General features: G+C 41.7%; 2 protein-coding genes across 6 annotated transcripts; one reads left to right on the forward strand and one right to left on the reverse strand.

Annotated features, from left to right (window-relative positions):
* Positions 1-22454: 22454 nt before the first annotated feature.
* On the forward strand, positions 22455-36087 carry LOC131243011 (pentatricopeptide repeat-containing protein At2g17140). Of its 5 annotated transcripts, none has more exons than XM_058242057.1 (4): positions 22459-25443; positions 26089-26995; positions 27086-27172; positions 35731-36087. In XM_058242057.1, exons 1-2 carry the CDS (start codon positions 22892-22894, stop codon positions 26213-26215), a joined length of 2679 nt encoding a protein of 892 aa, XP_058098040.1. In that variant the 5' UTR covers positions 22459-22891; the 3' UTR covers positions 26216-26995; positions 27086-27172; positions 35731-36087. The 5 variants fall into 5 exon arrangements, with proteins under 5 accessions (XP_058098043.1, XP_058098040.1, XP_058098042.1 ...); XM_058242059.1 differs by having other exon boundaries at positions 26089-26979; positions 35731-35748; XM_058242060.1 differs by lacking the exon at positions 26089-26995 and having other exon boundaries at positions 22455-25443.
* On the reverse strand, positions 31336-42122 carry LOC131243012 (uncharacterized). The gene is made up of 6 exons (XM_058242061.1): positions 40542-42122; positions 35810-35865; positions 35201-35431; positions 34097-34388; positions 32140-32336; positions 31336-31835 (listed from the first exon to the last, which is right to left on the reverse strand). Exons 1-6 carry the CDS (start codon positions 41781-41783, stop codon positions 31679-31681), a joined length of 2175 nt encoding a protein of 724 aa, XP_058098044.1. The 5' UTR covers positions 41784-42122; the 3' UTR covers positions 31336-31678.
* Positions 42123-72089: the final 29967 nt, after the last annotated feature.

Raw genomic sequence — 72089 nt, forward strand, 5'->3', positions numbered from 1 at the left:
ACATCCAAGGAGGTCGAGATTGATGGCTAAGATCGACCTTTAAGCCAAATCGACTGAGGTCCTATAGACCAAGTTGAACTGTCGATTATGGTCGGGGCCTATCTTCAAGGTTGGGTCAGTACCTAAAGTCGTTCGTTGGTTGCAATAGCAAGACATCAGTTAGAGCCGAGGTCACTGCTGGTGGTTGGTGCTCGAGCTGTTCGTGGAGACCGTGCTCGATAATCAGGGCCGAGCTTTGAAATGATCTCCTATCCTGAGCTATTTGATTTGTGTTCTCTCTCATTCTGGTTGCTCGATCAGTCTAGTTTTGCCCCATAACAGTAGCCCCCCTACTTTTAAGCACTTTTTATAAGCTCAGGAAGTAAGTTGATCTGGACTAATGCTCGGGTATAATGCCTCGCGCAGAAGAGATCAAGAGGTCGGGCCCAGTTGTCATTATGAAGGAAGACAGGAAGGCGGCAAGAGCGGGGATCGAGAAGGATCTGGTAATGATTGTGACGGGTCACTCAAGGAGACGTCCGCTGCAACGACCCCTCTTCGGCTCTCGACGAGTAGCTTGTGGACACGTGTTTGTACCTCGACAGTCGGGTCAGTTTGCAAACCAACAGCTACCATGTGGAGGGAGGTCTGAGCTGTAGTGCCTCTTCAGGTTGTAGCATTGAATGCGAACAATCAATGCCATGGCCGAGGAGGCTATAAAAGAGGGGGTACCTCAAAACCTTCTCATTTGCTCTCCTGACTCTATTGCCTTCCCTCTAACTACTGGAGCAAGCGATTTTCGGTAAGTCGGATTCCTGCTACTCCGGCCTCTTCCTTTCTTATTCTCCGGCCATCTCTGCTTCCCTTCTTTTTTTTCTGCATCTTTTCTTGGTCAGAATGTTAGACGTTTCCAACAAAGTCTCCGTCTAATGCGAAGAGGCCTCTAGACGTCGACCCTTTTGGATCGAGGTTACAGGATGCCGACCTGATTCGGATTAGGGCAGAGTACCAGATTCTAGAGTTTATGGTGCTCCAAGTGTCACGTCCCAAACTCGAAAATCAGATTCACAGGAATCCCGATCGCCGAATCTGGTGCCGACAGCCTCCGTAGTATCCCATTCTCGGCTCCTAGCGTTCATACCCCAGATTCCGATCCTGGGATCTACAAGGAGGATTTTTTATTTCTTTTTGCCAATGTACGTTTAACTCGTAATAAGCATAATCACAAGTATACCCAAATTACAAAGACAACATCATCATCACATATCCACTAATATAAATATTTGAATACAATACTGAACAGAAAATACATAAATCGAAAATAAGCTCCATAAGACCGTTGCACGCTCCAAGCTAAACACTGCTGTAACCTATCATCATCTGCACACATCTATCGTGTATAAGCTTATAAAAAGCTTAGAGGGTGGTGTAAGTGTGTGCACAGAGTAAGTGCCAAATATTCAATACAATACTATCATCATACAATACCGGAAATACTACTAATCCATAAATCGTACATTATCGGAATAAGCAGAAAGACTGACAAGATCATGAATTATCAGAGTAAGCAGAAATACTGACAAGATCATAAATCATAAGATAAAAGAGTAAGTAATATAGAACAACTATGCAAATAAGGAATCATAAAAGCCAAATATCAAATGCCGAAGATGCGATGCAATATACAATTCCGGATGAGTTCACGAATAACGTTAGTCATATCTAAACCATATAAATGCAGAAACACAGTAACCTAAAATGTCGTATGTCGCGAATGTCATGTAATATGCGGTGCGAATGGAATGACCATACTGGAGTGTGAAGTCGGGATAATAACACATAGTATTGCAGGCTATGGGGTCCATCACAATAGACTTCTATCCAAACCAGCCCCGTACCTAAATTTGTATAGTCAGACTCAATGTGGTAAACTCCTAATCTCAGGTTAGTCACGCGCCCCAACCGAAATCCTAGCCATTGTGAAGGTACACGTAACAAATAGTTGAGCACTATCAGCCTGAGTGGATAGTGAATGAATGAATGAATGAGTATGCAACTCCTGATTAATAAGTCCACATATTAGTACAGTTCCTCTCTAGGATCATAACCGGGGTTTAGTACACTCCAAATGACACTGCCGCTCTGCCAACCGCACAGTCCAAGTAAGCATAAGAAACCTCACTATCTGCCTGGCCAATAGTCTACTAATACCTATCCGGCACGTCGATAGCGGACCCATTCACGAGCTGGTCAAACTCAGCCTAGTATTGCCCCTTACCCTGGGGCGGGTAAGGTCACACCCCCTCCTAACTGACCACGACACAGTGGGAGACGCGGCCTCCTGGTATCAGGCACTCGAGCGCTCATGTATCCACTCGGTCTCGACGTCGGGGCGTCTCCTGGCCATGGAGGTTTAGGGATTTTCACCCAAGGACATCTATGACACCTGTATGTTAGAACCAAACATTTTCGGTGTCCCATTTGGCCATCCACGATATGTCTGTGGAGGCTACGGCCCTGATGTCGCTAGGGCGTACAGTATTCATAATGCGAGATGCATGAGTCATACAATCCAGTCATGCATCAATCCTGCGCATACCACGTGCTCATGTGAGATAACCTCCGCCTATCAAGGAGTCTCATAACAACATGCTCAATGACATATGCAATGATCAACCACATCTCATAACAAACATGCAGATGATGCGTATGGGCATGTATCATGATGTTATGCTGTCACATACTCATAACCGGTATCAACAACCGGCATCGATAATCGACCTGACATGTGGACATTTAACCAACATTGCCCCCAAGGAATGGCCCACATAGGGCCAAACATATAATGGGCCCACGGCCTCACACAAAGGCCTAATATACAACACAGTGGGCCTTACTCAAGGGACACATATACACAACAGGCGGGCCTTGCTCATGGGCCTAACATACATCACAATGGGCTCCTTCACCTGGCCCCCAAATGCATCACAATGGGCCTTATCACCTAGGCCTTAATATACATCACATTGGGCCTTAAATACGGGCCGCATATACATCGCATTGGGCCTCAACAATCGGCCTCGATATTTGGCCTCGACAATCGGGATTGGAATCGACAATCAATATCTATAATCGAAAATCGACAATCGGTCATGATAGTCGACCTTGATGGCTAATCGGCCTCAATACTCGAAATCGACACTCGGGATCGGCCTCGATAATCGGTACCGATAATCAACATATATAAACAAGGCGGGGTCCATAGATGGACAACCAATCAACAATAATGTAAAGATCGGCTCTTGGCCGTGGTTATATCAATCCGATAGCACGAAGCCATCTGTCTATGGCAAATGGGGCCCACTTATTTGGGTTAACCCATGAAGAGAATGGGCCTAACAAGGCCCAAGGGAAGGTTACAATGAAGACATCTAACCGTCATCGCCCATCAATGTGGATATTCAACTAACATTGCTCTCAAGCAATGGCCCATATAGAGTCAAACATAAGGTGGGCCTATAGCCTCACACAAAGGTCTAATGTACATCGCATTGGGCCTCATACAAAGGAGATATACGCAACAAGTGGGCCCTGCACATGGGCCTCAGATACATCGCATGACTACAACCTATGGGCCTAATGCACATCATAATGGGCCTCGTTAAATGAGTTGCAAAAGAACACAATGGCCATGCCATATGGGTCGAAAATACATAACAGGTGGGCCTCAAATAGTCATCACAGGTGGGCCTTACACATGTAGCACGTGGGCCTACACATCACGGTGGGTCGGTACATTAGGCCGCACCGTTAGCCTAATATGCACATCACGGTGGGTCGCATCATTGGGCCGCATCAATGGACGTCAATCCAATAAGTGGGCCGCATCAATGAGCCGCACTAATGGGCCTTATACACATCAAGTCGGGCCTCGATAACTGGGCTGGAAACATGTCATAATGGGACATGACATACATGCCCGAAATACGTCGCAATGGGCTCGACCCATGGGTCGAAAATACATCTTTATGGGCCTTACCAAATGGGCCATAAACAAATCCTAATGGGCCTCAACCATGGGCCTCTAACATATCATAACGGGCCTTGGGTCAATGAGCTGCGCTAATGGGGCTCATGCACATCAAGTGGGTTGCATCAATGAGACGCACAAATGCATAATAGGTAGGCCCTACACATGCAGCAGATAGGCCCCACCAGATGGTTAGTGTGGATATAGAATGTATACATCTAGTGGGTCACACATCCCACAGACGGTGTGAGTAAAACGTACATCGAGGCTGGCCCTATACGACCTGGACGGTTAGGGTGGAACATATGAGGTGGGCTTTGCTCACGGGTTCCAAATACATTACAATGGGCCTTACCAAATGGGTTTTGAATACATCTCAATGGGCCTCAACCCATGGGCCCTGATATGTATCATAATGAGGTGCCTGCCCTGGATGGCGTGGATAAAAATATATCATGGTGCATCCCATCCAAATAGTTGGACAGTATGGTTATAAAAACATATATATCATGTGGGATCCATGTGTACAACGGATGCATTAAGGTAGGCCTCACACGGATGGACTGCATGGAACAAAATACATATGTCACACGGGTTCCACATCCCACGACCAAAGATTGGGCGGTGAGGATAAATAAATACATCATGCTGGCCCACACTGCATATGAACGGTATGCTTATTCAACACATATAATAACATATAGTAAGGAGCGCCCCACCGTCCAGTAGCTGCTGGACAATGTGAATAAGGAGTGCATGCATCAAGATGGGCACCTTGAATGGACCACAAAATACATCAAAGTGGACCCAACAAATGGGCCACAAAATACATCAAAGTGGGCCTCATAACATGGGCCTCCTATACATTAAGGTGGGCCCCACTGGATGGGCCACAATACATCAAGATGGGCCTCCTCACATGGTCATACATACATCAAATGGGCCACACCCAAATAAAAGTGATGATAATGATTTCCACCATTTAAGTTCCTAAGGCCCACCATAACATATGTTTCTCATCCAACATGTTCATAAATTAACGTAATGATAGATGAAGTAGAACAAATATTAGCTTAATAGGAAACTCCCATGGCCCTTAGAAATTTTGAACGGTGGATGTCATTGTCGACTACCTTAAATGGTGGGGTCCACTTGAACTTTAGATCTGACTTGTTTTTAGTCTCAAGCCTATTAAGACAAGCTTGCCAAATGGTTGGACGGTTTGGATGCAACACATGCATCAAGGGTGGGGTCCACATGAGCTATTGATCTGACTCATTCTTTAGCTCACACCACGAAATGAGCTTTCAAAATGGATGGACAGCTTGGATGCAACACATGCATTATGGTGGGTCCCATGAAGGCCCACCATCATGTATATATTATATAATATAATATAAAATTCTATATATAATATATATAATATATACAATATAATATATATACACACACACACACACACACACATACACACATCAGCCCCACAAGTGGGGTGGTCCCACTGTCTAGCTCATCTGGACGGGGCATATGCCACATGCATCATGGCATGGCCCATCTAATGGATGGACAACGTGAATGGTCCCACGGACCCTGCTGACAGTAATAGAGGCTGCACGCTGCAGCCTGCAGAAAACAACAGAGGTGGGTCCCACGTGATGGGCTACCCCCTTTATAGTAATAAACTATATTTTATTTATATTTGATGTAGCAGGTGAGTACACCCCACTGTCAGCCCCCTCCACCGTCAGTTCATACTTCACTGATAGCCACACCCTGGACAGATAGTGTGGATATACACCTCATCAAGGTGAGTCCCACATGGCCCACCTGCTTTGGATCCAAAACTTTTCTAACATCCTAAAAGGATTTCAATGGCAGACGTTTAATCCCTATTGTTCCCTGTGATGTGGGCCACCTGTGAACCACATACTGCTGATTTTGGGATGGCCCACGGTCCCAGAAGGGACCTATCAAATGGACGGTGTCGATGTACGACACACATCATGGTGGGGCCCATGACTGGGACCGTGGTCCCTGGCCCGTCCGCCTACGCAACAGGATGCCTGCTGGCATCCTCTGACGGTAAGCAGCAGCAACAACTGCTACTACCATATTTTTTTTGAAAAAAATAATTTTTCTGTAGTTTTTTGCATGTAGGGCCCACATCAGGCAGATCCACACCACCCATTGTATTCCATAGCCTAAGACGGACCAAACAAGTCTAATATTCACTATATTTTTAGCGCATCAAAACAACAGGGTGGATTTCAATGGTAAACACACTGTTTGCTATGCTAGGGCCCGTCTGAGAGTCAGATTAACCTCATTGTTTGGCTCAACGCTTAAAATAATCTGGGGAATGGAATGGACGGATTGGATTAAATTAATGTATCAAGGTGGGGCCTGTATGAATGACCCACCCAAAGGTCTGAAATCCCACTGACGTTATCTATATATATTATATTTATATATTTTTGGTTAGCTTGTTAATATACACCCATGTCAGTACACACACTCCATGCTAGCCTGCTTCACGTCCAGCGTCCAGGGATGCTGGACGGCATGGATAAACACAGTATCATGGTGTAGGAACACAGTATCATGGTGGGTCCCACATGTATGTGGCCCACGCTTTATCAAAGTGGGTCCCACATGAACGTGGCCCACCTAATGGGTCTGATAGTGTTTTCTCATCATCCATAAGGTAGGATTCACATGACTTAGATGGTTTGGATAAGACATATATCAAGGTGGGGTCCATTCCAAGTAGGCCACACATCACACAAAAATGAAAAGAGAGAGAGAAGCACCCACCTTAGATCTTGGACTTATTCTTCCACCAATGTGATCTAGAGCTCCAAGGGAACAAGATTCAATGGTTGGGATTGATTTTGGAGGGTTGGATTTAGGGGTGGAGAGCTTGCAAAAGGGTTGGAAATGAAGAGCTCTAATGGATGTTGGGAGCTCTCTCTTACTAGGAAATAAGAAAGAAAGAGGGACGGAGAGAGATAAGAGAGAGAGAGAGAGAGAGAGTAACAAATGCATGTCATAATGAATGTAAGGGAGGGGTTAAGGGTCTAGACTAGCTATAGGTTGCTAGGGGTCTAAACTAGCTATAGGTGGCTAGGGGTCTAGATTAGTCATATGTAGCTAGGAAATTATGAGGATGATGATGTCATGCATGCATAGGGTGGCGTGTCATGCCATAGGTGGGTCCCACAAATGCGATCAACGTTCAAATAAAGTACGGCCTACATCTTTTGATGTACATCTCGGATTGTCATACGAGACGTGGCGTTGGAACCGCAACGACGATGCGGTCACAATGACATAGGTCTTAGGTCAAGCTGACTCGAAATTATAGGATGACATTCAAGGTCGCGCGCAAATGCTATCTACTCGTCGCAGGTCACTGGAATTCGACCGGGAGGACCGCAGGATCCTATGGAACGGTACAGGCTACGATACGAGTCTCACAGCTCTCCCCTCCTAATAAAAATTTTGTCCTCGAAATTTACTATCATGCATGACTAAGCGAGGGAATAGGAAGTATTGACGTAGACATATAGAAGGCATAATCAATCTATAAACAAATGGTTAGCTTCCGCCGTCCTTCCGGTCAAATTCCGGCAACCTTCGCACCGTATTCGGTGTTTGCGCACGATCCTAAGCCAGGTCCCGCGCACCGACGTCGGCTTGATCCGAAAGTTTTATCATAGCGATCGCGTCGTCGCCGCGGTTCCAACGCCGTGACTTGCGCACCGAACCGATACCCAGGTAAGAAGATGCCGATCAGCGTTTATTCCGAAGAAACACCGCGCGTTGCGGATTTCGAGGGAATCTCTACACAATTAGTCCCACTAATTAACCATAAATGCAACCATACCTCAAAGTACTTCACCCATTCCCTCTTTTTCCAAAAGTCCACCATCTTTCCACCTCACCATTCCTCTTTTTCTCATTTTCAACCTCAACCATCCCTCTTCTCCACCAATTTCAAACTAAACCATACCCCTCATCACTTCTTTCTTACAACCATCACTCCACCCATCCCTCCATCCATTATTTCTATCTCTCCCTCTCATTCTCTAGCAATTTTTCCAAATCCCATGAGAAATTTCACTCATCCAACACTCCCTCTCAACTTCAAGTGTGGCCCACCCTCTCATCTCCAATCTCAACCATTCATCCTTCATCAATCTCCATTAAAAGTGAAGGTAAGGAGCTAAGGAGTCCAAGGGAGCTAGGAGAAGGAAGATAAGGTGGGTGTTTTTCCATTAATTTAAATTTTAGGGCCCACTTGTTGGTGGGACCCATTTGGATGTATGTGATTTAATCAAGAGGGCCCATAGTGGCGGGGTTCCTCTATCTCACCGTGTATCTCTCTCTTTATCTCTCTCTCATTCTTTCTTTGTAATGGTGTGGATCCCACCGATAGGTGTTACATCTCCTCCGTCCATCTACATCAGACGGTGTGGCCCACTCTATTATAGGTGATGATCCGCACCCTCTACTGTTGGGATGGGTCCAATGCATCTTTTTATATGTATATATATATATGTATGTTATATTTTATATAATATATGTATATAATATATAATATAATATGTACTTATATATATATACAATATAAGGTAAATATTAAATGTATATGTATATATATATATTGGTGGGCCACATTCACGTGGGACCCACCACATTTTTGTGAATATATACAAACCGTCCAGCGTCCGTTGCAACAATGGACTTTATAAAAAAAAAAAGAGAGAAGAAAGGAGTGGTGGGCCACTCATGCAGGCCCCACCTTGATGTATATGTAAGATCCGAGCCGTCCATGTTGTTCCTCAACTCATTTTAGGCGTTGAGCCGAAAAATGAAGTTGATCCCATTTTCTGGCGGGCCGTACCATAGGAAACAGTGTCCCTACCTTTGATTTGCTCCCTGATGCTCCTGTACATCTGAAAAAGCTCAATATTGGACTCTATGGGTTGGTATCAAGCCACAGAGACCAATGGATGGAGTGGATCGTACTGAAGCGGGCCCCACCTAGGAAAAACTGTAAAAACGCTCTTTTTCAAAAAAAAAAAAAAGAAAAAAAAAGAAGAAGAAGCAAGCAGCAGCCGCTGCCGCTGACGGACGGACGGTCGGGCTGGGCTCACGGCCCCAATTGTGGGCCCCACCGTGATTCCTTTCGACCATCAACACCGTGCATTTGATGGTTCCCCATGGACTAGCCGTCCACCCCAAAAATCAGCCATAAACAAAACTCAGGCGGGCCATACCATCAAAAATCATGTGAAGACATTCCTAAACATATAAAAACACTTGGTGGGGCCTACCTGAAATTTGGATGAATCTGAAACTTGGTCTGAACGGTCAGTTAGGTGGGACTCACATATTGGATGGGCTGGATTGTGAATCACATCTCGGTGGGCCCCAAAACAAAAAAAAAAATTAAAAATAAAAAAAATAAAAAAAATTTTAAAGCAGCAGCAGCGCTGCTGCTGCTGCAGTGACGGGCGGCCAAGAGGCAGGGACCCACGGCTCCATCCGTGGGCCCCACCATGATGTATATTTTGTATCCACACCGCCCATTTGGTGGGCCACTATTTGACATGGACCCCCCTCAAAAATCAGGCCAATCCAGCGCTCGGGCGGCCCACATCACAAGAAACAGTGTGAATTGAACTCTACCATTGAAACCCTTTCTGGGTCCACAGAAGTTCCAGATCAAGCTGAAATTTGCTGTTCCCCTTCTCCCTGGCCCGTGTGACCTTATGAACGGAGCGGATGGAAGATAAACGCTATGGTGGGCCTCGCATGGGACCCACAGTGATGCATGTGTTACATGCCCACCGTCCAGACGGACGGTGGGGCCTACTTGATGTCTGTGTTCCTCCGCACCGTCCTAGACAGTGGGACCCTTCCCTGCTGCACGTGAATGTGCAAGTGTGTGCACGTGTGTATGCATGTGGGTGTGTGTGCATGTGTGTATGCATGTGGGTGTGTGTGCACGTGTGTGAGTGTGTGTGTGGGCATACATACATATCTATATATGTATATACATATATATGTGTATATATATATAATATTATATTATTATTATATATAATATTGTATATGTTTACATATAATAATATTATAATATATATATATATATATATATATATATATGATGGTGGGCCTATATGGGCCCCACCATGATGCAAGTGTTACATCCAAGTTGTTCAACCATATGGCCGTTGTTGAGGCCCACCTGGATGTGTATTTGTGGCCATTATTGAGGCCCACCTTGGTATATACATAAGGCCCATGTGATTCGACCCATTTAACATATGTAAAGGCCCATGGGTTATGGCCCATTGCAATGTACATAAGGCCCACTAATGCGGCCCACTTGACTTATATAAGGCCCATATGAGATGGCCCATTTGATGTATCTGAGCACTATGGGTCGAGGCCCAATGAGATGTATATTAGTCCATTGCAATGTGTGATTTCCTATGGTTTGTGTAATGGTGCTTTATGGCGGGCTAAGCCTTGGGAACAATGTTGGTTTGACGTCCACATTGTAAGGACAATGTTGGTTAAATGTCCGCATTGTCACACTCCTTAAGGCCACTGATAGGTTCATACTTATACTCTGCAGGCCGTCTAGGCCCATTTCTGTGATACGCAGAGCCCATCCCTATATGCATGTTTAGTATAGATCCATGGTTCATGATCATTCGCATCATATGTATGCCTGACGTGAGGAGTGACCGATCATAGCATATGCCTTTGGGCAGACTGTTTATGGGCTCCCTGATAGGCGGAGTTGCCCCATATAAGTGCATGGTACATACGACTATTGCATGACTGATAGTATGATTCATGCACTTGCATTTGTGTGATTGTAGTTACTGTATGCCCTAGCGACATCAGGGCCATAGCCTCCACAGATACATCGTGGATGGCAGGATTGGAGACCGAAAATATTTGATTCTAGCATACGGGCACCATAGATGTCCCTGGGTGAAAATCCCTAAACCTGATGGTACCAGAGGATGACTCCAATGTCGAGACCGAGTGGATATATGAGCGCACGAGGGCCGAATACCAGGAGGCCGCGTCTCCCACTGTGTCGTGGTCGGTTGGAAAGGAGTGTGGCCTTACTCGCCCGAGGGTAGGGGGCAATACTAGGCTGAGTTTGACCAGCTCGCGAATGGGTCCGCTATCGACGTGCCGGATAGGTATTGGCAGACTATTGGTCAGGCGGATAGTGAGGTTTCTTACGCTCATTTGGACTGTGCGGCTAGGAGAGCGACAGTGCCATTTGGAGTGTATTGAACCCTGATGATTATCCAAGAACTGTACTGATACATGTTGAGAATTGGCATGCTTGAGTTGCATCTCGCATCGCATGGCCGTGTTATGGCCGATAGCATTCATATCTTGCACCGCATAGCCTTGTACGGTGATTGCATTCATGTGCTCATCACCATGATTCCGCATCACTCTGACCTTGCATTTTGAGCACGTTTATATTGCGCACACACTTACACCACCCTCTAAGCTTTCCATAAGCTTATGCACGATTGATGCGTGCAGGTGACGCCAGGACGCAGCCATAGTCTCGCCGTAGTTGGACCGTGCAGACGAGCTTCTGGAGTTTTGTTTCTTTTATCACATTGTATTTTCCTTTTCTATCGCATTGTACTCAAAAGTTTTTGATCTTAGTGGATTTTGTGGTGGTGTTCTTGTGGTTATTGTTTGTGGGTTATGCTTTTGTTATGCTCATTATGAATCAGACTGATGACTTGAAATCCTCCTTGTAGTATTCCAGGATCGGAACCTGGTGAATGGGTGCCGGAATCCGAAAATGGGGTTCTACGGAGGCTGTCGGCGCCGGATTCGGCGATGCATGACTAAGCGAGGGAATAGGAAGTATTGACGTAGACATATAGAAGGCATAATCAATCTATAAACAAATGGAGATAACATTCTCTAATCTCAGCCTTGCTCTCCTAAGACGCCTCCTTAACAGGATGATGAACCATACAAATACTCGGATCCTAGATCAGAAACGATCGAAACAGGAATATCATGCAACCTCTTTATTTCAATGGTAGGGAGTTATATCAGAAAATCTCTAAGTTACTCGAATTCGGGGATATAACCATTCTAAGTTCTCAACAATCATATAGTGAAAAGTAGTTATCAGCAGATATATGATGTTATCTTCAGGTATTCCCAAGTTATGCTCTGATACCAACTTCTGTCACGCCCCAAACCCAAAAATCAGATTTACAGGAATCCTGATCGCCGAATCTGGTGCCGACAGCCTCTGTAGTACCCCGTTCTCGGCTCCTAGCGTTCATACCCCAGATTCCGATCCTGGGATCCTACAAGGAGGATTTTTTTTTTTTTTTTGCTAATGTACGTTTAACTCGTAATAAGCATAATCACAAGTATACCCAAATTACAAAGACAACATCATCATCACATATCCACTAATATAAACATTTGAATACAATACTGAAAGGAAAATACATAAATCGAAAATAAGCTCTAGAAGACCGCTGCACGCTCCAAGCTCAACACTGCTGCAACCTATCATCATTTGCACGCATCTATCGTGCATAAGCTTATAGAAAGCTTAGAGGGTGGTGTAAGTGTGTACACAAGGTAAGTGTCAAGTATTCAATACAATGCCATCATTATAAAATACCAGAAATACTACTAATCCATAAATCGTACATTATCGGGATAAGCTGAAAGACTGACAAGATCATGAATTATCAGAATAAGCAAAAATACTGACAAGATCATAAATCATAAGATAACAAAGTAAGCAATATAGAACAACTATGCAAATAAGGAATCATAAAAGCCAAATATCAAATGCCAAGGATGCGATGCAATATACAATTCCTGATGAGTTCACAAATAACGTCAGCTGTATCTAGACCATATAAATACAGAAACGAATAACCTAAAATGCCGTATGTCGCGAATGTCATGTAATATGCGGTGTGAACGGAATGACCATACTGGAGTGTGAAGTCGGGATGATACTACGTAGTATCGCAAGCTATGGGGTCCATCACAATGGACTTATATCCAAACTAGTCTCATACCTAAATTTGGATAGTCAGACTCAATGTGGTAAACTCCTGATCTCAGGTTAGTCGCGCGCCCCAACTGAAATCCTATCCATTGCGAAGGTACACGTAACAAATAGTTGCGCACCATCAGCCAGAGTGGATAGTGAATGAATGAATGAATGAGTATGAAACTCCTGATTAATAAGTCCATATATCAGTACAGTTCCTCTCTGGGATCATCACCGGGGTTTAGTACACTCTAAATGGCACTGTCGCTCTCTCATCCGCACAGTCCAAGTGAACGTAAGAAACCTCACTATTCGCGTGGCTAATAGTCTGCCAATACCTATCCGGCACATCGATAGCGAACCCATTCACGAGCTGGTCAAACTCAGCCTAGTATTGCCTCCTACCCTCGGACGGGTAAGGCCACACCCCCTCCCAACCGACCACGACATAGTGGGAGATGCGGCCTCCTGGTATTCGGCACTCGGGCGCTCATGTATCCACTCGGTCTCGACGTCGGGGCATCTCCTGGCCACGGTAGTTTAGGAATTTTCACCCAATGACATCTATGGCACCCGTATGCTAGAACTAAACATTTTCAGTGTCCCATTTAACCATCCACGATATGCCTGTGGAGGCTACAGCCCTGATGTCGTTAGGGCATACAGTATTCATAATGCGAGATGCATGAGTCATATAATCCAGTCATGCATCAATCCTACGCATACTGCGTGCTCATGTGAGATAACTTCCGCCTATCAGGGAGTCTCATAACAATATGCTTAATGACATATGCAATGATCAACCACATCTCATAACAAACATGCAGATGATACGTATGGGCATGTATCATGATGTTATGCTGTCACATACTCATAACCGGTATCAACAACCAGCATCAACAATCGACGTCGACAATGTGGACATTTAACCAACATTGCCCCCAAGGAATGACCCACATAGGGCCAAACATATAATGGGCCCAAGGCCTCACACAAATGCCTGATATACAACACAGTAGGCCTTACTCAAGGGACACATATACACAACAGGCGGGCCCTGCTCATGGGCCTAACATACATCACAATGGGCTCCTTCGCTAGCCCCCAAATGCATCACAATGGGCCTCATCACTTAGGCCTCAATATACATCACATTGGGCCTTAAATACGGGCCGCATATACATCGCATTGGGCCTCAACAATCGGCCTCGATATTCGGCCTCGACAATTGGGATTGGAATTGACAATCAATCTGTATAATCGGAAATTGGCAATCGGTCATGATAGTCGACCTTGATGGCTAATCGGCCTCAATACTCAGAATCGACACTCGGGATCAGCCTCGATAATCGGTACCAATAATCAACATATATAAACAAGGTGGGGTCCATAGATGGACAACCAATCAACAATAATGTAAAGATTGGCTCTCGACCATGGTTATATCAATCCGATAGCACGGAGCCATCTGTCTATGGCGAATGAGGCCCACTTTTTTGGGTTAACCCACTAAGAGAATGGGCCTAACAAGGCCCAAGGGAAGGTTACAATGAGGACATTTAACCATCATCGCCCATCAATGTGGATATTCAACTAACACTGCTCTCAAGCAATGGCTCATATAGAGTCAAACATAAGGTGGGCCCATAGCCTCACACAAAGGTCTAATGTACATCGCATTGGGCCTCATACAAAGGAGATATACGCAACAAGTGGACCCTGCACATGGGCCTCAGATACATCGCATGACCACAACCCATGGGCCCAATGCACATCATAATGGGCCTCGTTAAATGGGTTGCAAAAGAACACAATGACCATGCCATATGGGCCGAAAATACATAACAGGTGGGCCTCAAATAGTCATCACAGGTGGGCCTTACACATGCAGCACGTGGGCCTACACATCACAGTGGGTCGATACATTGTGCTGCATCATGAGCCCCTCCTCTTGTTTTGACCTTGTTTAGCCTAACACTTTGGGTTGCATCATTGTTTAGCCTAATACGCACATCACGGTGGGTTGAAGAGCCCTTGATTGTCTCTACTAAGTATGCTAACTGGGAAAGAGATAACGAGCTGCCCAAAGTGTACATGTTGGACTCCTTCATTGATATACTCCGCAATTAAATGTCAGACATATTACATGCCAGGGATATTTACTTTTGCCTAAAGTGAATGTTTGTTGCCTAGGTCGTTGCCCAAATCCAAACCATTAAGAGACAACTATACAATATGAAACTCGAGGAGAATGCCTCTATGAGCGAGTATGTCTGAAAGGTGCTCAAGTTAGCTAATCGATATAAGCACAGGAGGGATGACAATCATGGTAATAAGAGCAACAACCCCAAGGGAGCAAGGAACCTTACCAGCATAAAACGCAAAGAAAAAGGTAAATGGAAAGATAAAAAGGGCTACTAACATTGTAAGAAGCCAGGGGCACTTTAAAAAATAAGTGCGACGTATACAAGAAACTTCTTGCTCAAAAGACCAATGCAGGTATGACTCTCTTTTCTCACTTCCCTATGATCTCATAGTTAATGCTTTGCATCTTATTTGATAGACTGCTAAATTGCATATTCATCAAAGAATAAGATGAAATAGGATGAAAAGTGAAGCAGAGAGTAAGCGTGCATATGTTAAGGAATATAAGAGAGTTGTAATGCTAAAAGCATAGCATAGAGCAATGCTAGTTGAAGATTTTTTATTTTTTTACACACGCGCACACACCCCACACACGCACGCCGCAGTGGAATTTCATCACCTATGGGTACTCGAACCCTTGACCCGGTGTTGAAACTCTCAAGAGTCTACCACCCGAGTAAGAGTAAGGACCCAAAGCTAGTTGAAGATTACTTCAGGGTCAATGACCAAGTTTGATACATTAGTTCAAGAACTTGGTTTCATCCATTCATTTTAGAAATAAAAGTTAATCGTTATGTTAGTGGTTTTAGTTCCTCTCAATGTTGTTACTACTTTACATTATGCGCATACCCTGTGTGTGTAATTCATGTTAGGGATGCAATGTGATAGATTTTCTCTACTCCTCCTGTATTAGGGTTAAGTATCGGATGCCATCCATAAACCTTGGAGAGATACTATGTACTTGTAGCTCAATTCCATTGATGATATCTAAAATAAACCTTTATTAATATTGATTCTGATAATTTCGAATGCATGAGCATGCACAATGTGCCAACCTCATATCAATTACATGTCTGTACGCATATGCAGCATGGACGACGCGATAGCTCCTAGATCCAATCCATCCATATGAATGGCACCACTACATTGATGCCTTAGCCAAAGAATTATATGATCCACTGGTCAGGTGGGGTACAATTTTAAAAACAAGTATATGGCTTTGAAAAAGATGGCTAAAGTTTCCTAACCATTCAATCATTTCCAATATTGAGACTCACATGCTAATTGAATCAGATTTTATTTATGATAAAACAAGGTTAATATCTTTCAATTAGAGCCCTAAGAGAGTTATTAGGTATGCTCATGGGCTAATTTGAGCTTTGCATGTGAAGCCAGTCAATTTTCATACCAGATCATTTTAGCCAAACGTGGTATATTGGGACCCGATATATACAAGTGTTCTATCTTATAAACATGCTCTTATAGTCCTCGATTCGGTAATAGATTGTATGTTTCGTTTTTCTAAGGGCCTATTTTGATGCACTTTTGCAAAAGTGAGTTTCTACAAAAGATATTTTAATGCACATTTTCTATAAATTATGCCGATTCGGTTTTTTAGTACTTCTTTGCTGAGCAAGGGATGAGATGAGGTTTTGCAAAAGTGCATCCAAGCTAAGGCTTTCAGCAATCTGGGCTTAAGGTTGGCATCAACTCAAATTTCAAATTGTTTAAGGTGGGCTTATTTAAAATTTTAACTTTAATTCTAAATAGGCTCATACTCACTGAGAGCAATGCCCATTATGTTTGGGGGAGTTGGATGGTCGTTCAGCTCTTCGGCCCAAAACATAACCTAGAATCAGATCTTCATTATCTAAACGAACCCAAACATACCATTGGAAAGTGATACAGTAATGAAACCTTCGTGAATCCATTTTTATTATTTCATTCCACCCTTGAAGTATCAACTAATAGAGGAGTGATATTAAATAACCCATCTTTCCTCTCTTTTTTCACAAATAAATAGGAAGCTACGGATTAAATTCGGATATCAAAAGGATCGCCATATATAACACAAAACTTCTCTAATTCCTTTTAGTCGAGCTTCTTGATCTATCATTATATCTCTAGAATCACTTGCCATTTGTTGCTTATTAGGGTTGAAATATGGCTTTCAAATTAAAATCTTATTAATAGCTTAATCCAAACACATAACACAAACTGGAGTTTAACTCAAAATTCTCATTTACTTAAATGATTTTTTAAAAAAATTAAGGTTTTAAGCATGTTTGTTTACTAAACTTTGTCGAGTCATTGTTTAACTTTTATTTTATTGTGTGGGAGATAGAGATAGGGTTTTACAAAGTGCATCCAAACGAGAATAAAATCGGTCTTTTAGGGGGTGTTTAGCACATGAGAGTAAGAGGGTTGCAATGGGAGTGTGATTTCCGAATCTTGGATATGAAATAAAGACCTGTCTGGGAATAGCTGAGTTGTTGGGTTTGAAGGGATTACTTAGGTCTGGTGCCTGGGCAAGGGATTGTCCTAATCCCATATGGACTTCGAGCTAGCCTCGAGTCACATCCGAATACCACTGCTGGGTTTCAGAGAGACTAACAATCCTGTGGAACTGCAAAGTTTAGGAGGTGTTTTGAATTGCAGGACTTCCTACAGAAGTGGCGTCACCAATTTTTGTGGGGCCCACCATGATGTATGTTTTGTATCCACACCATTCATCCATTTGGAGAGATAATTTTAAGGCATGACCCAAAGAATGAGTCAGATGCAAGGCTTGAGTGGACCCCACGACAGAGAACAGTGGGAAGTTTTTAACGGTGGGCGTCTCTATACCCACTGATTTCTATGGTGTGGTCCATGTAAACTTAAGATCTGTCTCATTTTTGGGCCTGTCAAGGTGATATTTGAGTTTTCCATTCATTTGGGTTTGTCTGACTTTTTGAACAGGTTCGATGGAAAATTGACATCAAGGTGGGCCCTAGGAAGGTTTCAACGATGGGCGTCACTATACCCACTGATTTTTGTGGTGTGGTCGATGTAAGCTTTGTATTTGTCTTATTTTTGGGCCCATCACATAAAATGATGTTTCAAAACGGATAGATGGTGTGGATATAACACATACATCATAGTGCAGTCTGCATAACTTAGTGACGTCTCAAGTGTTATGGAGGGCGGCGATGGTTGGTGGGATTTCCAAACATGGTACGACATAGGGATGAATCTCCATGGCTTCCATCATTCAATCCAAACACGTTTGGAGTTAAAATCGGAGATCTAAAGTTTCAATCTTTCTCTTCGGCCTCCAAGTCATGGGACTCCACAACAAACCTCACACCATGTAATTATTTCACCATGGCAATTCCATCTAGAGCTGGGCACAAATCAACCCGATCTGAACCGAACCGAAGGCCTGGATCGGTGTAGTTCGAGTTGGATTAGTTAGATCCGACCGTTCATCGGATCAAGTTTGGATCGTGGTCAATTCGAATCGAATGGATCCGATCTGATCCGATCCGCAGTGATTCTTATGAATATTTATCACATATATTTATCTTATGAACAAGTTGGATGACAAATAAACATCATCGAGGCCTTATAAATTTTTCAATGGTGGAAATCAATACTTCTACTTTTCCTGTGGTATGGTCCACCTGAGCTTTGGATTTGTATCAATTTTGGGTTCAACCACTAAAATGATCCGGAAAAACGAATGAACGGTTGGATAAACCACATGCATTCACGGTGGGCCCCAACAGAGTTTACTCAATACGATAAGAGCTCATTGAGTGCACAATGCAATTTCGTGCATAACATATCAACACAGCAGCTTACAGCTAGTGTAGATATGTGTCATGCAAAGACAAGTGGAGACGCGCCTCGAGCTCCGAGTTGTATGAACGGCTCAAATGAGATCAAAATTATATGGGCCCCATAATGATGTATTTATTATATCCATACCATTTATCCATTTTTCGTGATCATTTTAGAGCATTTGAAAAAAATGATTCATATTTAAAGCTCAAATGGACAACAACGAAAATAGCAGCGAGGATAATAATTTTCACCGTTAAAAAATCCGTAGGGCCCACCATAACGTTTATTTTCCATCTAATTTGTTAATAAGGTTAAAAATACATGGATGAAGAGGAAAAGTAAATTTCATATTAATCCGAAACTTCCGTGATCTCCAAAAGGGTTTTAATGGTAAACGTTCAGTTCCCCACTGTTTTTTGCAGTGTGGTCGAACTGATCTTTAGATCTGTCTTATTTTTCAGCTCAAGCCTCAAGACGAACTCTCCAAATGGATGGACAGTTTGGATATAACACATACATCATAGTTTGACCCACAGACCCAACCTGATCCGACTTGGTTTCCTTGACCGAGTCGGAATCAGTTCGGGTCAGGCCAACCGTGCATCGGATCGGATTAGATTTCGGATTGAATCGAGTTGGACCCAATCTGATCCGACTCGTTCCGATGCCCAGCTCTAATTCCATCCCACCTAAACCCATCAATCCCCATGCACTGAACGTACCCTTATGTTAAACAACATTTAAGCCTCGAACCCCTGTTTGGAGCTGCATCCAAACAAACAGGCCCTAAGGGCGTGTTTAGACAGTCACGCTGGATGGGAGTAGGCGGTATTAGGTCGGCTATGGAAGGAAGACCCATCCCATCGCTTGTTTGGAAATGAAGGGTTATCTCATCCTTGCTCGGGGGACTAGTTTGAGAGGGGTAGCCAAGCACGTTTTGGACTAGTCAAATCCGTACAGTCCACTGACTGACAAAGGTGGTTCCGCATGGGATGACTTGGGAAATGAATTGGCTATGGTCGGTGCTCTGCGGGCCCCACCATGATGTATGTGTTTCATCCATGCCGTCCATCTATTTTTTTCGATCATTTTATGTTATGGGAAAAAAATGAAGTAAATCTCAATCTCAAGTATACCTCATTACAGGAAACAATGTTAAATGAATTTTGACCCCCAAAAATGTTTTGGGGGCCATAAAAGTTTTGGATCAAGCTGATATTTGATTTTTCCCTTCATCTAGGTCTTTATGACCAAATCAACAAATTGGATGTCAAATAAACAGTACAGCGGGCCTTAGGAGGATTTTAATGGTGAATATCCATTCATTATTTTTGTCTTGTGGTGTGGCCCAACTAAGACTTATATCCCTATCAATTTTTGTATCAAGCCCTAAAATGATATTTAAAAATAGATGAATGGAATGGATGAAACACATACATCATGGTGGGGCGTAGGGTGGAGTGCGTGAATGGGTTTCACCCAATCCCGCGTGCATCCAAATGGGTTCACTTTACTCGTCCCAGGATGCAATTCAGTATCCAAACAAGTGGACGTTGTAGGTCCCGGGATATAAGGATCCCATGGGATGTCCGACCGTCCACTGACACCGCCATCATTACCTTAAAACTGATCCCATCCCTCCTACTCCTATGGGATCGGTCCAGCCAAACAGGCCCTAAACGTCTATCAAGTTGTGCTTCTGCAACACGCTAATATCTACACGTGAATTTAGGGCATGTTTGGCCAGCTGGATTAGATTGGCTTAGGTGGTATGGAATTGCATCTGGTCCTTTGCCAATTCCACTCCATGTTTGGGAAGAGTGGAAAAGCTTGGAAGTATGTTAGATGAAATTGTATTGGTCCCGTGCCAATTTCACTTAATGTTCGCAAGTTGTGTAGGTCCCACCATGATGTGTGGGTTATATCCACACCGTCCACCCATTTTTCAAGATCATTTTAGAGCATGGGCCAAAAAATCAGGTAGATCTAAAGCTCAAGTGGACCCCACCATAGAAAGCAACGAGGATTGAATACTTACGGTTGAAAACTTCTTTGGGGCCACATAAGTTTTGGATCTGCCTCATTTTTAGGTCCATGCCATAAAATGAGGTTATAAAACATATGAACGGTTTAGATATAACACATGTGTGTTATTCTCAATAGTTTCAAATGATGGTGGGTATATCCTCTCAGAGTACTACTGTATTACAAACAAAGCAGGAATTAAGCTTATCCCATGGTAACAGGGAACAATCCCAGCCTTGGGTAATAATTATGTTTTTGGAATCCCATCCCACCTAATCCTTTCCAATGCAAGTGGCCAAACAGGTAGGAACCTTCACGCCCAAAATACATGGGAAGCGGATTAGCTGGTGTACCACACACGTGGGTATGTGTCGATGCGTAGACGAGTACTCACGCTCCTTGAGCTCAGTCCTACGAAACGATTCAAAGGAGATCAAAATTATATGGCCCCACAATCATGTATTTATTATATTGATACCGTTGATACATTTGGCAAGTTTATACATTTGGCAAGATCACTTTAGAGCATGAAACCAAAAATGAATTATATCAAAATCTCAGGTCACCACACCACAAATAGCAGTGAGGGCAATAATTCTTACAGTTAAAACATTCATGGTCCCACCATAACGTTTATTTCCATCCCATCTGATCACGAAGTATAATAAATACAAATATCATATTGATCCAAAACTTCTATGGGAACGGATTGGCTACTCTGGCTGATGGTCCATGCTCCGTGGGTGCCACCATGATGTATGTGTTTCATCCATGCCGTCCATCTATTTTACTAGATCATGTCAGGGCATGAGACAAAAAATTGAGGTATATCCCAATCTCAAGTGGACCACATTATAGGAAATAGTGTTGGATGAACATAGACTATTTAAAACTTTTTGGTGGCCATAAAAGTTTTCGATCAAGTTGATCTCTGATTTTTCCCTTCATCTTGGTCTGTATGACCTAATTAACAGATTGGATGTCAAATTAACGGTACAGTGGACCTTAGGAGGATTTTAATGGTGGATATCCAATCACTATTGTTTTCCTGTGGTGTGGTCTACCTAAGATTTATATCCCTCTCATTTTTGGGATTAAGTCATAAAATGATATTTAAAAATGGATGAACGGCATGGATGAAACACATATATCATGGTGGGGCCCACAGAGCACCGACCATCAGCTACCGGGCTAGTGGCTGGGGCGGTAGCCAATCCGTTTCTAACTTATGTGATCCCCGAAAGGGTTTCAATGGTATACATTCAATCCTCTACTGCTTTTTATAGCTATTTTATTTATCGGCTAGAGCCTTACGACGAGCTCGCCAAATGGACGGACAGTTTTGATATATTTCATACTTCATGGTGGGACCCATAGAACTTAGTGACGTCAACACACCAGTCAGATCAAGGGAGTCAAAAGATCAATGGTCCGATACGACTCATCTCATCTGAATGTGTGAAGTGCATCTCGTGATCCTCATCTCGAAGGGTATTTTAGTCATTGTCATGTCCTCCTCCTCCTCCTTTCTTCTCCCCCATCAGATAGAACAGAAAATGAATATTGCTTGTTTTACGGCAATCCATGTCTGTCTTTGTATGTGCCCGTCAGGTGTTCGAAGAAATGCTTGTGTGAAGCTGGAAACCGAATTGCTTTCCAGCTTCGGGATTTCAATTTTCAACTCGGGGGAACAATACTCAGCTGCTAATATTTTCACAGCTATAAACCAAACAGAAGAAAATTCATTTGAAAATTCAAACAGAATCGAGAGAAAACTGACCGTTTGATAGATGGCTATCAACCCAACAACCCATCTCGCCAAAACGCTTTTCAAAAACACCAACAACCCTTCCTTTTCATGGCACCTCTTCAAACACTTGCTCTCGTCTCCCTCTCCAAATCCCTCTGTCCAATCCATTGCTGCCATCGCCCAAATCCTTGCCAGGGCCAAAATGTTCCCTGAAATCGACCACCTCCATGATCTCCTCCTTTGCCTACCCCCCGAAAAATCTCACATTTCTCTCGTTGTCCTCACACAGACCTTAGCCAAATCGGGTCTCTTCGATAAAGCTCTCTCCCAATTCCAATCACTTCGGACCCATTTCCCTGCTGACCGTCCCCCAGTTCGCCTATATAATGTCCTTCTTGAATCTTCTCTCAAAGAAAACCGGCCAGAATTAGTCTCTGTGTTGTATAAAGACATGCTTGTTGCTGGAATCTCGCCAGAAACCTATACTTTCAACGTTATGATTGCTTCTCTATGTGAATCAGGCCGCCTGGATGATGCCCGTCAACTGTTTGACAAAATGCCACTAAAGGGCTGCGAACCGAATGAGTTCAGTTTTGGGATTTTGGCTCGCGGGTATTGTAGAGCTGGTCTTAGTTTTCGAGCTTTGGAGCTTTTGGATGAGATGGGAAAGTTTGGTTGTCGTCCTAATCGGGTGATATATAACACTTTGATTTCTGGGTTCTGCAAGGAGGGTAATACTGATGAAGCTGAGAGATTGGTGGTGAGGATGAGAAATGATGGTCTTTTCCCAAACATCGTTACTTTCAATTCTAGGATTTCTGCTCTTTGTAAGGTAGGGAAGGTTCTAGAAGCATTTAGAATATTTAAAGACATGCAGGATGATGATGGGATGGACGTACCTAGGCCTAATCTTGTCACACTAAATGTAATGCTAGATGGATTTTGCAAGGGAGGGATGCTTAAAGAAGCGAAGGACTTGGTTGAGTCAATGAAAAAAGATGGTGTTTTTACAAAGTTGGAAAGTTATAATATTTGGTTAGCAGGATTGGTGAGAAATGGGGAGCTTCTAGAGTCTCGATTGGTGTTGGAAGAGATGGTTGAAAAGGATGTTGGACCAGATACTTACTCATATAATATTGTCATTGATGGACTCTGCAAGGAGGGGATGATTTCAGATGCAAGAGTGGTGATGGGTTTGATGAGAAGTAATGGAATCATACCAGATACAGTAACTTATACTACTCTACTCCATGGATGTTGTAGTAGAGGGAAGGTCTTTGAAGCCAGTAGGATACTACACGAAATGATGAGTAACGGGTGTTTTCCAAACACTTTTACTTGCAATATCTTGTTGCAGAGTCTATGGAAAGAAGGGAGGATTTCAGAAGCTGAGAAATTGTTGCAGAAGATGAATGAGAGAGGGTATGGTTTAGATAATGTGACCTGCAACATCGTCATTGACGGTCTATGTAGAAGTGGGAAATTGGACAAAGCGATTGAGATTGTGGATGGGATGTGGCGCCATGGTTCTGCTGCACTTGGCGATCTTGGAAATGCATTTCTTGGGCTAGTCGATAATACCAATAATGGCAAGAAATGCTCTCCTGATTTGATCTCCTATTCAACTATAATCAACGGATTGTGCAAGGCTGGGAGGTTGGATGAAGCCAAGAAGAAATTTGTGGAGATGATGGGGAAGAAAGTTGCGCCTGATTCGATCATCTATAACATTTTTATACTTGGTTTTTGTAAGCATGGGAAGTTGTCGTCAGCTTTTCGTGTTCTTAAAGACATGCAGAAGTATTGTGATCCAAGTACTAGAACTTACAATTTGCTGATCCAAGGGTTAGGCAGCAAACGTCAAATAGATGAAATCCATGACTTGATGAATGACATGCAAAAGAGAGGGTTTCTTCCTGATGTTTTCACTTATAACATTCTCATTAATGCGCTATGTGAAGGAGGGAGAGGGAGAGAAGCTACTTCGTTCTTAGATGAGATGTTGAAAAGAGGCATCATTCCTAACATTTCTTCTTTCAGCATGCTGATCAAGGCCTTCTGCAGGGCTAGTGATTTTGGAGCGGCCCATGAGGCATTTGAAATCGCTCTAAGTATATGCAACCAAAAGGGAGCACTTTATAGCCTAATGTTCAATGAATTACGAAGTGGTGGGAGAATGGTGGAGGCTAAGGAATTGCTTGAAGCTGTGATAGAGAGAGGGGTTAATGTTGAGGGATTTTCATACAAATACCTGATTGAGGACCTGTGCAAGGATGGTAGGTTTGAGGAGGCACTCGAGACACTCAATAAGATGGTTGATAAGGGTTACAAGTTTGATCCTGCATCCTTCATGCCTGTGATTGATGAATTGGGCAAGAGTGGGAAAAAACACGAGGCAGATAGACTTGCGGAGAAGATGATGGAGATGGCTTCTCGCCATGACGAATTGAATCATATGGCTTCACATCCGCAGCTTCGGACTGGTGTTGATGCTACGGCAGAAAAGTTAAGATATAAGGAGAAGGAATCAAACTGTAGGCAACCAAAGGAAGATGATTTGGGGAGAGGTGATTGGCAAACAATATTACACAGGTATGTCAGTTTAAGAGCTCTGATTTTTACACTCTTTCAAATGATTTTTATCTATCTCTGTTCCTACTACTGTTTGGGAATTCTTTAGAAAACTTTTATTAATGCCTGGTAGTTTTATGTGCATCCTCTACACTTGTCTATTTTTATCTTCTTTTTTTTTTTTTTTTAATCTTTTTTTCCTTCTACCAAAAAATTCAAGTAATTGGCTTACAAGGAATTCGAATTTTGTCATGCAAGATGTTTGGTTCAACCAAGAATTTGCTCAGCCCGATAAAATGTACATGTGAGGCCCATCAACCATCTCTTGTGGAAGTGAATTCTTCATATGTTGGGTTGCCATGCTGGATTGGAGATACCCCAAAAGATCTTGCCCATCTGATGATCCTAATCATCCACTGGGGCCAGGGTCACTGTTACATGTGAACCATTACTGGTAATTGTCCATTCTCATTGAATGGCCCGGATCATCTGATTGGGAAGTAACAGGGCATCGCTATCTCATGATGGGGCACAACAGATGAATGGCGTAGGTTACCATGAGTTGGTCCTGCCTTTGTAGCACCGGGTCAGGCAAAGGACACTGTTTCTTTTCGATTGAGCTCATATTACTTTCACAATCTGCAACTAACACTCATTCGTGCACAGAGATGATGGGAGTGGAGTAGCAATGAGAGTTCTTAAGCGTGTACAGAAAGGTTGGGGTCAAGGAAGCATACCAAGCTTGAAACCACAGAAAACTGACTTCTTTGATGATTGGGAGGAGCGTGGGTAATCTTCATTGTTGCTAGTTATGTGGATGGAAATCTTTCTCAATGGAAAACCCAACTCACGTGTGCAAGGATCTTGCCTCTGAGCTTCGAACTGCAAGGGAAGAATTGCCGTGCACTATGTTTGGTACTCATGCTGTCCGTTGTCTGGCCTGATCTTCATCTAACTTGCTCAGCTCAAGTGGATTTTGGAGTTGGTAACTAATGCATCCCTTTTCTCACCGGGATATGTGGAATCTTGTTGAGAGGGAAAAGTTCAAAGCATTTGGTGTTCCGCTGATGGTTTGACAACATGAGCAGTACAGATCAAATCATTCTCACCCTACTGCAATCAGATAGACCTTCTTCATCATCATGGCCTTATCCCTACTATTTGGGGTTGACTTATGAACCCTGTTCACTTCACTAACCAATCATTCCTATCTGTGGCCCTATCCTCAGTAGGTTTACAGAGTCCTGTGTATTCCTTCTAAACGCCTTGAGACAAGTCCTTTGAGTTCTTCCTCTCACCCTCCTTCAACGCACCTTGAACCTAGTCAAAGTTCCTTGCCAATCAAATAGACCTTAATGTCTTCAATTCCGCCTCGTTCAGGCCACTTTGTTGGTGTTTTGTTGAGGAGCTTTTAGAAATTTTCGGTGATTATAAAACTTGTACCAGTTCTCCCAATCAACAAGGGGACAATATTTTGCCATTGCTTGGGCAGCTTGGGTGCGATCTTCTGCATACATGTTACTGGATTTCTGTGTGGGCCTGCCTACATATACAGAGGTCTTGCATTGCTTTGGTACTCTCTTCTTCATTTGATGTTATTTCTCCCATCTTTACATGTACAACATTACTTTAGTAAGGCATTTGGTGTACTTTCTTTTTCCAGGCCTAAGGAGCATACTGCTCTTCTAATGAAGTTCAGAAAATCCAGGCATGGAGTTCATATCCTTCTGAAGCGTATGAATCTGGTCTGGTGAGGATCCATTAACTGGCGGTACTGTTTGAATTGGCTCTATTCTTCTTTAGATTATCATAATATTGTGTGTTTAATTTAGACTTTATGGGCAGCATTACTTCCCTTCATGTGATTATTATTATTTTCCCCTTTTGTATTCATTGTATACATCCAACTCAAGAAGATCCGTGTTTTGATGAATTCAGACATTTCATTTATTGTTCTTTCCTATCTTCTTACCCATCCAAGTGAAACTGTTTGATTTCAAGTTTGATCATGAAATTTCCAATGTTGAAGGAGTGCAGGTTAGCTTTTGTTGGTGTTATTTTCTAGTAAAGGTAGTGTGTATGGCAGTACCGTTTGAATCAACTCTGTTCTTCTTTTGATTATCATAAAATCCTGTGTTTAATTTAGATTTTATGGGCAGCATTACTTCCCTTCATGTGATTATTGCTATTTCCCCCTTTGGTATTCCTTGTATACATCCAACTCAAGAATGTTCGTGTTCTGATGAATACAAACAGTTCATTTATTGTTCTTTCCTACCTTCTTTTCCATCTAAGTGAAACTGTTTGATTTTGAGTTTGATCATGAAATTTCCAATGTTGAAGGAGTGCAGGTTAGCTTTTGTTGGTGTTTTTTTCTAGTAAAGGTAGTGTGTATGGTCTATTAATAATTCATAAAAAAAAAAAAAAACTCTCCTAAACTTGTACTGAAGGTCGTGCCAAGTCAAAGTGTAACTAAAACTTGATATTGTCCAGGCAGACTCGAACACCCTTCAAAACAAGACTGATTTCCCCTGCATACTCCAAAACAAGTCATCCCACGGGACTGAGTCTATCTCAAGATCTTTTCATAATCATGATTCATGCCTATTTTCAAAGGCTTATGCCTAATTCTTAAAGGCTGAAAGGATGGGCTTAATCACAAAGTTTTAATATTGGCCCAAAGATCGCAATTTCTCATTTGCAGTTTTGTGACAAACACTTGTCGTGTGCGCAAAGCTTCCACGGATCAAATTGCTATGCTTAAAAGCATTTTTAGGTGTATTGAGGTCACCATTACATGGGTTAGAGGAGAAATGAAGTCATATATATTGGGTTGGACAAGTAGTAGGTGCCTTGGCTTGATTAATGGTGATGTTAGAAGGAAAATTTGGCAGTGAAACGTCTTGGTCAGCCACCTGGGGTGAGCCCAAATTCCTCCACCATGTGGATTTGGTTGTTGAACAATTTCACATAGAACCAGAACATAAAGAAAAATGTGTATATGATATTAAATAGAGTTCTTTTGTATCATGAAAGTTATAGTAAATGGAAATAAACAGAAATTGCAGTATAAAATATACCAATGGCACTTTTTTTGTTTTTTGTTTTTAAGGTCCATGGGCATGTTCGTTGCTTGCATATGTAAATGAATTCCTATATAAATGGTAAATTATTTATATAGGAAACCGTTTACATATGTAAGCAGTTTACCATGTAAGTTGTTTTAAAATGTTTGTGATTTTGGTCCAATTTACATATGTTAGTCACTTAAACTTGTTTACTTGCACTAGAAACAAGTGTGAAAATGCATAAATATGGCCCAAACTGTGATTATTGAATATGGCCGAACCCATGGCAATTGGTTGCATGGACCAATTTTTTACAAGATGAGCACACATGGGGCATCATGGATCCAAATCATGGTAGATGGGCCCCACTACATCAACACATGTGTCACGTCACTTTGATCGGATGATTGTAACCATCGCAAATGGACGGTCGATACTAGAGAGGTCCTAGCATTGATATGAATCACCCATCATGTGGGGCCCACCTTTGATTGCCATCCCTCTCAAATCACTTTGATTGGATGATCGTAACCGCATTAGTGGTTTGGGAAATAGGTGATCCTTATGATTATATTAGAGAGGTGTAAGCATTGATGTGGATCGTCCGGCATGTGGGGCCCACCTTTTGTAGCCATCCCTCTTAGATCACTTTGATCCGATGATCCTAACCATTGGATTATTTTTTTGGGTAAATGGATGGTCCATATTGAGTACACTAGAGAGGTTTGAGCATTGATTTGGACCTTCCATCGTGTGGGAGCCACGTTTGATTGGCCATCCCTCTTAAATAATTTTGATCAGATAAATCCTAACCATTTGATTAGTGGTTTTGAAAATGTAAGATCCATATATAGTATAATAAAGAGGTCTAAGCATCAAGGTCATCATGTAGGACCCACCTTTGATTGCCCATCCCTCTCAAATCACTTTGATTAGGCAATCCTAATGATTCAATTAGTGGTTTAGGAAATGGGCAGTAGATGTTTGTAAGAGGTCTAAGCATGGATCTAGTTCATCCATCACGTGGAGCCCACCTTTGATTGTCCATCCCTCTCAAATCACTTTGATTGATTGGGCCTAACCATTAGATTAGTGGTTTGGGAAAAGTATGGTCATTTTAGGTATAATAAAGGTCTAATCATTGATGTGGATTGTCTATCACGTGGGGCTCACCTTTGTTTGCCCACCCCTTTGAAATCACTTTGATTGGATGAGCCTAACTATCAAACTCATTGCTTAGGAAATGGACGATCGATATTGAATACATTAGAGAGGTCTACCCATTGATGTAGACTGTCCATCATATGGGCCCCACCTTTGATTACCCATACCTCTGAAATCACTTAAATCAGATGATATACCATATGATTAGTGGTTTGGGAAATAGATGGTCCATGTCGAGGTAGTAAAACCAATGTTTTAAATATTGACGATATCAGCCGATATATCTCACGATATTTCTTGTATCCCAACTGTGCAATACGAAATGAACGGGTAGTGCCGATATCTCCCACATGTTTGAATCGGTGAGCATTTTCAATTTCTGATCTCTCGCTCTCTCTCTTTTTTTTGAACTTATGTCAAATCAGTGTCAAATGGTTATAAATCCATTGGTTCTTCATATTTTGCATGAAAAATCATAGAGTTAGAGCTTTGATTTCAATAACCATTGGTTCTTCATGTTCTCCATGTTTTTTTTTTTTTCAAAAATTTCCTTTAACCAGATGTCAATTGAGACTAATTTCGAAGTATTTAGGTGTATTTGATGAAATGATCATCACATACACTCTAATATCGAAATTTGAGTATAGATGGTCCGATTTGGGGAAAATTCGAAAATTTCTCCCAAATTGCTTGCATGTTGTATTCCAAACATGAAATCAAGCATGTATGAGGGTTTGATCTACTTATTTGTTAAGTCCTTGCCAATTTTTGAAAAATAAAAATTATTTTTTAAATAAAAATTTATTAAAATATTATTTTTTTCTCTTGAAATTTCCCTTCAACCAGCTGTTAATTGAGACTAATTTTGAAGTATTTAGGAGTGTTTGATGAAATAATCATCATGTACACTCTAAATGTTATGCATTCAATTTCAATTTAGTTGCATTAATTTAGTTAGACAACACATAGCTTAAGACCCTATACAGAGGAAACCTATTATGTGCACTTTTTTTTTGAGATGTTATGATTTAAAAATGTGTATTAAGGTCTTTTATAACCATCCCTTAAGTTTCATTGAAAAATTTAACAATTTTCCCAATGCTTGCCCATGTTTCCCAAAAAGTGCGATAAATTACCCGATACAAATGATATATCATATATGATAACCGATACGTATCTTTATCCCAAGGATGTGATACATAACACGATACTGATATTTTGAGCATTGAGTAAAACTAAAGAAGGCCATTTATGGACCTAAACACTTTCTCATAGGAAATGTATGAATTTTTTTTTGGCCATTTAATATAAATGGGTAGGTGAAAACATTTACATACATAAATTGGCGCAAACAATCGTGTACAAATCCCATTTACATATGTAAATGGTAAGCAAACAAACATCCCCTAAATGATATATACAATATAGAAAACGAGTTTTTTTTTTTTTTCCTTCTAATAACTACATTGACATGCACTTCGTTTTGCATTGATAGGCCATGGTCCCACATTCCAAACCCAAAGGATTAACCCTCAGATTGCAGCTGCATTCCTTTTTAAGCTCAACTTGTGAAACTAGCATAATTGCATTTGAGAGATTTCTCCCTCAATATGAATACTAAGATAAATTGCATCCTTACACATCAAAATATACACTTCCTATTAACCAAAATCTCCATTGATGAAGACCAAAAAAACATATCTTGATTTCTTAGATTAGATAGAAGCACATGCCATTGGCAAATTCATTGTATACAATACAATCAATACACATCTATTTTCTCTTTTGATGATCCCATTAATGGGTGGAAAAAAAAAAAAAACACAACTTCAAAATTTATAGTATTATGTACATATCTCTCACTATAAATCTCTCCACTATTTCAATATCAAGGTATTGAGACATTGCAACTCCCTCAGATTTTCTGTTGTGCCTTTTTCTTTCATATATTGTATTTTTCTTTCACAATGTGCGTGCCATGAAAAGTTCATAATTGTGACACCAAATGAATATAATCATAATACTTAGGCGGAGTTCAAAGACCAATCATAATTCTGGTAGACAATGTTAACAGGGCCTCCATCGTTCAAAAGATATGTCAAGAGACCTGCTTTTGTTGCATCCAAGTAGTTTAGGAGCCATTTTAGGATCTCCTTTTCTTGTCCGAAATCGATGCTATACCTGTGGTGAAATACGCATCGTCAGAAAAACAGCCCACCGGAACATTAATTGTTTAGAAAATAATTTAGGGAGAGCTTCTTGCACTTCTTTGAAGAACATGACCACATGTGAAGATTATAAAACATTTTTTTTAAAATGTAAAGTAAATCAGACACCATCCATTCTGCATTGAGGTCCACCTTGAGCTGTTGGATCTCAGGGGATGGTGGCTGATAGAATATATACGAAAATTTCCCACTTCGACTAGTTTTTCAAAAACGTGGGCTTCGTGTTTCTTTCAAGACATAAAAGGAGAGAGATTTACCACTTGGTGATTCGAGTGAGATGTACAGTCCTCTTCTCCAAGTCCACCTCTATTCCATTCCCAAGGAAGAACTCTCTCGCGGCAAATCTTAGTTCTGCTTCTAGCCCTTGTGCAGAGAAAAACCGCACCGTGGGGCTCGACCTTGTCCCATTGCACAGTCCGAAATGGATCAATGGGTTAACCTTTGGAAGAGCCACCTGAAATTTTTTTAAGAGTACAACTTTCATTAAATGGGGAGCTCATTGCAAGTGGTTTACTTAGTCTCAACATGATTTTTAAGTGCCATGATGCCCAGTTAGATGAGAAAATCTTCAGTTTCAAAATCATTTTTAGTTGATGGCCAGAGATGTGCATCTTGGAGTTGATGTAAAAAACATATTAATTAGAGAAAAAAAATAAATTTATCCCCTTCCAGTGAGCATTTGAGAAAGGAAGTTCCCTTTTTCCTTCAAGAGAAATGGGAACACCAAGGAAAAATACAACAATGATCGTTCCTTAACCCAGCATTGTAACCTTTAAATTAGAGTGGTAAGTGATAGTTTAGGACTTTATTTGCTCCTATTTTCTGCCACAGTAATTGAGAAGGAAAACCAAGTAAGAGGAAGAAAGGAGATACCCTTGGAAAGTTTATTTATTTATTTATTTTTATGTCAAAATTTCATTTTCTTAAAAAATTGACAAATATATCCTAACAAAAACTGCAAAAAGACTGAATAATGTTTTTAGTGGATAGTTGTTAAGAATTCTTAGGTCTCAAAGAACCAAGGTGTTAACAGGGTAAGGCATTCACCACTCAAATTTGCAAAAATAAATTTAAAGCTTTGTTATAGCCTCATGGAACTCAACAGTAGAAATTAAGCCCAACTTCAAAGAGAGATGATATAATCCCGGCCTGAACTAGGGGCAGTTTTTGCTCCTGACTGCATTGCATACATGTGGGATCCACTTTTAACAAATCCAGATTGTTAGTTTGGTGGGCCATAGTGCATGCACATGGTGTGCCAAAAATCTCCTGCGTCCCTCGAACATGGCCTGCTTGTTTTATCCTTTTACATGTGTATTGGCTAGTGTTTTGCTATGTCACCATAAATGTAGGATCAAATAGATGAACAAACACATCACCAAGCCCCACCCATATGGAATGCTTGCCCGGAAAAAGAAGCATTTTCATTCAGACCAATCAGGGTCTCCCTCCCTCCCCTATGGTTCAGTGATCCAGAGCCTCTTTTTCAGGGGACCCCAACCATTAGATTATAGGTGGCAAATGACCAAACACGAATTACAGAATCCTCTAGTCTTTGCACAGTGCACTTGGGCTTTCAGTTCAGTGGTTCATTGATCCAGACGAAGGTATTCCGTAACGGTAACGGTGGCCGTAATGGCTACCACCATTAGCTTTACGATACAGGGTGTAACAGCCATTACCTTTACAATACAGGGTGTAACAGCCATTACGGTCTCTCTTTTCTTTTTCTTTTTTTAATTGGAAAAAGAAAAAATCCAAAAAACCTGTATTGGCTCCATTATGGCCTTTAAGGGGGGCATAACAGGGCATTATGGGTGCTGTAACAGCCTTTATGAGTTTTTTTTTTTTTTTTTTGTAACAGCCTTTACGACCCCATAACGTGTAATGGTTGCCACCGTTACCTTTACGTAACGGCCTTTATGGCACGCCATGATCCAGACCCTTGGTGTGTTGGGCCCACCAGGAATTGGATATGCCCTGGAACTCACGTAGATAAGAAAATGCTAATCTTTTAATCTTGCCAAAATAGACAGTTAAGAAGAGATATACAGTACAAGCTTGCATTTAACTGAAAAGAAATCCCAACAAGATTGATGGCTGGGATCCTCTGATCTGGAGATTTTTGGGTCATTGTCCATCCATGGTGGGATGCAACGTACCAGTGGTATTGATTACTGGAAAGTGGGAGTATGCAGATAGAAGAAACAGTACCTCTAAGCGCTTGTCGCTGTTGCTGAAGGGTCTAACCAAGGAATAAGGCTGCCGCCGGTTGCATCTGAGGATACCATTCTTTATAGCAGTGAGGGAATAGGGGAAGCCTCCAATGATATAGTGGAAGTCTCCATAGAAGGTTCTCCTATCGATCACACCCTCCGGGCGCCCTATCCTTATCACTGCATGGATTACCATGGCATTGTACAAGTTCATGAAGAAGGCCACCTTCTCATCTGCTGATAGAGCTAATACATTCACGCGTTGCAGGTCTTGAATCAGATTCACGTATCTGCATTATTAGTCAGCAATTCAAGCTTATCAATATGATCTGATCTGGCTTAGCATCTATGGGAGGAGGATGGATTAGCAACTGTTGGTGATCTGCCAGTCTATGCTACTGCTGTACAGTGCACATGTTCTACAATCCAAACTGTCCATCTTGTGGGACTCAAGGAGTGGGCATCACCCAAAAATCATGCTGGTTGGTCAATGCTAACCATTCAATATGTGGGTATCGAATAGATGGTTGAAAGGGATTATATTCAGCAGTATAAATTAAAAATTTAAGCGTTTCAGGTATCTTCAATACTACGATAAAAGATTTGCAATCTTGTGCATAAAGTCATTCAAGAAAGTTGTTTGGGGGGTATTTGGGAACATTGAATCCTTTGGAGATGAATCCTTTTTTTGTTGAAATCCTTTTTTCCCCATTTATGAAGAAAGGCAGTTGCAGAATTCGTTTTCCATTCCCAAGGCACCACAATTTTCGTGGCAATCAATGTCTTCTATAAAAAAAGGTGGTAAATCAAGATTTTTTTTAGGCTGTGAAATGAGTGAGCAGACCACACTTTTTCATGAAGAATCACACCAAAGCCACCAGCAATTACTGTTGGATTCCACTGTTTTCCATTGCCACAGGATCCATGTTAGTTTTATCCACGTTTTGGTTCCTTCTTCCACACACTCCATGAAGTGCAAGGTTGTAATTGGATTGATCGGAATCCTATGGACATTTTTCCTTCTGTTGGCATCCTACATTTTATCATATAGACTGTCATGCTTGTACTTTTTAACCATTTTGCCAGAAGAAATTGAAATTACCTGCGAAATTCTTCACTATTGCTGATACGGTTGTAATCTAAATGGCACCGATCGTCAGAGGCATAAGCTTCAAGTATGGCAGACATTATCTTGGTGAGCTTTTGCCCAATTACTGCTGCAGGCTTCGGCTCGCTGTCATTGGTTGATCCTCGGAAATTGAAGCATCTGGGGATGGTAGGGTCGTGCTCAAGGAAACGGTAGAAATGGTTGCCATCTTCAAAATCATTTTCCCTGAAGAAGGGTAAAAATCAGTATTGTACTATATATGGTCATCTTTATGGAAATGCTGAAGTAATCCACATAAAATATGCTGAGTTGGCACAGTTCAGGATCTGGGCCACCCAAAAGGTCGGTCCAACGTGAACATGCCCTGGCACAAAATTCAGGGTCCACTTATCAGTTGGTCCAGTGCACATTGAACTATAGATTGTTGTTTATCTTCTTCTCCTTCTTTTTTGACTGTTTGTTTTTCTTCTTTCTCATAAGCATTTGTCCACTTGATGAGTAGAATTTCTTGTTTGTTGGCTCAGGGATCTTCACGTGGCTCCCATCTGATGAATGGGGTGTATCTCCTACTCTGGCCTCTTTTTAAGGATAAAATGCACTTACCCGAACACGTGATGAATGAAATGCTTCCTGGCAAGTACCTTCCCGACTTCAACGGCCTACAGACAAATTGCAATGGCAATCAAAACATGAAGAACATCAATAGACGGAGCAATCCAGAAAAACTGAAGCAATTATCCTTAAAATCAAAATGTGCAGTGTACTGCAAACCAGACTCTCCACATGGCTGACCCACTATTTGATATGTTATGGGTATAAATATTGATATTTGAGCTTTTGAGTAGAGGCTGTGAATACAAATCTCATGGTCTGTCCTTTAACATTTACACCAAAAACCAACTACCCTGCCAGTGATTTGGCTCAAGTTATGCCAAGTAGACTGAGTCAGCATGCCAACTCTACAAGTCTGGCCGAGTTGTAACTAACTCGATCTCGCCATCGAAATTCTTGCCGAGTTGAGTTACCCGATTTTAGCACTATGGTTCTCTCTGTGTGACCAATAAGTGAGGGAACCATCCCAAAAATTGGGGACCCATCTGATTCCCACCATGTAGGTATGCGCGGTGTGATCAGTGATCAGAAGAAAATAGCAGGAGGGCACACACTCACACACCCCACATGCCTGCACAGTCACACCACAATGGGCGCTCGAACCCATGGCCTTATGTTGAAACTCTTGTTAGTCCATTAAATTAGATTGATTGATCTTAAAATTTGGTGCAACCAAATGCACTGTCAGCTATGTCTCATCCATGAAGTGGTCCATTAGATGGAGGCTAGTGCCAAGGGTTCCTAGGGTCGGTGCTGACTAATTGGTAGTGGACCCACACGGATTCTAAAGTGTTCTATTTAACGCGGTTAGCTCTACACCTTAAAAGTCTATAATAAGGTGGGCCCAATTAGCTACTGCCCCCTTTTTTTTATATATATAATTTTTTAAAGAATCATTTCAGCCCGCTGCGTGATCCTGTATCCATTAATCCAAGGAGGGACGAAAGATGTGATATCCACGGCTATGAGAGACTGAAAAGGAACCATAGTCAAGGCTTATTAAAGATACCTAATCTAATAAAAGTTGGTATGAATGAAAAGATAACTTTTTCAAAGGGTTGAGATTCTCCACCTATGAGAGAGTTGAACAGGAAGAAAACGGCTCGACGTTGTGGGAGTAGCAGCCACGGAAACCTGATATACGGCTCAAAGCTATACTACGGATGCCCGATTACCTGCAACCCCGAGCATTTTGGGGGTCCACCTTGATGTTTGTGTTGTATCGTATCCATACATCCATTTCGCCATATCATTTTAGAGGCAGGCACAAAAAGAAGGAGATCCAAAACTAGAAATGGGCCACACCAGAAGAAATAGTAAATGAGCTGGCAAAACCGATGGAGGATTGGATATAACAGGAACAATAGGGTGGGCCTCACAGTGCAATCCGCGTCCTTAGACTTTTATTATTATTATTTTTTTAAAAAGAGTGGAAAAAGGAAAACGTTATTGTCATTATTTCAATAATGCAAATGACTTATTTACCCTGCATATTTCAAGGACCAAATCAAAGATGCCGATCCTTATAGACAAGTCAAAGGCAAAATTCAATGGCGTTTATCATGAATAACTAGAAAGTGAAATTCGGCGGAACGCACTAATAAAATAGATAAAAACAACTAATATAGAAAGTGAAATTTGGCAAAACGCACAAATAAATCAGATCTGGGCCACCGGGGCAAAAAATGGGCGCTTTAAAAAATAATCCAACCGTCCAAATTCAACATACACGCTCTCTCCTGATAAGTGTAATGATATGATTTTTGGTACATGGTGTGCAATATCTGATGAATGGCCTGGATCTCTGACAGGTGTTACAGTTTCTTGGGATCTTTGACATGTAATCCTACCCCACATGAATACTCTCGTTGGCTCAAGACCCATAAAATGTTTAGTTAATTTCGCTTAGGTGTGATATATTAAAGGTATCAAGATTACCTGCCTATGGAGTCACAACACTTTCATGCTTCCGTATTGATTACCACACACATGCCACGTGTATGACGATCCAAACCAGGCTTTTTTCTGAGATCAACCATTGATTGGGTCCATAAAAACTCTTGATCTGGTTAGAGTATTTTAATAATTTAATATATAGACCTTCCCACATTTTGTAAGGGTTTTTTCTTTTCTTCTTTTTAATGATGTGAAATAAAGGTCTGAGATCGTCAAAATCTTGTGATCCTTGAACATGGCACATTCAATTTAGAAATGATCAAATTTACGGTTAAGATCCCATCCACGTGCACATCGTGTATTTAGAGACACATGGTGAGAATCAATAAGCATTTCAGAATTTGACTTTTGAAAAACTTCACTTTAGAGCCAGTGCTAACATTCCCACCCACACAGTTGTTGGAGGGTCGGTTAGGTGTGTGCAACTGCCCCATTGTACAGTAATATCTAGGATTTCAGTTTGTGCAGATGGGGTCCTTTGTTCGAACATCCAAACCATTGATAGTAGAGGCCCACTATCGATGTCATGAACAAAAATCCCAAGCTTAAAATATGGGTTCTCATTTAACTAGTAAGTCATATCTTAACCCAATGAATTGACTAAATTCTAACAATCACGCTCGCTGTAAGTCATACCGAATTATTAAATGATCTTAACCTCTAATTGGTGGAGAAAGGACAATTCGTTTATTGAAATTGGAACAGTGGATATTTTTTTGCCCACAGATTGCGTCCTGAACATGCCACCACCGTTGTGACTTGACATTGGGGATTTGACTGGGCATGTGTCACTGTTAGAGATGGGCCCATGAAAAAGCATGCTAGGAAGTTGTTATATCAAGCATTCTGCCCCATCTCTTGTGTAACAGTACATGGCTCAATCAAATCTCATCATGTCCACAAACATATCCGTGTGGTCAGGTTCACCATACAATCAGTTTTCCCATATTTTTCAGTTTAACTGAATAATAAAGGTCCACCGACCCGGTAGTGAGGTAATCTAATAGGCGTTAATTTTAGTTGATGATGCATCTAAACCTGCACCCACAAATTGGACTGTTTAATTTGAATTACATGCATGCGAGTGTATGCAATTCATAAGTAATTTGCAAGTACATGTGTATTATCCACCACGCCAGGGTAATAAATAGCATAGAGTACCAAACCATTGGCCCCACTTTTGGGAAACGATGACACTGATGTTCGGTTCAAAGATACTTCTATCGAGTAATTACCAGGGGGACCGGAATCCTCTACCATACGTGTTTTACACGGCGCATTGAATCCTCAAGCACTGTGGGGTCCTGCACATGTAGAATGCTCATGTTCCGTGGGACCCACCACGTTGCATATGTAGAATTCACTCGGTCCATCAGATTCTACCCTCGATTCTGGGCTTTGATAAACATATCAGCCACATCCACAACTTAGATGGGCCACAACACTGGAAATAAATGCCTCTGGGATGTCAACTATAGGTTTGCGTGTGGGGTCACCATCAAACCCATTAATCAGATGCAACGCACTGAGATGAAGTGAATATATAAAAATCAGATTGGTCTAGAACGCCGGCGAGCTTTACTGTGGGAGGTTGGAGGTTTTAGAAGCAATTTTACATTGTTATCATCGACTGGTTTATATTTTTAAATGGACGGTTCAATAAAAATTTCTCTCGTTTTACGCGCAGCGTCGCGTGAAACAGTTGAAGGCAATTCGGCACGGAATTTTGCCTCTGTCGCGTTTCAGAGGCTCAGAATTGCCAGACTGCTGAGACATCGGCCGATTATTTAAACCCAAGCCGATTCCCTCGTGGCAGCTCCGCCGGGCCCACCGTGATGCATGTGTTTTATATCCACACCGTCCATTCGTTTTGCCGCCTCATTTTAGTGCATGAGCCATAAAAAAAACATGCACACTTCCAAAGCTCAAGTGGACCATACCACAAGAAACACCACTCACCGTTGAAGTAGCCCTCGAGAAGTTCAATCGCCACGGTCTATCTAGCCCAAAAATGAACTCGCAAAACGGATGGATGGTGTGGATATAATAATAGTGGACCCCTGGGTCCGGCGGTAGACTATCAGGAGTTTCAACACCTGGTTGAGGGTTGAGTACCCATAGGTGGTGAAATCTGACTACGGCGTGAGTGTGTGGTGGCGAGTGTTAAAAAATAAAATTTTAAAATAATAATAATAATAATAGTGGACCCCACAGCGACTGCCACCCGAATATCCCTACCGTATTAAACTGCCCAGTTCGCAGCAGAATCGTTTCCGACACTGACGCCCATTCATCATCCAGTAACCCTTATTTTGACCGTACATCCAAAATATAATACCGATTTTTTTTTTTTTTTTGGAATTCGCCTTTTATCCATCCGAATGAAAGCCCTGATGAACAGATTTCATCAAAAATATACACACCATGACAGCGCCAAACACAAACGTATGGTTGGTGTCCATACTCATTGATCTCTCTGTTGTGGCCCATCGGAATTATGAGTAGATGTGATTCTTGGCCACATGCACTAGCTTCGAGGGTCCCACCTCATGGACGGAGTGGATGTCCCACAGGCAACATGGTGGGTAGTGATAATCCTGACTGTCTATTTGTGAAGTTAATGTGTGTGACATTTTCCAAAAAGTGATAAGATGAAGGGTTCCTATAATCTGAACCTCTCATCATGTGGGCCCCCAACGGACCATCTCGATCCTGAATCGCGAAACGAAATATGAGAAAAACCAGAAAGGTGAGAAACGTTACGTACCTTCTTTCTCCCGCAGTCCAATTGCTGGATGATGACCTCCACCATCTCGCTCCCCGCAAAGCAGTTCTTCACGATCTTCATCTTCGTCAGACGGTCCTGGATCGGCAGCTTCTGCCTCAGGGTCCTGATGATCCCAATCATCTCGTCCGTCGGTTCATCCTCCACGTCATCAAACCCATAAACCGGTGCATGCGGCGCACTCTCAGGACACTTCCTTCCCATCATTTCCCTCATTCTCTTCTCCAACTCCCCGCTATTCCTCAGCGAGTTCAACACCACCAAACCCCCAAGCAGTTTCTCGTTAAAGAAGATCTGCGGTACGGACGCGCTTCCTGACCGTTGGATCAGCTCCTTCTCCCGCTGCGGATAGACGTCGACGTTGATCTCCACGAACTTCAATCCCTTCTCTCGGAAGAACGATCGGACGGCTGTGCAGTCTCTGCAGTTCGATCGGGAGAAGAAGCTGACCCGGCCCTTCAGATCGAGGTCCCGATTCCCGTCCTTCTTCAGTTGGACGATGACCTTCAGGCCCGGGAGATGGATCTCCGTCACCTTGTGATCGTTGCCGTTGAATTCTTTGAGAGATGAGATGCGTTTGGTGATGGAGGCCGAGAGGTTGTTGCTGCGGTCGCGGAGGAATTTCCCGAACGAGGGCAGATCAACGGTTGGGGAGCTCTCCGAGAGGGATCGTCCGATCGCGCGGTGATCCTCGCCGTTGGATGCGGATTTATCGAGGCCGGGAGGAGCTTCGGGTTGCGGGAGGTGAGAAGGAGGGCGAAGAAACTGATGATCGCCGTTGATCGGCGGATCAACAGCGCTCTTTCCACTATCAGAGTCATCGCTTTCGGTCGGGATTCCGTTATGCTTCACAGCATCCCGATCAACGGCGATCTTTCCGCTCTCAGAGTCGTCACTTTCGGTCGGGATCCCGTTAGGCTTAACAGCATCCCGATCAACGGCGATCTTTCCGCTATCAGAGTCATCACTTTCGGTCGAGATTCCGTTAGGCTCAACAGCGTCCCCTTCATCATCTCCAATCTGGATTTCTGTCAGATTGCCATCTACTTCAACGTCTCTTTCTCCATTTTCTCTGCCTCCTTTTCGATCAACGACGCAAACCTCTTTCTCCGCAGGAATCCCGTTCCACAAACCCCGATTGCCGACGGAAACATGTTCAGCGTCATATCTTCCTACTCCATTAGAAAGAGAGCGATTCTTGGGAACTTGGTTATCTCGCTCCATTTCCAGGAGAATCTTAAAGAATAGAAGAGAAAAGCTTAGCTGGAAATGCTTTAACAAGAGGTGATGGAATCAAAGGATCGAGCGAGAAAAGCGAAGGAAAGGAAAAGATGAGAAGAAAAAACAAAAGGGTGAGAGAGATCGAAGAAAGCGGAGGGTTTTATGGTGGAGAAAAGGGGAATGAAGAAAGAGAAAGAGAGAACAGGTCAAATACGTTCTCCGCCTTGGACTCTCTCTCCCTAGCTTTGGAAATCTTCTCCGCGGGCTCCGTCAAGAGGGTCAGGAGTATGAAATTCATCGAACTTCCGTTTCTCGCCCGCGAAAACGAGCCCTAGATATTTGCCCTTTCTTAATAGAGGGAGTTATTTTATACTCCGGCGGACTGTGATGCTTGATACACAGTCATCCAGAAATTTTATACGTGATATTTATTAAATCAAATCGCCCCAAAATTAAAATGTGGAATCCACCGTTGATAAGTCATCGCCCCAAAATTATATTGATGGAAGCATCGTAACCCCTGATTCTTCAGCTCCTGTTTTTCAAAACAAGAGCATTGGATATTGATCGGATAAATGTCCAATCCAATATTCAGTTAATCAGATAAACCTAAAACTGGCACTTTGATTTGACTTAGTACTTACTTGTATGCCAAGTGTACAACTTCTAAGAAATTTGTAAGTGCCTGAGTATCAACCATTACTGTCCGCCAGAGTATCAAAGTGTTTCTCGTTTAATATCCCCAGCATGACCAAAATGCCCCTTAAATGTGCCGTTACTCCGGTCACGATTTAAGAATGTTTACGAGTCTGGGCCTCGTTGGTTATGGACCATGGGTTTATGCTGCCCAAGAAAAATGCTCACATGGGGCACTTACTTTCCCATAAAGTCTACCTTTCCTGATGATGTAGTGCTTGTGTGGACCATCTGAGCCAGGCAAAAGGTGGGCCACACCATGACGATCAACTTGGGCAAAAATCTGGCAGACCACACCAAAAAAATCAATGGACAGCCGATGGTTTTGACTCCACATATGTATGTGGTCCACATAATAATTTGATCAGCTGGATTTTCAAAGAAGTTAATCTTGCTGTTGATGCTTTATCTTTTTCATGGCTCGGATGTGTTACACGTCATCACCCTAACCACGTTTTAAAAAATTATAGGCCTTTATTAGCACATTTTCCTTTTTTTCTTTTTTGGTGGGAACCATATACCAATATCCCATTGTACGTCGATAATACGATTGCAAGGAATGAGCAGGAAATATCTCATTTTTGTTTGGTTGCTCCAAAATCATGATTTTTCATGATTCATGATATTTGGTGCAACCAAATGCAGCCTCATTTTTTCCAATTTTGTATCCGCAATTAGTAGAATGCGCCCAAAGTGGTACGAAGTAGACAATGCAAGCATTTCTTATAAAGGGAGTCGTTTGATACTCTAGCCGCATATGATGCTCGATAGCCAGCACTTAAATTTGCACGCTTGCATTGTTTCGAATTAAACCAACTAAATCATAAAACCCACTGTCACAAGTCATGGTTCCAAAATTAGATTGATTGAACAATACTAACTTATGATTTGTGAACACTTATTCATTGAAATAGAATTATTAGATATTTTTTATTTTTAACCGTCCAATAACTGTACATCAATCTGATAGTTAGATACTTAAATTAATTTTTAGTTGATTGTACATCTAAATTAGAAAACATGACTTTGGACAGTGGACAGTTTAATTCAAATAACTTTTGTGCCACGTATGCAATTTATAAGTGCTCGTGTATCATATCTCGCACACTATTAAATTACCATAATTTTAATTTGATATGGCAAGGGAGTGAACCCATGATATTGAGACATCATTTGTTGGGCCTACTTGTTTTCAAAAATCACTTTCACATGATTTTTCCCTCTTGTAATTGATCATTGCTCCATTGGCCATTGATTAGACATATCATATCACCGAATTGAAGCTTTTTTTTTTGTGTGTGTGGAGCCTAGCCTTGTCAAGGTGTGGCCCAGTACATGGACGGTATTGATCAATTCCCCAGCTCTCCATTTTGTAGCGGGATCCACGCCTAGTAGAATCATTTCTCAGTACCAGAATGGCATATTTCTATTGAGAAATGATCAGATTCGGCAGTTGCATGTGAACTTACTGCACAACCATGTCGTTCCTGCCAAACACATCAAACGGAAACTATGGTTGCAAAAGGTAGGCCACACCTTGATGATTTCCTGATATGAAAATTGGGCTCATCCACACATTGGCTGGACCACATCAGTGCACTGAATCATGATACCATGGGCAGTCTATTTATTTTGAAAGTATCCCACCTGATGACATGAGCATCTTGATTTCCACATAAGGTCATCTTCATGGTGTGGCCCACCATTACACCAATCAGATATTCAATGCACTGGGTATTTAAAACTAATAATAATAATAATAATAATAATAATAATAATAATAATAATTTTCATTGATATATTGTAAAAGTTTGAACATGAAAAGGTCTTTTAATAAGACCATTTCCATCCTCTATAGTTGTGCTTTGCTGAGCCAGGGCTAGCCTTTTTGGGCCCACACCCAACGGTCGGGCTATTTTAATATCTAAAAAGTACAGAATTAGCCTTTTGGGTAGGCAAGTGGATTGCCTGTGATCCTGAGCACAGAGATATTCCTGGGGCTGTGTGGAGCCCACAGAGATATTTGTGACAAATCTACGCTGTTCATTTCTTTTCCAAGACCTAGATAGGTCAGGAGTCTAAAAATCATGCAGATTCAAAACTCATGTGGGCCATACCACACTAAACAGTGGGGATTGAACGCCTGGGGTGACAGAGGTTTTATATCCTGATGATATTTTTTTACTACCGTTGATCTGAGTGGTAATAAACCTATGAACGGTTTGGATGGAAAATAAACATCATGGTCAGCTTCAGGAAGGTTTCAACCGTGAAAGTTTTTGTTCTCACTGTTTCATTTGGTGTGGCCAACATGTGTTTTGGATATTCCTGATTTTTATATTCCCATCCTATGGTGATATTTTAAGAAAGATGGATGGAGTAGATTTTTCAGGGACATCTGTGTGGGCCCCAAACAGCCCCGGGCACAGGTATATCTGTATGCCCAGGGTCACAGGCAATCCACTACCTTTCGCTCCCACCTTGGGAAGGCCGGGCCTTGAAAACGACCTGACTGGATTTGCAGGCCTTTGGACTTTGTACTCGTTTTAACGGACTTCTCCATGGAGCTGACGCTGCACCTGCAACTTGTAGCTCGCCACGTGGCAGATTACGATGAGTTCCGGCATTGAATTCGTATAGCGAGCTGCGGACTCATTCGCGCGTAAAGAGACAGGAGAGGGAATTGCAACATACGTGCTACTTTTCGCACGAGTGCGAGATCTGGCCCAGTCATGTATATGATAGGGCGTCCTTGAACATATCTCAACCATTAAATCATAGATCCACTCATCAGGTAGGAAACACTTATATAAGGGCCTGTTTGGTCCGTGGAATTGAATAGTATTATACGGAATTAACATCATTCTTGCTTAATGATTATGTGTCTGAAAATACAATAGTAGTCATCCAATCCTATGTTTGGGATAAAATTTTTATTATGAAAAACATTAGATTAAGCCAAATCATATTTGGTGGACCATTGAATTATAATCAATGGACCAAATTCTCGTTCATCCGTACACATATGTACACATATATATAACTAGAATGTAACGGTAAATGGTGTATGTGAATGGAAGGCATAGGCATGGACAAACTCATGCATCAATGTATAACAAATATCGTATTCATGAAAATCCAGTACAGAACCAATGTAATTCCATCCCACCTAATCCTAACCTTTCTCGACCTATCCTATAGCAAATGCAATTCTACTCCAGGATAAGATTAGGATGGATGACAATTTAGAGGGTGAGGCCCTGAACGGTGGGGCTCAAGCAGACGTATGTGTTGTATATCCACACCGTTAGTTCGTTTTTATAGATCATTTTAGACATACTTCCAAAAACTAGGTAGATCCAAATATGAGGTGGACCACACCGCAAAAAAAAAACTGTGGTGATTGAACGCCCACCGTTAAAACTTTGCTAGACCCACTGATGTTTATTTTCCACTCAAACTGAATTAAGGGAAAACACAAATAGAATCTTGATCCAAAACGTTTTTTGCCCACAGGAAATTTTAATGGTTCGAATTCAATCCCTAGTGTGTGGCCAACTTGAGACTTGGATCTATCTACTTTTTGGCATCATGCCTTAAAATGATATTCCAAAACGCATGAACGGCGTGGATATACAACAAATATATCTATGTGGACCCGACCGTGGTCCTCACCCTACCTGTTACCGTGCATCACCTAATCTGCGCGGGTGTGCACTTCCATCCCCGTTGGGTTGTGAAATTATTTCCTAGAAATGGGAGTGGATGTATCCACAGTGGGCCTTCTTCAATGAAATCGTGAGTGAAGATGTTGACTCTAGACCCTTGATTGATTAGATCCTAACCTTTGATCAATTGACATTTTATTATTTAATATGGACAACTGAGTAAATATAGGATCATGATCCAGGTAGAGTGAGGCCCACGGTTTGAACGGCCTGATATGAGAGACCTCTTCACGCCCCTTGTACTGGTTCTTAGTGAACGAGTATGAAGGGTCATACTCTAGCAGAATACTGAAGTTCTTTGAACCTGTCTGCAAATACCCGATTACGTGGCATCGACAACAACATCGATCAAAATTTCAAACAGCAAGTGTTGGTGAAGGGAACACGTGACATCCAATCCGTCCACCTGCAAGTCTTTGGACGTGAGCGAAACAATCAGGCATATCCAAAATCAGGTGGGCCACACCAAAGGAAAAAAAAAGTGAGATGGGGACTCCTTTTGTCGAAAGAACTGTGGTAGCCCACGTGGAGGGCCTGACTTGCCCTGACCGGTTGCTAAGTGGAACGAACGGACATCAGATCCACCCGTCCATCGTATGTGCCGTACTATTTTAACTCAAATACAAGATTTAGGTGGGCCATATCAGACGGAACAGGATTAAATCATCAGTAAAACCTTTAAATCCATACGGTGTGGCCCACATGAGAATCCATTCATCCATATGAATGAATTGGATGTCATATGCACACAGTGATGGACCCAACACTCTATTTAGACGATTTTAATGGTAGGGCTTACCATCTCAATTGTTTCCCATTGCGTAGTCCATCATACCGTTAAATCAACCTGATTTTTGGGCCCTTGTCCAAAGACAGGATGGAGAACCTGATGATTGGGTTGGATCTTATCCATATGAAGCTGTTGGGTCCATGTCCTCTTTCCGCACGGACGTCGCCCATTCGTTCTCGTTATTGAAACCTCCTTTGGTCTCATCAAATGTTAGATCGAATCTTGTGATTTCCCCTCAACGCGGTGGACGCGGATTGCGTACCGAGGAAGCAAACTTTACGAGGCCCACCACAATCTATATTACTTCCAGCTCATTTCATGGTATGAGTCCAAAATTAAAGCACATCCCATACACAAGGGGACCACACCACAGAAACAATAGGAATAATAACGTCCACCAGTGAAATCTTTCTAAGGTCTGCAGTAATGTTTATTTGTCATCCAATCTGTTCATAAGGTCACATGGACATAAAGAAAGGAGAACCACGAATATTAGCTTCATCAAAAATGCCAGTGGCCCATAAGAAGTTTTCAACCATAGGTGCTTAATTCCCCATGTTTTCTCTATGCGGTCCACCCTTCCTTTGGATATATTTTAATTTTGTACTCTTAACCTAAAATGATCTGAAAAATTAAATGCACGGTGTAGATAGACATACATAATGGTAGCCCCACATAGTTATAGCAGAGTAAGTAGGGCCGGATTAGGAAGTACCCTACCACGACCTTGCTTGAGATGGGCGGTCCTCTTGGAGACTTTATGGGCCTATAGAATTGTATATGTTATACACACAGTTCAGCGATAACATAGGATGCGCAGGAAAAAGTTTTGAACCAAGCTGATATTTACCCATATGGCTTTATGAACAGGCAAGATGGTAAATAAACATTATACTGGGTTTTAGAAAGTTTTCAATGGCATGGATTCAATCCCCACTACTTTCTGTTATGTGATCTATTTGAGCCTTCAATCTACCTTCCTTTTGGTCCCATACCATGAAATGGGAATCACGGGCTGCGGTAGCGGATTAGGTGTTACCCTATAAGTACTTAGCAGGTGTTACGCATGGGGCCCACCTTGATTAATTTTTTGTATATCCATGCCGTTCAGCTGATTTTTCAGCTCATTTAAGTATGTTATTCAAAAACTTGATTAAGAACATTCAAAGCCCAGGTGGATTACACCTTTGGAAAAAGTGATAAATGATCATTAAAATCTTCTTATAGGCCACAGAAGTTTTGTACCGAGCTTCATACAGGGCTGATTGACCTTATCAATGGGTTTGATGGCAACTAAACATTACATATATGCTTAAAGTAGGACTTGGTAAGTTTTAATAATGAATGTCCAATCACTACTGTTTCCTATAATATGGTTTACCTGATATTTGGATCTATTTAATTTTTGGAACCATTATCTAAAATGGGCTGGAAAAACGGATAGACGGTGTGGATATACAATAAATAATCAAGGTGGGCCCTAATCTGCTTCCACGGAGGATGGCATGTGAGCATTGCCAAGTAAGGTTTCAATGTGGTGAAACCGATGGACGGAGGGGGAGGTAACGGATACATAACGATGGACCATTTCGTTGCAACGGCTGCCCCCAGCAACCGTTGTAGGAAAATCCGCGTCCCGACAAAAACCTCGTGCTACGTGGCAAACGGTTTCCGTGTTTGGCGGAATGAATAGGAGGAGAACGTGGGCGGGTAAAGGGATTGGACGCGAATTGCGCGTGACTGACTCTTGCCTTTGCTCAGGAAAGGAGGAATATTAGATACAGTTGCCGTACCTTCAAGCGCCTTCATCGGAAAGCCGCGGGATGTTGACACGTGGTCCATTCATCTATGGTCCACGAATTTACAAACAAACCGTCCGTCAACGTGTGAACCCACGGATACTCAATGGACCTGACCAGTTTTTAACGGGTCCATGTCCATATTTTGAACCCGTTTACAAATCGGATCAGGTTCGGATCCAACCTTAAATCCCTTACAATAATACAGTTTTATGCAGAAAATAAAACGTCCCAGTTCGTGAGGCCATTTAAGTTTCATAATGATATCCATCCATCCATTAGCTTATATTCCTGATTCTAGGACCAGGGGCAAAAGATCATCGAGATACACAACTTAAGTGGGCCACACCACAGTTAAATAATGGTCATGGGATGCCAAACTGTAAGTTTTTGTGTGGGGCAACCATTGTGTGTATCTTTCTTCAAACTTGATAGTTAGGTGTAAATCATAAGGATGAAGTGAGAAGGAAAAAAAAACAAAAAACAAAACCCAGTCAGGCATAGGTGCTAAAAAGAAAGACCTGAGGCTGAGCAAAGCGGGTATGGGTATTTTGGGACCCGACCCATTGACAATGTTGACGATATTGAATGGACCGCCATTAAAGCCTGCAGTACTGATTACAAGGGGTATAAAAACTCCGTACCATTATGGAAAATGTATGATGGTTGATTCATAGTCCATGTGATATTGCTGACGTGGCACATACGCTATTCAAATTAAACCATTAAAAATGTGGGTCATAATCTAGGTGGACCCTATATAAAAAACTATACTGATTTGATTATATTAATAACCAATTCATGGACAGTTAATCCATGGTTCAATGAAAACCATACGATAGAATGACTTTAAAAGAAAACTATCATTAATTAAACTGTAGCCTTGGTCAGAATCTTAAGGTGGAGCTGAGCATGAAATGAGAAAAGAAAGGGAAAAGAGAGAGAGAAAAACTTCAGGTGGGCCATTTTGTTATTAATGATCAATAGACTGGATGGTAAGCATCATATAGTCAAAAGTCCTGTGGAGCCATAAGCAATTTCCATGGTTCTTTCGGAGCAGTAGACTTATTTTAAAGATAATAATTTTCCTTGTTTTGTTTCTCCATTCAATCTTGATTGTCCATTTTCAAGCCACTATTCAAATGGTTGGGAGCATACTTGGGGGTGATTTTAGACTATGGAGAGTAGTCAATGGTGTGAATGAACGGAGAGTTGGGATTGATGATTAGGTGCCAAAGTGATTTTTTATATACAATAGAAATCAAGGTTGGCCTGCATGATCGACGGTCATCCATATTCACAATCGGGCCTTCTCAGTACGTTAATTTTTGGCTTTTGATTTAAAAAAGAAAAAGAAAAAGAAGAAGATTGTATGCTTAATGGTGCAGATGTTGGAATTGTGGGACATGCATGGTATAATTCTATCCGGCAATGTAATGATCGGTTTTGATTGATCACGTGACCATCAGTGTGGGACCCACGCAGGTGATGGATGTACATAGTTTCGTGGACATGAAGTATTATTTACAGTTCTAGATAAAGTTGTGAGAAATTTCCAACTGTACGACCCATTTATGTCCCACCAAGCTTTTTATGCCCACTCGCTTTTTACCACCTCAGCGTACTCCCTGAACGTACGACAGCCTTTTCACATTACGAAAATGCCCCTGCTTTTCAAAAAATCAACTTCTAAAAGCTAGGTTTCCTATAATTAGGGATTATAACCGTAGTGATAACCGCAGCCATTGGATAGGTAGTGACACAGTGAGTTGGAGTTGGGGTCGACCGGGTCAGGCCACTTTGTGGATGCATCTTTTTTTTTTTTTTTTTTCTACATGGAGAACTTTATTCTACCTACATTCTTCTCTAATACAAATTTATATAAATATGTATATATATATTCGTAAAAAAAAATTTTCTCTCTGTTTTTAAATTCCTTCTTTATTCATTTAATAAGAATTCCTTCTAAACCAAAATTAGTTACTTGACGTACCCAATATGATTTTGGGGTAGGAGAAGCTACTTTAGCTAATCAACCTGGTTATTTTTCAAGATTCGATTAGGTCGATGGTCGAAAATCCATTTCATTCAGTTCGCGGTCAATTTCATTCATTTCATTTACTTCGTGATCAATTCTATGCATTTCACGGTCAATCCCGGTGATTCCCCTTCACTTTACGGTCAATTCCATGCATTTCACGATCAATTCCCTTCACTTCACGGTCAATTCCGTGCATTTCACAGTCAATTCCATTCATTTCACGGTTAATTCCATGCATTTCACAGTCAATTTCGAAGATTTCCTTTCACTTCACGGTCAATTCAATTCATTTCACGGTCAATTCCCTTTACTTCACGGTCAATTACATGCATTTCATGGTCAAATCCCTTCATTTCACGGTCAATTCCATGCATTTTACGGTCAATTCCGGCAATTCCCCTTCACTTCATGGTCAATTCAATTAATGTCACGGTCAATTCCTTTCATTTCACGGTCAATTCAATGCATTTCACGGTCAATTCGCTTCACTTCACGGTCATTTCCATTCATTTCACGGCCAATTCTGGCGATTTCCCTTCACTTCACGGTCATTTTCATGCATTTTATGGTCAATTCGCTTCACTTCATGGTCAATTCCATGCATTTCACAGTCAATTCCAGTGATTCCTCTTCACTTCATGGTCAATTTCATGCATTTCACGGTCAATTCCCTTCACTTCACGGTCATTTCCATTCATTTCATGGTCAATTCCGGTGATTTCGTTTGGATTCACGGTCCTTTCCATGCATTTCACGGTCAATTCCCTTCACTTCACGGTCGTTTCCACGCATTTCACGATCAATTCGCTTCACTTCACGGTCATTTCCATGCATTTCACAGTCAATTCCAGCGATTCCGTTTGGATTCACGGTCATTTCCATGTATTTCACGGTCAATTCCGGCTATTCCATTTGGATTCACGGTCATTTCCATGCATTTCACGGTCAATTCCCTTCACTGTCATTTCCACGCATTTCATGGTCAATTCACTTCACTCACGGTCATTTCCATGCATTTCACGGTCAATTCCCTTCACTTCACGGTCGTTTTCACGCATTTCAGGCTCAATTCGCTTCACTTCACGGTCAATTCCGGTGATTCTGTTTGGATTCACGGTCATTTCCATGCATTTCACGGTCAATTCCCTTCACTTCACTGTCATTTCCATGCATTTCACGGTCAATTCGCTTCACTCATGGTCATTTTCATGCATTTCATGGTCAATTTCGGTGATTCCGTTTGGATTCACGGTCATTTCCATGCATTTCACGGTCAATTCCCTTCACTTCACAGTCATTTCCACGCATTTCACGGTCAATTCGCTTCACTTCACGGTCATTTCCATGCATTTCATGGTCATTTTCGGCAATTCTGTTTGCATTCACGGTCATTTCCATGCATTTCACGGTCAATTCCCTTCACTTCATGGTCGTTTCCATGCATTTCACGGTCAATTCGCTTCACTTCACGGTCATTTCCAAGCATTTCACGGTCAATTCCCTTCACTTCATGGTCATTTCCACGCATTTCACGCTCAATTTGCTTCACTTCACGGTCATTTCCATGCATTTCATGGTCAATTCCGGCGATTCCGTTTGCATTCACGGTCATTTCCATGCATTTCACAGTCAATTCCCTTCACTTCACGGTCATTTCCGTGCATTTCACGGTCAATTCGCTTCAATTCACAGTCATTTCCATGCATTTCACGGTCATTTTCGGCAATTCCGTTTGCATTCACGATCATTTCCATGCATTTCACGGTCAATTCCCTTCACTTCACGGTCATTTCCACACATTTCACGGTCAATTCACTTTACTTCAAGGTCATTTCCATACATTTCAGGGTCAATTCCGGTGATTCCGTTTAGATTCGTAGTCATTTCCATGCATTTCACGGTCAATTCCCTTCACTTCATGGTTATTTCGACGCATTTCACGGTAAATTTGCTTCAGTTCATGGTCATTTCTATGCATTTCACGGTCAATTCTGGCGATTCCGTTTGGATTCACAGTCATTTCCATGGATTTCACGGTCAATTTTAGGAGAAAAACCGAAAAAATAAGATCCTAAGTTCAAGCGGACCACACCAGAAGAAATATCGAAGATAATAATACTCACAATTGAAATCTTCATAGGGCCGCCATAAAGTTTATTTGTCATCAACCTATTTAAAAGGGCACACAAACCTTAATGAAGGGAAAAATGCAAATATCAGCTTGATTCAAAACTTTTGTGACCCCAAAAAGTTTCTAAGGGTGGGCATTAAGTCACCATTGTTTCCTGTGTGGCGTGGTCCGCTTCAGCTTCAGATATGCTTTATTTTATTTTTGGGTTCATGACTTAAAATTAGCAGGAAAAACGGTTGGACAGCATGAATATAAAACACACATCAAAGTAGCCCCACAATGCCTAACACAACCACGCCACTACTAGGGGTGGCTTGGGCAACACCACCTGATCTGATCTATGTCCCTAATGGACAATATGCAGGAGTTGAGTAATGTGAAATTGCACATGGCATAAGTTGAATTAGATGGACGTGAAATGAATCAACTGTTGAGGCCAACAATTTAGCTCGTGTGTTGTGTTGCATGCCTTGGATTTTGTCAATAATCCCTCGTGCAGAGTCATCCTGTCTCCGTCTCTGTCTCTGTCTCCACAGATCTTGACCTCATGGGAAGCTTACCCTAAGGGGTGTGTGTAAGAGAGATTTGGGCCATTCATCATGCCATTCCAATCATATATACTCCTGGGTCAACAGATTATCCCAGTCAAGACCGGGTAAGAATGAGTTGATCAATGGTCCACATTCATCATAGATGAGTGGCCCACTTGATGCCTGCAATCTGAATTTTGGGTCATGATACACGGTAGGGCATGCCTGATGAACAGCATGGATCTCCTATGAGCCACATTGGAATGTGCCAGATAAGTACAGACCATCAATCCGTTGTGTCCCACTGTACCCATTATACATTATATAGATGCCTATATATGCTTAATACTACAATTAATTTCTAAAATTACTACTAATTTGTAATTGTAATCAGTACTCTCTTTAAAGTGTTTCCAATGTTTTGGCAGTTAGTATTTTCTTCACCGAACTTGAATTTGCATTTCCTCTTTTTATCCTCCAGCTTCAGTGACACCAGATTGGTGAATTTTCCCTTACAGGGCTAACCTGTGTTAGCTACTTAGCGGTATGTAATCCTTTAACTTAACAATTTGGTCTCCCCAAAGCCAGGTTCCTTTACTATCAAGACAATGTTTTTTTTTCGATTCATACAATGGGTCTCAATTCCAATGGGTCTCAATTCCAGGGATACAGTGGCCTAACAACCCCTTTCCTGTGATGCCTTGCGGTTCTATTGGAGTGACTGTTTTCAAATGCTTATCATGTAACATTGCTGACTTGGAGTGAGTGAAGATCAATTGTGTCACATTCAATAAGAAATTGCGCTTTAATCCATATGCATTTATCTTATAATCATAAGGTGCTAAATTTTGTTCCAATCTTGCTTAACCACACATTCCCCAGACAAATGAGTTCTCATGACCACTATGATGTTTATATATTGTCCCCTGATGTGATGTTGACATTCAGGAGTCCACATGTAAGATGAGTCATCGAAAATGATGTGGACCAATAAAAGCATTCAACATTTGGAATTTCCTTTGCCTTTAACAAAAATGATCTGCATTCAATTATAATTAATTTGTAAGGAACTTATATATTAATTGTGTGTGTGTTATATGAGTAAAGAAAGAAATGACCACAAATCGGGTTCGGGATCTGCACACAAATGATCTGCACTCAATTTTGGTTTAGAAGATATTCTTGTTATACGAGTAAAGAAAGAAATGAAAAAAAGGAGAGAACCAAATTTTTATATGCTTATATATACATATTTATATAAATATATGTTAGAGAAAAATGTAGGTAGAATAAAATTCCCCATGTAAAAATAAATTTTTTTTTTTTAAAAGGACAAAAAAAAAGAAGAAGTGTACAGGATACGGCTATAGCTACGGTTATAATCCGTAGTCATATATGACCGTGGCCTTTTGTTTGAATCGGCGATGAATCACGGATTCCGCAATTCCACCGCAACTTGCTGTAGGATTTGGGGATAGATCACGGAATCCGTGATTCATCGCCGATTCAAACAAAAGGCCACGGTTATCTATGGCTACGGATTATAATCGTAGCTATAGCCGTATCCTATGCACTTTTTTTTTAGGTCCTTTTTTTAAAAAAAATTTATTTTATTTTATTTTATATTTTTTACATTGATAATTTTATTCTACCTACATTTTTCTCTAACACATATTTATATAAATATGTATATATGGGCATATAAAATTTTTTTTTCTCTCCTTTTTTCATTTCATTCTTTATTCATATAACAAGAATATCTTCTAAACTAAAATTTGTTACTTAACATACTATATATGATTTTAGGGTTGAAAGTTAGGCGGGTTCAACCCGACCAACCCGTGACTCACCCAACATTGGGTTGGGCTTGGGCAGGATGTATCGGGTTTGGTCTTGGGGTTGGGCCATACAAACACCAACCCAATAAAACTTGGGTTGGGCTCAGGTTGAGGTATCAGGTTGCCTAACCCAACACCATAAGATATTGCTAAAAATAGGTTATACTTTTTTAAATTGATGATTTCTTTATTTTGCTAATTTAGAAGTTATAAATGAGGAATTGTAATGAAATGATGAAAACCAAGAGTAAGGATCATGTTCAAATACAAGTCAAATGAGATAACTTGTTGAATCCAAAATACTGCTGATCGGAACTGAGAATACATAGGAAAACCAGAAAATCACTGGATTGTCCGAGTTCATAGACCATCATGATGCCTGTTCTCATAGCCACCAAGTCATAGATTTGTACCCCACTTCAGTAGCATTCTTGTACTGAACATCTCTAGGATAAGCGAAAATCACCTTATCTTTAGTTATTTGTTTAAGAAGACACAACTTGATATGATCAATGTGCCTTTCGAGGATGCTAGTTTCACCAATGCATTTCCATGCATTTCACGGTCATTCCCGGTGATTCCGTGTTGATTCACGGTCATTTCCAAGCATTTCACAGTCAATTCCCTTCACTTCACGGTCATTTCCACGCATTTCACGGTCAATTCGCTTCATTTCACGGTCATTTCCATGCATTTCACGGTCATTCCCGGCGATTCCGTGTTGATTCACGGTCATTTCCAAGCATTTCACGGTCAATTCCCTTCACTTCACGATCATTTCCACGCATTTCAAGGTCAATTCGCTTCACTTCACGGTCATTTCCATACATTTCACGGTCATTCCCGGTCATTCCGTGTTGATTCACGGTCATTTCCAAGCATTTCACGGTCAATTCCCTTCACTTCACGGTCATTTCCACGCATTTCACTGTCAATTTGCTTCACTTCACGGTCATTTCCATGCATTTTACGGTCATTCCCGGCCATTCCGTGTTGATTCACGGTCATTTCCAAGCATTTCACGGTCAATTCCCTTCACTTCACAATCATTTCCACACATTTCACGGTCAATTCGCTTCACTTCAAGGTCATTTCCATGCATTTCACGGTCATTCCCAGCCATTCCGTGTTGATTCACAGTCATTTCCAAGCATCTCACGGTCAATTCTCTTCACTTCACGGTCATTTCCAAGCATTTCACGGTCAATTTGCTTCACTTCACAGTCATTTCTATGCATTTCACGGTCATTTTCGGCCATTCCGTGTTAATTCACGATCATTTCCAAGCATTTCACGGTCAATTCCCTTCACTTCACGGTCGTTTTCATGCATTTCATGGTCAATTTGCTTCACTTCACGGTCATTTCCATGCATTTCACGGTCATTCCCGGCCATTCCGTGTTGATTCACGGTCATTTCCAAGCATCTCACAGTCAATTCCCTTCACTTCACGGTCATTTCCACGCATTTCACTGTCAATTCGCTTCACTTCACGGTCATTTCTATGCATTTCCCGGCGATTCCCAGGACCTCAACCTGAACCCAACCCAAGTTTTATTAGGTTGGTGTTTGTATGGCCCAACCCCAAGACCAAACCCGATACATCCTGTCCAAGCCCAACCCAATGTCGGATCGATCACAGGTTGGTCGGGTTGAGCCCACTCAACTTTCAACCCTAAAATCATATATGATACGTCAAGTAACTAATTTTGGTTTAGAAGATATTCTTGTTATACGAATAAAGAAAGAAATGAAAAAAAAGAGAGAGTTTTTTTTTTTTAATGTGCTTATATATACATATTTATATAAATATGTGTTAGAGAAAAATGTAGGTAGAATAAAATTCTCCATTTAAAAAAAGAAAAAAAAAATTTGCACAGGGATATGGCTATAGCTACGGTTATAATCCATAGCCATAGATAACCGTAATTCGGCGATCAATCGCGGCTCTCGCGATTCCACCGCAAGTCGCTGTCCCGATCAATGATCAAACATGGATTCCGTGATTCCACTCCCAGATCTATGGCTACGGATTATAACCGTAGCTATAACCTTTGGATTTTTAATTACTTTTTTAATGGAGAATTTTATTCTACCTACATTTTTCTGTAACACATATTTATATAAATATGTATATATATATGCATATAAAGAATTTACTATATTCATGACAAGAAACCTGAACAAAGGTAGTAGGATCCGCGGAGGCATTGAGATAGCTTGAAATGCCGTTGATCATCTGAAAACAAGACCAATAAGGTCACTTAGAATGGGTCCAAATCAGGTCACTCAACCTTGAAAACCGTATTTGGATGCGATCAAAATCCCAATAATGTAAACTCTTTCATTTGGTCGGGGTGCTTCCTGGCATTTGGGTGTCAAGAAAGTGGAGGAAAGAGCTTCGTCCTAAAGAGGCTAAACTGTTTTATCCAGACATGACAGATTGAAAATCTTTAACATAAGTGGCATTTTACTCACATCCAACCAATCCCTATGGGAGTGTTTGGATCATGAGTTACTTAAGATAACCTACTTATGCCTCAAGTAGCTTATCTTGGTTTCTTCTTATTAAGCTTAAGTGATTAAGTAACTTTAGGTTAAAAAAAAGTTACTTATAATTGATCTTAAACCAAACTTACTTATCTACTGCTATAAGTAGACAAAGTAACTTATTTGGTGGTATGCAAACGGGCCCTAAATAACAAGGCTGTTAGAAAAGGACATGCTCCAATCATGTGTGCAGATTAAGCATTTCGTTCCTCCTGGCACATTTGAGTCTTCATATGAAAGTGGACATGAGCAAAGCATTTCCTTCTCCATAAACTTCCAGGCGCTGGTGATGTAGGCTTGGTTAGTTTCCATTCACTATTGTACATACAACCATACAGTCAGTGAATGTGGAGCATGATGCAAAATCCACTCGATTAGACGATGTTATCTTTCTGGTTGATGGACATTTGCTCTGTTTCATCACCAATTTGAAGGCATGGATCAGACAGACAGGAATTGTGTGAGCGGTGTGGTTTCTATTGTGGACCATCTTCCATAGCGCCCATCAGATGGGATATCTAAAGTTCCTTGCCATACAGACACATGCACGGTGAACACCAATGAAGGAGGTGATGGCTTCCTCGATCAATGAAACAGAGTCAGCTTCTGATTCCTCAGTGGACCATTTGAAACTATACTAATGAATAATGGACATTTCCCCTGTTTCATAGCCAATTTAAATACGCAGATCAAACAGCCAGAAGTTGCCTGATTTTTCTACCGTGGACCATCTTCCATACGCCCCATCAGATGGGATATCTAGAGTTACCATACAGCCACATGTATGGTGTGCATCAATGAAGGAAGCGATAGCTTCACCAATCATTGAACCAGAGTCGGCCTCTGATTCCTCAGTGGGCCACATACAACTATGCTTCTGAACAGTCATAGCATTGAGAATGGACCGCATGATCGATCAATGCATAGAATAAAAATCACCTTGGTCTCTTTTAGGACACCATGGGGATCAGTCGCCACTAGCCAGCCAAGTCGCCAGCCGGGCACAGCCCACCTCTTTGATATAGACCCAAGAGTAAGTACTGGAACAACTGATCCGAATGTACCCATCGGCACAAATGGGTTACTCCCAAATGTGAGATGATCATAGACTTATGACGACCCATATAGCATGACAACTACGACCGTGAAATGCGTGGAAATGACCGTGAATCAACACGGAATGGTCGGGAATGACCGTGAAATGCATAGAAATGACCGTGAAATGCGTGGAAATGACTGTGAAGTGAAGGGAAATGACCGTGAAATGCGTGGAAATGACCGTGAATCAATATGGAATCACCAGGAATGATCGTGAAATGCATGGAAATGACCTTGAAGTAAAGGGAATTGACCGTGAAATGCGTGGAAATGACCTTGAATCAACACGGAATCGCTGGGAATGACCGTGAAATGCATGGAAATACTATCTTAGTCCTTCCATCATCAAATGAACTGGATTTATCCAATTTACATTATTATTATCCATTGCACGATTTTCAAGCGATGGCCCACTAGCTGAGCGGTTTGCATATGGCAGAAATAATGCAGTGCTCAATGAAAAGCAAAATTTATCTAAAAGTACTATCAGCCCACACCATTAATAAAATGAACAAAAGGAGATTTCATTTTCAATGCAAAACGGGAAACTAAACTTAGGCAATACATATCGTGAACTCCCCGTAGGGAGAAGATGACGCCATTCTAGGGATGGGGCCACAAAAAGGGGTGGTGTGAGGGCCTACTAGTCCTCGGAGTAAGGCGAAAGAGGGTGCGCTCCCTCTTTTTGTAGGCAGCACAGGGCCGCTCTTATTGTGCGGTAGAGCTTCTTGCCCAGCTTCTCTTGTCTCTCCATCCTTGCATCAAACAATTGGTAGAGCTCTCGTATTTCCTGTAAGGCAAGAGGTGTCTCGTTTGCCCTTTCCTTTTCGACTTCCTCTTCCCCTTCACTCTCTTCTTATTCATCGCTCTCCTCTTCTCCTTCCTCTTCGATCTCATCCCCAAAATTTTTGAGCCTAGACATCTTGAGTTTCGAGCCAATATTCATATGGTTGATCGTAGTATCGTCGATGACTTTCACGGGCTCGGGGTCCCCATTGGATCCCTTGATCCCGTACTTGCAGGCGAGCTTACAGATTAAGCGACCAAATGGAAGTGCTACATTTCCCCGAGTCGATGTCGCTGCCTTTACGACTTGGGTAAGCACAATGGTGGGGAGACATACTTGTGCTCCCTGGCCCACTTGGTAGAGGAGCTCGATCATGAAACTGTTGCACTCAGTCCGATTGCTAGCCCTTGGATACAGGTTGTACGTACAAATGTGGTAGAGTAGTCGATACGGGAAGAGCAGGTCGGAAGCAGCCACGCTGCTGCCACGCTTCCACTCGACCAGCTTCCTACACAGGTGCATAATTCGCTCATCCCTATCCTGTTTCTTCTTTATATTTTTCACATTAATATACACTTTCCCTAGAGGGGCGTCGAGGATCTTGGGGATGACTTCTATGTTAACACGGACCGTCTGCCTGCCAAAAGGGATGTCGAACCCTAACGAGTTCATACTTGACTTACGAATTACAAAGTAGAAGGACCTTACCAAGCCTGCATTGGAGCGGTAAGTACCATCAAACATGTATGCCCAATCGTTGTGTAAGAGGCGGTCGAGTAACTCGAACTCGCCAAAGAACTTGTCTTCGACGGAGACTTCAAACGTGACTTTTCGATTTCGAAATTTCCCTAGGTTCACCTTGGGGTGCGTGGGAGGAGCCATCTTTTCATTTTCGTCATGATTCCTCTTCGAGCGCCTCTCACGGCTTGGCCCCGTGGCGGTAGGAGCCATTGTTAGTTGCGGCTTACTCTCCCTTCGCGTGCGCGTAGCCCGGCTCAGCCCCGCCTCCTCGGGAGCCGCCCTCCTCTTTCCCATGAGGGAAAGGGTCAATGAAAAGGAGAAGAACGAGGCGATAGCTCTAAGAAAGGTGAATGGTGTAAGGGTTGAAGCTTAGATAGAGGTATTCTTGTAGAAGATTTGAGGATTTGGGGACTTGAGGATTACGAAGTTGGTAGGATTCGGGAATTTGAGGATTTCAAAATTTATGGGATTTGGGGATTCGAGGATTTTGAAATTTGTAGGAGTTGGGGATTTAAGGATTTCAAAACTTGTAGGGCATAGGGATTCGAGGATTTCGAAATGAAAAGAGGGTGAAAGAAGAAGAGAGGATGGAAGTCAGAGTGGGAATGATGTAAGGGAGAATGAGATGAAAGGTGAAATGGAGGAAGGCTTGGGGATTCCGATTTGAGAGGGTTGAGGGAGGCAAAGAGGGTGAGAGGAGTGATGGAAAGGAGAGATTAGAGTGAGGGAGTGAGGTTTTGCAATACCCCACGCACGTGCCGGCTTAAAAGGGGGAGAGCCGACTCGCCAAATCCCTTATGCAAGGGTTTGTTATCTGCAAGGATGAATGAGAAATTATATCAACGATAATATTCAATATTTAACGAAGCATAATGTGAAAGTTCACTTGTTGTGGTGAAAAATCATAAATTATGGTGTGAGTTTGCCAAGTCGGCGGTTTGTTTTTGGCAAATTCCAAATGATAGTATAGGACTTATAGGTGAATTTTCACAAGTTTTGTGCTTATTTCACTCATATTTCAGTCAATTTCATGAAGTTTTCGGTAAAGTTATAAGAGGTTGTCAGTCAAAAAGATGTCAATATCAAGCAGTTATCGGTCATTCTAACATTCAACAAGTCTGCGGCCAATTTTACTATGTTATTGGTCAATTTTCCGAGCTATATGTTCCATTTCGGCTCGAGAACGTCATGAAATTGACCGTGAGTGAATTTGACCGAGGACTGAAAATGACCGTGAAGTGAAGGGAATTGAGCGTGAAATGCATGGAGTTGACCGTAAAGTGAAGGGAATTGACCGTGAAGTGAAGGGGATTGACCATGCCATGAAGGGAATTGTTCGTGAAATGCATGGAATTGACTGTGAAGTGAAGGGAAATGAGCATGAAATGCATGGAATTGACCCTGAAGTGAAGGGAATTGACTGTGAAATGCATTGAATTGACCATGAAGTGAAGCGGATTGACTGTGAAATGTATGGAATTCATTGTGAAGTGAAGGGGATTGACCATGAAATGCATGGAATTGACGGTGAAGTGAAGGGGAGTCACCGGAAATGACCATGAAATGTATGGAATTGACCATGAAGTGAAGGGGATTGACTGTGGAATGCATGGAATTAACCGTGAAGTGTATGGAATTGACTGTGAAGTGAAGGGGATTGACCGTGAAATGAATGGAATTAACCATGAAGTGAAGGGAATTGACCGTAAAATGAATGGAAATGATCGTGAAGTGAAGGGAATTGATCGGAATTGACCGTGAAGTTATTTTTATGTTTCTTGCAGTTGTGAGTCGAATTTCACTTAGCGCTCAGTCAATTCCATTCACTTTGTGGTCATTTTAAGTCAGTTCACAGTCATTTTAACTCAGTTCATAGTCATTTTAAGTTAGTTCATGGTCCTTATCAATAACTCAGAGGGTCTCGGTCTATTAACTCAGTTGGTGCTCGTCGGTCTTTGTTTAGTTTCACATCTCATTTTGTTATTTGTTCAAAAACCCTCATTGTGGGCCATTTGAGCATTAACTTTTGCCCATCTATCAGAACATGTCATATCATTCAGTGTTTAAAATAAAATAGGGCTATACACGAGTCAAGCTAGCTTGAAAAGCTCGCTCGAGATGTCCAGAGTCAGCTCGGATTGACTTGGCTTGAAAGGCCAACTCGAGATGAGTAAAGTTGAGTTCAAGTTGAGTTCGACCATGGTGTATTACAACTTAACTCGAACTCAACTTGACTCAGCATGGACGAGTCAAGCCAAGCTTGGCCCACCTCGACTCGAACTCGACTTGACTCAGCATGGACGAGTCAAGCTGAGCTTGGCCCACCTCGACTCGACTCGACTCGGCTCAATGTACGACACTAAAATCAATGATAAATGGATTGTGGACTGTGAGCATATGACCGTGCGCATATATAGTATAATATGGGGTTGACAAAAAGCGAGGGATTTGAATATACCTGCCGTTTGAAGCTTCTTAAATGGGGGGACCATTTTCGTGGGGACCATTTTCATCCTTTCTTGGGTTCACAAAAGTCAAAAATGACATGCGTGGGGTCTGTATTCTCGACCGGACAAAGGGGAAAGAAAAAATGAATAAAAGGGAGGGTTTTACTAGAAGGTGGACAGTGACAGAGGGGGAGAAGTAATCAGAGAATTAGATTCGGTCGGCTAGGATGAAGGAGCAGGGAGAGGAAAGAAGAAAAAATCAGATTTTCGGTGGAGATGGGGCTGGCAACATTCGAAGGGGCGTCTGTTTTAGAGCAGGGGCATTTTTGTCATGTGCAAGGGCGTCCGCACGCCTGGGGAGTATTCTTGGCAACTTAAAAGAAATGGGCTTAAAAAGGTTGTGGGCCATATACTGGTCGTATAGTTGGAAATTTCTCTAAAGTTGTATTCCAATTATTATACTCTTGTTTTGGGAAGGAGTAAGGAAATTTGTGTAGTGGGAAGAGTCGTGTGATGGGTATGTTCTTCCATAGCCACTTTATAAGGAGTGTCTGGTCCACAACTCTATACATTCTTACCGATGTCTCTCTTCCCATTAGAGAACATATCAACATAGGTGTAGAGGAGGCAAAAGACCGATGCATCAACATCCTCTCTAGTGATTTTGACATACAGTGTGATGGCGGATTCAGGTATGTGCATCTAGCTTATAGATAACACTTTTAAACATGGTGTGTGAGCTCAATATGGGTACAGATTAACATGTGGTATCAGAGACACCCACGTATATGTTTATGAAGATTGTGTTCTTCCATCTCCTTATGGCTATTCCTGAATCGATCCGAATCTGGCCCGTTCACTTGCAAACCTTGAGCAACTGGGAATCTGTGTGAAGTTGCTATGGTTGGCTACAATTCGAATCATCACAGTTCTTCTTTAATGCATCATTATGGTGTCGAGCTAAGGCTTGCAACAGCCATGGGATTTCATATCTGCCAAATCATTGTTTTCAGACATCCAGTTCGGCTAGCCCCTTGGAGACGTTACTAGTTAGATTTCGACACCAATGACGAAAAAGCATAACCCATCGGATTTCAACCTCAATTCCGACAACAGATCGTCGATGATCAATGCCCAACATTGGAAGCACCCAGATGGGGATAAAACTTCAACTGCATCAAATCACAAACAGTATTAGCGATTGACATTCCAAACCTATTAGGAATGTCGGTTTTTGGCATCTTCCTCAACAATGGCTTGCTGTCCATGGCATAAGGTCAATGGGTTTCGGGGGGGGGGGGGGGGGGGGGGGGGGTGGGGGGGTGGTGTGCCAGACTAGATGGAGAGTGTAACACCCCAATTCTCGAAACTCGAGTATACTACTCATTTTTCGAAAAACTGAGTATTAACCTTTGAAGATAGCCCAATTTCACATATTTTATTTTATTTTCTTTTCTTTTTCAAATTGAGCAATTTAGTGAAAGATGAACAAATCAAGCATAAAGGAAAGTCTAAATATACATATCCAACTATTCAGGTGGCTACCCGAAGGCTTATACAAATCAATGTCTTTATCATAAAAATTACAATAAGTAAACGATTTAATACATAAAACAATTCACAAGTATAAGAAGATATCTAAGTGTAACATGTAAGTGTTTATACAAGATAATTGTTGAGCATATAATTTGAAAATCAATTCTCATAACTCGCACAAGTAATAATGAAATAGAGATATCAATTATCAGTTAAAATTGAAATAAAAACTATCACTTAAGCTAACATGAAAGCGGAAAGCCTAAGGGGAAGAAGTCATCACCTTATGAGTCGAATCGTTCCCAACGTTGCTAGAGTTAGTTGTGCACTAAAGGATTAAATAACCACAATTTGTTTAGTTAAATTGCATTCAATAAATGAGTTGGTTGCCAAATCTCACCTTTAAACGAGGCTTGATTGGCTCCATATGGCATGACTTACATCCTCAAAATTGTTGCACCCAAACAATTATTATCAGCTACCCAACTACATAACTCAACAAAGTCTATTAGGTTAACTTGGCTCAATGATTTAGCCTGAATTCGGGTCCAATCAAGGATTCGAGAGTGGCGATTGGAAACTAGAGTTTCCTACCTTTCAAATATGGAGTAACATAAAATCACTTTTATTTAAGAGAAAAAATAGAATTGGGGTTCTAAATCTCTTTCTGTAATAACCCAAAATTATTTTATATGCATGTGCAACGATCCACCGTAAACTTATGCATTTTCCCCACTGTACTATCCACCACACACTTGATCAAGGTATGTGATCACCTATTTACCAATCCCTTTATAGTATACGTGATCAACCAACCAAATAAATCCCAATCGTCCACCCATTTATGAGATAACTCACTCGTTTACATTAAAAGCATGCATTCAACGTTCCTTTTAAATTAAAGTGAATGATATAAATGTTTAATAAAACAAATGAAATACATGCATGTATTAGTCACGTGGGTGTGAGGATTTTAGAAAATACAATGCACATGATCAGGATCAATAATCTACATCGTCCATCATACCTAACAACCTAACAATTATAAAATGTTCAAGCTACAAGATTAGTTGACCATCATTTAATAACTTACACCAAAAGCACATAACCGTTAAATTTATATGCAAAACTATCACCGTCCATAAAACTTCAAAATCCATCCATCTATTTGATCCATCAACCATCCATATGATTAATCGACTATTATACATTAACGATTTTATATATACACCTATGTATACACTGTCATCTACATACATTGTTGAGCACCACAATCGACACATCATACATACATGTGGGTCCATGAGGAAGGACATTTTTGTTACGAGAGATATCATTTAATAGTACATTTAGGTGCTTTTAAAATGTGTGCATTTAATGTGTATTTTGGTAATTTTAAACAAATGTGACATGTGTGTATAGTGGGACCCATTTATTATAAATAGGGCCGTAGGTGTAGGTTCGAGTACAATGTGAAAAGAAAAAAAAAACTTCTTGAAAATTTTGTCACGTAGGTGATCTCAACCTAAAGTTTAAAATTTTCAACTTATTATTATGTCATTTTATTCTAAAATTCAATAGTAATATTACTTAAATTAATTATTAATGCGATTGATCTTTTTTATTTAATTATTTAACTTAATTTTTGAAAATTTGAAATATACATTTAAATAATTGTTTAGTTTGAAATAGCGGTAAAGACCGCTTTAGTTAAAGTAGGAATATGCCAATATGTCCTAGAGGGAGGTGAATATGACTTTTTAAAGTTTTATGGTTTATTTAAAATCCTATTACGCTAATCCTAACAATAGGTACATATTAAGATTACTTAAGGGTAACTCTACTGGCTTTCAAGCCCGGCAGAGGATCCAATTACAAACTATTTAAGAAGTAAACAATGTGTAAACTAGTTTATGATAGATATGACTATGTAAGTGTGTGAGATGTAATCACAGATATTCAGATATGAAAATATTAAAGCAAATCACACAAACAAAAGAATAGCAATCTCAAATATAGTCATTTTTATAGTGGTTTGACTACTTGTCTACTCCACTCCCGGTAACCACACTCAACCCTTGAGTGTACTGGATTTCACTAAGGAGGTTTCACAGCAGTTCACCTCAAACTTAAGGTTTTAAATCAGGTTCACCTTTAACCTTTACAACCTACTCTGAGGCTGACTATTTATGCTCCCTGAGCAAGGGTCAACACATAGCACCCGGTTTTAGGCACACTAGCCAAGGATCCACACAAGGAACTTCTGTCTATGCTCCCAGGAGCAAGGGTCAACACAACGCACCCGGTTTAGGCACACTGGCCAAGGATCCATACAAGGAACCTAACTGTTTATGCTTTCTACAGAGCAAGGGTCAACACAACGCACCCACCACGTATACTCCCGCTGGAGGCCTCCTACGAGGGCTTGCAAGGGTGAGAAACACCTTAGACCCAATCCTAAGAATGAATGATCACAAGTGTCCTCTAAACTTTAATAACTTATAAATAAGTGGATGAGTTCCATTCAGTACGTTGACGAAGATCTCCTCCTTGTTGATGAAGAATCTTCTGCTTTCTTAATCTGCAACACAGATGATATACCAATGCACGGCTTCGGGTTGGGTCAAGGTCAAGATGGAATCCTACTCTATTAAATGTTTTCCTATAAGGAAGATAGAGTGATTCCAGTCATCTATGCATTCAAGGCATACCAGCTTAATGATTTGCCATTAAGGTAGTAGCTGGAGGATCCTTGAATGCGGAAGTTAATTCCTCAATCCACTCTATTGAATATCAATGATGAGGGTGGATTGGAGGATGAACTCTCATGAGAGAAAAGGCTTTGGGTATATGATCTAAGGTAAACCACTCAAAAGCACTCTATTCTTTCTCTACCGGCAACAATAGACAAGTTCTCTTTATATAGGCAAAAGGTTCCAACGGATATAAAACGGTAACATTTATGACAGAGTTTGATATCATTGAGCAGGGTCGATATCGTTGAGTGTATACTCTCGATTGCATCGACTTGCCGCTCAATGACACAAACTCAAATGTCATACGCTTTTGAACCCTTTTGCTAGCTGGTCGATGAGATCGAAACACATGTCGATGTCATCAGATTTCGAACTTCGATATCATTGATGGGAGGTTCGATTCATCGATACTTTGAAAAATGAGAGAGACTTGCTATGAAATATTTCAGGTTTACTGTCACGCCCCAAACTCGGAAAACGGGCTTACAAAATTTTCGATCGCCAAATCTAGCGCCGATAGCCTCCGTAGTGCCCCATTCTCGGACCCCGGCACTCACATGCTAGATTCCGATCATGGGATCCTACAAGGAGGATTTTCAGTATAATTTTTTTTTACTAATGGAGCATAACCACAAGCATAACCAAGTCGCAAAACAACATCACCACATATCCACTATATCAAAACTTTAAGTACAATGCAGAAAGAGAAATACAGAGTGATCAAAAACTCTAAAATAATCTAATGTGTGCTCCCGCCTTAACGTTGCTGCGATCCAATGCCACCTACACGCAACGGTCATGCATAAGCTTACAAAACCTTAGAGGGTGGTGTAAGTGTGTGCGCAAGATAAGCGCCAAGTGTACAATATCAGAGTAATATAAAAATATGTGGTAAGTCCATGAATGCTATCAGCTGTACCAAAGCTATATGATGTAAGGCAAGAATGCTATCGACCATACTAAGGCCATGTGATGCGAGGCCTATGTAGCCCAATGTCATATGCGAGATGCAAAGCAAGCATGTCAGTCCTTATCAAGTACACATATCAGTATAGTTCCTCTCTGGATATCACTGGGGTCTAATACATTTCACATTGACCGCCTCCTCCCTAGCTGTACAAACAAGCAAGTGAAAGAGACCACACTATCCACCTGACTATCCACCTGACTAGTAGTCTGCCAATACCTACCTGGCTTGTCGATACCGAACTCATTTGTGAGCTAGTCAAACTCAGCCTAGCTTATAGCCCCCTCACTCGAGCGGGTAAGGCCACACCCCCTTCCAACCGACCACGACACAGTGGGAGACGCGGCCTACTGATATTCGGTACTCGGGCGCTCGTGTATCCACTCGGTTTAGACGTTGGAGAATCTCCTGGTACCAAAAAGGTTCTAAAATTTTCACCCAAGGACATCTTAAGTGCCCACAATGCTAGAGCCAATATTTTTGGTAGCCAATCCGATCATCCACGATGTGCTTGTGGAGGCCACGACCCTGATGTCGCTAGGGCGTGCAGTGATCACGACACACAATGTGAAATGCATGAGTCACACTGTCAGTCATGCAGCAATCCTGCGCGTACCACGCAATCATGTGGGGCACTCCGTCTTATAAGGAGTCCCGTAAATGTCTCAGCCCAACGGCTTATGCTATGATCAAACATTCCTCATATCAAGCATACATATGATGTGTATGGGCATGAATTATGGAGTTATACTAAGCATGTTATAAAGTGATGAATTATCAACAAGTATGGGTCTATTAATGGGCCCTAAGGAGAGTTACAATGTGGACATTTAACCAACATTGTACTTACAATGTGGACGTCAAATCATCATTGCTCCCAAGGCATAGCCCGCCATAAAGGTCAACACATAAACCACGATGAAATCACATTCAATGGCCCTTATGTATATCCCATTGGGCCTTGACCCACGGGCCTCCAATACATCAAACGGGCCTCATAACTTGGGCCTCATATATATATCAAGGTGGGCCTCAACAACGGGCCATAAATACATTAAGATGGGCCTAATCACATGGGCTGCATATATATACCAAGGTGGGCCTCAACAACAGGCCACAAATAAATCAAGATGGCCTAATCATACATCTCAAAAATCATATTTGAGGATCATTTGGACCATACCACAAATAGTAACGGAGATAATAATTTTCATGGTTAAATAAACCACAGGGCCCACTATAAAGGTTATTTTCCAACCAATCTAATCGTAAGGTCTTAAAGACCTGGATTAAGAGGGAAAAACCAACATCACATTGGTCTAAACCCTGTAGCCCTGGGGGTTTTTAATGGGGGACATTCAAACCCACCGTTCCTGTAATATGGTCCACCTGATCCTAGATCTGCCTTAATTTTTAGCCTCAAGACTTAAGACAAGCTTGTTAATTGGTGGATGGTTTGGATGCAACACATGCATCATGGTGGGGGTCCACATGAACTATGGATCTGACTCATTCTTTAGCCCATGCCATAAAATGAGCTTTCAAAGTGGGTGGACGGTTTGGATGCAACACATGCATCATGGTGGGTCCCACCGTCCAGGTGTGGACGGTGTGAATAAAACACATAAATCATGGTGGGTTCCACCATCCACTGCTGTGGACGGTGAAAATAAAACACATAAATCACTTTGGGTTCCACGTGGGGCCCACCATAATGTTTATCTGCAATCCAACTCGTTGGTAAGGTTACATGGACCTGGATGGAAAGGAAAAAACAAATTTCATATTAGCCCAAAACCTCTGTGACAGTAAAAAGGGTTTCAACGGCAGGCATTTAATCTCACTATCCCCTGTGACGTGGGCCACCTGAGAGCCGTATGCAGTTGATTTTTGGAGGGGGGCCTACTGCCCTAAGGGGCCATCAAATGCATGGCGTGAATGTTCAACACACATCACGGTGGGGCCTACAGTGTGGCCCACGGCCCTGGCCTCTCACGCCCGCCACGCACAGCAAGCAGCAGGACGCTGCTGCGCATCAAACAGTGTAAGCCCCGTATCCTAGACCGTACCGTACCGTTCCGTGGACTTCCGCGATCTTCTTGGTCGGATTCTGGCAACCTTCGATCCTTAACCGGCATTTACGAGTGATCCCGCGTCACACGCTGTCAACCTGAATTGACTCAACTCAAGACTTGTATCCTAGCGACCGCACCGTCACAGCGGTTTCGATGCGCGACTCGTGCGCCGCGCCGATCCGATACTCTGGACAGGAGATGCGGGCCAACGCTTGGTGCGGGAAAACGCCGCGGGTATGAATTCTGAGAGAATCTCTACAACTTATCACATCAATCAATCAATCAATCAATCCCATCATGTCAAGTACATGTCAAGTACATATCACCTCTCACCCTTCCCCAAGCAACCTCCAAAGTCAAAAGTTTCTTACACCACCCATACCTTTCTTACGCACTCTTCCACAAAAGTCAAAAAGGCTCTTACACACCTATCCCTCTCTTTCCCATCCATCACTCTATCACATCTCTCTCTTTACAACCCTCTCTCTCATTTCTTAACTCATTTTCCCAAGCAAGAGAAAGCCTCACACGTCCAAGCTCTTTCCCTTCTCCATGAGAACTTGTGTGTGGCCCACTTCCTCCCCTCTCATCTCCCATCTCAACCATCCAAACTCCATCTCCTCTATTGGAATCGAAGCTAAGGAGCAAAGAAGCCATTGGAGCCAAGAAGAAAAGATCTAAGGTGGGTGATTCACCATTGATTTGCTATTACAAGGCCCACTTGTGATGGGACCCATTTTTATGTATGTATTATGATCATGGAGGGCCCATAGTTGCAGGGTCCCTCCACCACCATCCGATCTTTTGTTCTTTTCTTTTTCTCTCCCTTTTTCCTTTTGTATGGTAATGATCATGATGAGATGTGTGGACCACTATGATGTTTGCATCCAAGCCACCTACCGGTGGACCCCACCTATGTGGGACACACCATGATGTTTATAGGTCATCCCAACCGTCCATAGGGAGCCCACCTTGATATGGCTAACAGTGGGTGTGGCTGCCAGTGAAGTGTGATCTGATGTGGGCCCAACTCTGTAGCTCACGTGGTGGACTGAGTGAAAGATACATCGTTTCAACGCTGGACCCACCCAACACCATAGCTCAAGTAGTAGACTGAGTGAAAGATGCCTCGTTTCAACACTCGAGGTCTTGGTATTGATCCTTGTGGAGGTGGCTAACATGGAGTGTGTACTGACATGGGTGTGGACTGACAGTGGGGTCCATGGGACCCACCCACGTCATCCATCCTGATGGGCCACGCCATCATGTATGTGTTTTATCCAAGTCATCCACCGTCCTTGGACGGTGGGACCCACCCCACATGTGGAGTTGCAGTGGTGTACGCAACCGTCTAGGGCCTTGACGTTGTGTATACTTTATATATTATATATTATATTATATTATATTATGTTATATATATTATATATTATTATATATATGTACTTGCTGTGGAGGGCCCTATGTGGGACCCACCTTTGTTTTAAAAAAAAAGAAAGAAGAAAAAAGAAAGGGAAAGGAAAAAGGCAGGCGTGCTGCAGGTCCCACGTGATGTGTGTGTTTTACAAGTGCCGTCCATCTGCTTTTGCTGGTGGGACCCACTGCCATCTTATGACAGCAAGTTCTGTGGGTCCCACTGCTAGATAATATATTATATATTATATATTATGTGCATGGTGGTGGGCCCTACGTGGGACCCACCTTTGCTTTCCTAGGTGCAGCCAGTTGCTTGTGCAATTGCTATCTAGTTGCCCCTTTATTGGCAGCAAGCCTGGCCCCACATTGATGTATGTATCTTATCG

The sequence above is a fragment of the Magnolia sinica genome, chromosome 4, assembly GCF_029962835.1.
Source record: "Magnolia sinica isolate HGM2019 chromosome 4, MsV1, whole genome shotgun sequence".
Taxonomy (NCBI): domain Eukaryota; kingdom Viridiplantae; phylum Streptophyta; class Magnoliopsida; order Magnoliales; family Magnoliaceae; genus Magnolia; species Magnolia sinica.

Coding starts and splice junctions, on each gene's coding strand:
- LOC131243011 (XM_058242057.1), top strand. CDS start 22,892: ATGGCTATCAACCCAACAACCCATCTCGCCAAAACGCTTTTCAAAAAC. Junction 25,444..26,088: donor TGGCAAACAATATTACACAG/GTATGTCAGTTT, acceptor ATTCGTGCACAG/AGATGATGGGAGTGGAGTAG.
- LOC131243012 (XM_058242061.1), bottom strand. CDS start 41,783: ATGGAGCGAGATAACCAAGTTCCCAAGAATCGCTCTCTTTCTAATGGA. Junction 34,389..35,200: donor AATAGTGAAGAATTTCGCAG/GTAATTTCAATT, acceptor CTAATAATGCAG/ATACGTGAATCTGATTCAAG. Junction 31,836..32,139: donor CTCACTCGAATCACCAAGTG/GTAAATCTCTCT, acceptor ATTTCACCACAG/GTATAGCATCGATTTCGGAC.